Source organism: Dendropsophus ebraccatus, chromosome 9, assembly GCF_027789765.1.
Source record: "Dendropsophus ebraccatus isolate aDenEbr1 chromosome 9, aDenEbr1.pat, whole genome shotgun sequence".
Taxonomy (NCBI): Eukaryota; Metazoa; Chordata; class Amphibia; order Anura; family Hylidae; genus Dendropsophus; species Dendropsophus ebraccatus.
Window position 1 is genome coordinate 100876635 of NC_091462.1, and position 72089 is coordinate 100948723.

A 72089-nucleotide genomic window follows, 5' to 3' on the forward strand; every position below is an offset into this window, starting at 1 on the left:
AACTGGTCTTATTTTAAGAACTATGGTTGGGGAATATTGTAAAGAGTACTGGAAAAACTAAGTTTTAAATTCCTGTTGTAGGGATTGCGTATTAAAGCACTCAGGAAATTTTTTTGGGTTTGTTCCCCCCTTACTGCGTGCTGGCACGTACACTCACCTGCGATGATCGGTGTCCTGCAGCCCTGCTTCGTTCCAGTCCTGCGGCGCCGTTCAAATCCCACGCATCTTTATGTCACTGACCCCTCCTATGTCTCCATGTCGATTGAAGGCCGGAAGTCACGCTCTCCAATGAATCTTTATGCATTCCAGCCTTCAATGGTCATGGAGACAGAAGAGAGGTCAGAAGAGAGGTGACGTGAACATGCGCAGGATTTGAATGGCACCGAAGGATCAGAATGAAGCTGTGCCGTGGGACACCAATCATCGCTGGTGAGTGTACATGCCAGCGAGTAGGGGGGGGACAAATAAAAAAAAATTCAAAGTGCTTCTTCAAGGCAGCGGGTACTGGTTTTACTTTAGTTCACACCCAGAAAAAGTCGTCACTAGAGATGAGCTAACCGGGTTCAGGTTCGAGTCCATCCGAACCCGAACGTTCGGTATTTGATTAGCGGTGGCTGCTGAACTTGGATAAAGCTCTAAGGTTGTCTGGAAAACATGGATACAACCAATGACTATATCCATGTTTTCCACATAGCCTTAGGGCTTTATCTAACTTCAGCAGCCACCGCTAATCAGATGACGAAAGTTCGGATCGACTCAAACATGCATCAGGTTCGCTCATCTCTAGTCATCACCCTTCATCCTGTTATAGGATGCAGAAGCTGAACCTCTGTCACTGAAGGGTACCAGGTGGCTTCCCAAGTATGGTTGCAGCATGAGTAGTGGCTGGTCCAGAGAGTGGGCAGAGCTTGTCGAAATAAGTGCTGATAAGGTGCAATTGGAAGGGGACGGGTTCTGGGTACACACATTGCCCTATTGAATTACAGATGGAGCAAGTGCATAAAGGTTGTGACCAGACTGGAGAGTGGGTCATGGAGCACAGAGTCGTTATAGGGCACCTGGACGCCGCATCATTACGGGTTTATATAGAATTGATTGAAACAACATCTCCAGGAAATGACATTTAAAGCCAATGGGTTTTCCAGCTGTATAAAAAGGTCTATCTGGGCACCTCCATGTGTGGCAAAAAGCAAAAAATCTTTGCTCACTTCCCAGTCTCTGTTTACATTGCACCATAAATAACGTGCCATACACTAATGTGACCACTGCGACCAATCTTTGACCACATCACTTGTGACCATACGTCATGTATTAAATGTATGAATATTTTAGTTGGGTAGAAAAACGTTAAACTGCTTCATGTATTAAAACTGGTGCAGATTTCCTCAGGTTCTCAGTACGGATCCTCGAAGCCATATTTTAATCCCCATAAATTATTGCTCACATACTTTTATTATTATCACTGAATGACTGACTTTAATGTCATTTGCAGAATGTCCCCAGACGAGGGTGCAGGTGACAGCGGCTCCTCATATCACTTCCCTGTTCTTCACTAGATGTCAGAACGCTGTCAGGTAGCTGAAGACTTGTTATATATGCTAATGAATATACAATTATCTAATCTTTATGTATGGGAAGAATCTGTAGTGTATAACAATCAGATAAATAACCTGGACTGAGATGAAATGGATGGACGTAAAGTTCCCTCTCACCGATGGCTGGCAGACTTCTTGAGAAAAACTGGTAATAGAAAGGGGTCCTGACAGTAAAATGGTCACAAAGTGTCCAGCTGCTGGGACCCTACACAATAAGATCTAATCAGTTGGGGCATTCAAGTGTTGCATTTTCCTGCAGCACCCCCAGAGGTAAAATGAGGTGTTACACTATTACAGTCAAGCAATGGGCTGTCTGTGAAATATTCAGACCTTATTAAATGGATTGATTATTTGCTGAATCAGTCCAGATCGGGAAGCAATCGGCCAAGAAGCTAGCAATCGTTTGCTTGTGGCTTATTATTGTCTTTTAACATGTTTATAAACTATGGTCCGCAGTCACGCATCATCTGTGTAATAGGGAATGCGTGGCTGATGGCTGATGAAATGGTACTCTGGTATATAGAGAATAATAAAGATGTAGTTATGCTTACCTCTCCACTCTTCTCCGATGTCCTCCTGAGGTGTCTCTGCATCCCCTGCTGACCACTGCCTCTTGTGTCAGTGCCCCTTCTGCAGAGACAGCCTGCTCAGCCAATCACTGGTCACTGTGTTGTCCTATCTCGCTCAGTGATTGGTGGCAGTGGCCAGCAGGGGATGCAGCAGCAGCAAAAGGACACTGGGGAAGAGTGGAGAGGTAAGCATAACTACATTTTACTATGTTTACTACGTTTATTATTACGTACCATTATTGAGTCGTGTAATAGGCTCGGTAAGCAAGTGCAAATCCAGCAAATGAACCACCTAAATGAACGATGAACTGATCGTTCTCTCTAATCCACGGATCAAAAATCGGCAGAATCGGGCCAAATGGGGCCGATTCGGTCGATTATAGCTCCTGTACAATACGGCCCTTAGTGTCCTCAAAAGAGAAATGCCCTTTAAAGTGTGTATCAAGTGTCATCAAAAAAATCTTTTGACGTGTCAGAGAGACATGATACAGACACTGACACAGTGTGGGGAGTAGATCGCATGGCAATGGCATTCTGACCAATCAATATAATGAGCGGAGAGAGTTGCTGAGCGGTCCGATCCCTGCTCTGTGTCAGCGAGAAGAAACGTGCCCCATAGACTTTTATTATGAGGCTGTCTTGTCATGTGACTCAGAGCAAGGAGAAGAATGTGCTTAGCATGGTGTTTCCTGGCTTGTTCTCAAAAAAGTCATGTCAAAAGTTTTTTTTTCAATGACAGTGGCTCTTTAAAACTTATGGCCCTATGATGAGGTTTTTAACATGTTTTTCCAAGGCTATAATTCCAAATAAATGGAATTCAAGCTATGACAGATCTGTGACATGGCAAACAACAGCAGTCACCGACAGACCCAATTGTCTTAATAATGGGTTTCGTCATGGTGCTACATTCTGTAGTTATTTTTCTTAACAAATATGTCAAATTCTGTGACAGAACCTCCTAATAAAACCTGCAGGTGAGAATATAGGGGGACATTTATAAAAGGGCATATTGTGAATATTCTGGTGCAGAGGGGCTAGATGCAAATAAATTATTTTGATTAAAAAAAAATAGCCACTCCCCTACCCCAGTAGGTCAGTAGAAGACCTCCTGTGCAGTCCCCCTTTAGTAGATGGCCCCCTGTGTAGTCCTCCTTTAGTAGATAATCTTCTGTGTAGTCCCTTTTAGTAGATGACCCTCTGTGTAGTCCCCCTATAGTGTATGGCCCCCTCGGTAGTTCCCTTTAGTAGATAGCCCCCTTTGAAGTCCCCCGTTTGTACCTTGCCCCTTGTGTAGTCCCCTTTAGTAGATGGCCCCTTCTGTAATCCTCCTATTGTAGATGGCCCCCAGTGTAGTCCCACCTTAAGTCCGTGGCAGCCATTGTAGTCCCGCTTTAGTAGATGGCCCTCACTCAGTATATAGCCCCCAGTGTGGGCCCCCTGTCAATATATTGCCCCCAATGTAGTACCCCATCACTATATGGCCCCCAATATAGCTCCCCTTTAGTAGATGGCCCCCAGTGTAGGTTAATAGACTAGGAGAAAACAAAACTCACCTCCCACATGCTCCCCTGTCTCTCCCAGTTTCTCAGGGCTTCTCTCCCCTGTTCTCTCGTCTGGCACAGGCAGTGTGTGTTACAGACATTGCCTGTGCCAGAAGACCCAGAGGCTCCTGACAGGTGGCCGGGACAGTATCTATAACATATGCTGCCTGTGCCGGACAAGAGAACAGAAGAGAAGCCCTAGAAGAACTTTGTTTTTGTTTTAAAGGGCAACTCCACATAAGGAAAACTTGTTTTCTATTAAAAGTACATTAAAAGTTATATAGATGTGTCTATATAATGTATTACCATATCTGTATGGTTCCGGCACACTGGTAGCTAGGGATGAGCGAACCGAACCGTTACAAACCAGATTTGTTACGAACTTTGCAAAAGGTTCGGTTCGGTACCGAACCGAACTTTCAAAAGGTCTGTGACGAAGTTCGTTAAAACCGCAACGGCGTCGCAAAACTGTATTGTTTTCACAGAATGGAATTATTACTCCTATAATCCCTTTTATCCTTTTATTATGTGAATATCAAGGTGTGTGATGTCACTACAGGAACAGGAAGTGCCTGAGTGTCCATGCTCTTTCTCATTGTGTGTCTAGACTGCAGAGAGAGAGGAGCTCCGTGCTAGTTAGGGAGGGAAAGCACATAGATAGATAGGCAAACAAGTAGATATTTACAGGGAGGTAGAGAGAGGGAGAGAGACATAGGCAGAGATAGGAAGTAAAAAACTTGTGATATCCAGAAAATAGTCAAACACCGATGTTGGTCTCCCTGCCCAGGCTCAACAGGGCCCTCTTGGCCTCTTGGTGGGGGAGTCATGGTGCGTGCCTCCATCAGATGAGGTTCTTTATTCTCTTCATCCGATGAGGCCTCTGCTGTTTGTTGAGTTTCTTCATCTCTGCTGACAAATGAACAGTGGACAAAATCTGTTATTACAAACATGTTAGCAACATTGTAACAATTCTCAAGAACCAATATGCATCCAATGCAGGATTTTACTTAGGCTTTTTGTGTCCTTTTTTTATCCAGTATGTCCAATGTGTTAGTAACTACCACTATAGCAGCCATAGCGGCTGCTATGGGGCCCGCCGCATCAGGGGCCCCATGGCCTGCTCCTGCAATACACTGGGCCCCCTGAGCCGTCATCATTTGCAGCACCGGGTGGCCCTACTGGTCTCCTGGGTTTTGCAAATGTCCCTTTAACGGCAAGCACTCCTGACCAGAGCTAGCAGTTATGTAGTTATGACTTCACTTGACCGTTTAGTGGTCAGTTGGGGGGGGGGGGGCCCAATCAAAAGTTTGCTATGGGGCCCAGCCATTTCTAGTTACGCCCCTGGTGTTAGCCTTACCTTTGCGCATAATCTAGACTATTGATCAACATTCTTACACTGCTCCCCAAAAATGATGCTCAGGGAAAATAATATGTCTGCAAAGAAATAGTAATTTATTCTCACATCTTGCGCAAATTAGCCCTTGGCTCTCACTTGAGAAATGAGTGGGACATTGTTTCGTTTTGTTAGGTCATATGTAATCATTGGGGCACATTTGTCGCCATTTATCCTGTCCGTACTTTGTAGCTAAATCGAACTCCAGTTAGGTCTTACATCATCGACTTATTAAACAATTTTTAGTATCCAGTTAGGGCACGCTGCATTTATAAAGAATATTGAGTGTACAGCAGGGGGAGCATTATTGTTAGTAACTTTATTATTATCCAGTTCCAGAAATATATAGGTCCTCCTGCAGGAAGCTCGATGTATATAATCTCTGTCTACGTAACACATGTCTATATGTCTGCACACATAACAGACTGACCTACTACTCTCATCATCTGATCCTAGCATGGACAGATGCAATTAAGACACACACTTACTGGCGCAGTCTGCTGGCATTCAAAATGAAACGCAGCATTGGGGCAAAACGCAAAGAGCCGAGTTCTTCTTGTGAGGCCCCACGCCTCATCAGCTGCCGTCGCTCCCTGATGAATCTGTCCCTCACACTGGACCACCTGGTCTCCACATGTTTGGCTGAAAGCAAAAAACGTATAGACATTAGTAATATATGAGCGTCAGGTGACCATAACAGTAGAGTTTCTTGTTTGACATAGTGGGTAAATAACTTACCAATGATCAACTGTAATCTACTATGCTTGTCCCAATCTGGGTACACAATCCGGGCAACCTCCCTCCATGCGGCACTCCGCCTTAGCTGACCCAGGCGCAGGGCCGTCCCATAGCAGTGGCCGAGCATGGACCTTAATAAAAAAGATAAATAAATAATATAAACCTCTTGCAAACAATGCTCGCTTGGTAAGGTAATAGCTAGTCGAGGCTTTTTCCTTGTTAGGGTACAAACACACACACCGTATACGCAGCAGATACGCAGAAAATACGCAGCAGATCTACAGCAGATTTGGTGGTGCAGATTTGATGCTGTGTTCAGTTATGTAGATCTAATCTGCTGCGTATCTGTTGCATATTTGCTGCGTATCGCAGCAGTAAATAGGCTGCGTATATGCCGTGTGTGTTTGTACCCTTAGAGGCAATATTGCTGACTAAATATGACGTCACTTATGTGGGTGGGATATGGAGCTTCCCGTGCTGCTAACTCCCTCCCTCCTCCCTCTCCCTCCATGATGTCTGCTGCCGGCCCATATCATATACACAGTACACAACTACTCCCATCATGTGGTCATAGTGTAAGCCTCAAATATTTCAAAGATAACGTAATAGTGAATTCGACACCACTATCCGGAGGGGGATGGGGGAGAGGGGAGTGAGTTAGCAGCACGGGCAGCTCGCTAACACAAACCATAAGTCACACCCTCGTTTCTCAGCAACATGTGATCAAACAAAGAAAATTCCTGGAAGAGATATTACACAAACATAGCGAATCAAACATAATTAGCGGCACATTGGCTACAATTGGAAATACATTGCATTATGTTTCACACAGACACATAGTCTAAGGGTACAAACACACACACCGTATACGCAGCCTATTTACTGCTTCGATACGCCGCAAATACGCAACAAATATGCAGCAGATTAGATCTAAATAACTGAACACAGCATCAAATCTGCACCATCAAATCTGCTGCAGATCTGCTGCGTATTTGCTGCGTATACGGTGTGTGTGTTTGTACCCTAACAAATATAAATGTATAGTGCGATTTAGAGCTAACCCTTATGGGCAAGCCATAGGAATTACACACATTCGTAGGGACGTGAACTACTATCAGCAATGTATGGTGACCAATGTAGTCACACAGGGCAATGGGTGGGGGCAAAAATCCATAATAAACATTTAGCTTCGTCATAAATAAAGATCATTCATGACTAACTTGTAATTGAGAAATTAGGAAGGAAAGAGCCTTTAACAACACATATATAAAATGAAGCAATGTAAAGTACCGGGACAGAATGTAAGCATTATTGAGAACAGATATCTAATATATTCGAAGACCAGACCTGTACATTTAATTTTGACACTAAATCTAAAAAATACATCAAGTGACTGTCACACACATCGCTTCTCAGACTCACAATGATAAGCCAAAAAGCAGTAAGCTGTTAGAACTCCACCTATGTCAACATTTATTAACTCATTAATGGCAAGGCGTTATCAAATACTCACTTCTAAGATTAGTCCATAAACGTCGATGAGTGATTTATCGATAACCATATCTGCCTCTATCGATTTGCCTTCACAGTTCTAAATAAGCTAATTGAGTGAATTCCTTTCACTATTCAGATGTGAACATACAGAAAATGCAGAAATAACCTTGGCATATACACACAGGAACAAAAGAATGATACATTTGTTATTTTGTTTCTCAAAACAATCATGTGACCCCCTAGATGCAATTGTAATCATCACTAGCAGTAGTGGATTATAATAGGGGCGTTTTGGGCGGCAGCCCGTGGCCCTGAGCTCCTGGGGGGCCCATGACCACACAAAAAGACTTATACTTTCAATGGTGTACTGTCTCCTGGCTACACTTCTGCCATGATTTGCAAAAAAACACAGTTTTTTATGGCAATTTTGCACAAATCAGGACATCATGACATTATCTATCCTGTACTATGAACACCAGGCTAGTGCTTCCATAGTTACAGTGGGGTGGGGGGGCCCAGGCTTGGTGAACAGCCCGGGGCCTATGGTAAAGTTAATCCACCCCTGATCACTAGTAGTCTGTTTTTAATTATACTGGCCTGGAATCAATCAACTGCTGCCTCCTCCTCAAGTAGCCTCTTCTCCATAATACTGGCCTGGAATCGATCAACTGCTGCCTCATCTTCCTCAAGTAGCCTCTCCTCCATAATACTGGCCTGGAATCGATCAACTGCTGCCTCATCCTCCTCAAGTAGCCTCTCCTCAATAATACTGGCCTGGAATTGATCAACTGCTGCCTCATCCTCCTCAAGTAGCCTCTCCTTGATAAGACTGGCCTGGACTCAATCAACTGCTGCCTCCTCTTCCTCAATTAGCCTCTCTTCCATAATACTGGCCTGGAATCAATCAACTGCTGCCTCCTCCTCAAGTAGCCTCTCCTCAATAATACTGGACTGGAATCAATCAACTGCTGCCTCTTCCTGCTGCTCAACTTGTCTCTTCTCAACAATACTGGACTGAGAAGCGAGCAATCTACTGCTGCCTCCTCCTGGTTCTCGACTTGTCTCTTCTCAACAATACTGGCCTGGGTGCAATCAAGTGCTGCCGCATCCTCCTTGTAAACTTTTTTTTCCAATATTTTTTTTCACTATTTTGGCACTTTGATTCACTATATTTTATTAATTTTATTCCTATTATTATTATTATTTTTTTTTCTCATTATTTTTGGAAATTTTTTCCCCCACTTTTTTTCATTGTAATATCAACTGCAACTAAACGAAACTATACCCTATCACACTCCCACTATTGTAGCTGCAATTATTCAGCCGTTAGGTTCGTTTTCGGTTCGGTTCAGACCGATCCAAAATTCATGAAAGTTCGCCGTATCGAACCGAACCGAACTTTTCAAAAGTTCGATCATCCCTACTGGTAGCTGATTGACATCCAGGAAGTGAAGAATAATGGCCTCTGTGCCAATCCACACTGTCTCCTGCTCCCTCTGCTCTCCCACCTTAGGAGACAAATTTTCCATGCCTCTGTCTCAAATTGTGTGTGTCTGCTGAGTGCAGGCTGATGATGCAGACAGGGGGCAGGGCGTGATGTCACAGGAGGCTTGGCTGGATCCCCCAATCCCCTGAGTGATTCACCATCTCTGACCGGCCAGAAGCAGCAACTGCACTGATTTCACTGAATGTGCAAAAGTCTGCAGTGAAATTAGGGCTGTGTTCACACATGTTGGAGTTTCATTGCAGTACTGCAGCGTATTGACAAAAATGATGCAGTAACATGCTTAACGGCAGAGAGGATCAGAGCCGGCACTGCTAATCCCACCTGTAGGAAAAAAAATAAACAGTATATCCCATGTAAGATAGTATTGGATAAAGTCCTTATTGTGGGGCTAAACTTCAAAGATAAAAGATGCTTGATCATAATATGTGCGTGGAAATGAAAAGAAAAAAAAAATCTAAAAGTTCTTTACATTATTCCAATATCAGCGTTACAGGTAGAGAATACAGTGTGCTGTGTAGTGTTACAGGCAGAGAATACAGCGTGCTATATGGTCTTACAGGTAGAGAATACAGCGTGCTGTGTGGTGTTACAGGTAGAGAATACAGCGTGCTGTGTGGTGTTACAGGTAGAGAATACAGTGTGCTGTGTGGTGTTACAGGTAGAGAATACAGTGTGCTGTGTGGTGTTACAGGTAGAGAATACAGTGTGCTGTGTGGTGTTACAGGTAGAGAATACAGTGCTGTGTGGTGTTACAGGTAGAGAATACAGCATGCTGTGTGGTGTTACAGGTAGAGAATACAGCGTGCTGTGTGGTGTTACAGGTAGAGAATACAGCGTGCTGTGTGGTGTTACAGGTAGAGAATACAGTGTGTTGTGTGGTGTTACAGGCAGAGAATACAGCTTGCTGTGTGGTGTTACAGGCATGGGCGGTCTTGGCATTTCTGGGGCCCCAAGCGAAGTTATGTCTGCCCCCCCCCCCCCTCGACACACACTCCACAACAATAGACCGCTGTGTGCTGCCCCCAGTAGTATATACCCCTTGTGCGCAGCCGCCAGTAGTATATACCCCTTGTGTGCTTCCCCTCAGTAGTATATACCCCTTCTGTGCTTCCCCCAGTAGTGTATAGATGCCTGTGTTCCCCTAGTTATATATAGCCCCCCGTGTGCTCCCCCAAAAGAATATAGACCCCCTGTGTTCTGTCCCAGTTGTATATAAACCCCCTGTGTGCTCCCCCACTTTTATATAGCTCCCCTGTGTGCTCCCTCAGTGGTATATAGCCCCCCTGTGTGCTCCCCCACTTGGATATAGACCTCCTGTGTGCTCCCCCACTTGGATATAAACCCCTGTGTGCTCCTCCAGTAGTATATAAACCCCCTGTGTGGTTCCTCCAGTAGTATATAGACCCCCTGTGTGTTCCACCAGTATTATATAGATCTCTGTGTGCTCCCCCAGTAGTATATAGACCACTGTGTGCTCCTCCAGCAGTATATAGACTTCTTGTGTCCTGCCCCCAGTTATATATAGACCCCCTGTGTGTTCCCCCAGTTATATATAGACCCCCTGTGTGCTCCCCATTATATATAGACCCCCTGATTGCTGCCCCCAGTAGTATATAGACCCCGTGTGCCCCACCAGTAGTATATAGACCCTCTGTGTGTTCCCCCAGTAGTATATAGACCCCCTGTGTGTCCCGCCAGTAGTATATAGACCTCTATATGCTCCTCCAGTAGTATATAGACCCCCTGTGTGCTTCCCCAGTAGTATATAGACCCCCTGTGTGCTGCCTCAGCAGTATATAGACCCCCTGTGTGCCCCACCAGTAGTATATAGACCCCTGTGTGTTCCCCCAGCAGTATATAGACCCCCTGTGTGCTACCCCAGTAGTATATAGATCCCCTGTGTGCTCCCCCAGTAGTATATAGCACCCCTGTGTGCTCCCCCACTTGGATATAGACCTCCTGTGTGCTCCCCCAGTTGTATATAGACCCCATTCTGCTGCCCCAAGTAGTATATAGACCCCCTGTGTGCTGACCCAAGTAGTATATAGACCCCTCTGTGAAGCCCCAGTAGTCTATAGTCCCCTGTGTGCTCCCCCAGTTATATATAGCCCCCCTGTGTCTTCCCTGTTATATAGCCCCACTGTGTGCTCCCCCTATTTATATAGACCCCCGCTGTGCGCTCCCCCAGTTACACAGGCCCCTGTGTGCTCCCCTTCCCATATACTATATAACACAATAAAACAAACACTTATACTCACCTGGGTCCGAGCGTCTCCTCTTCTCTTCACTTTTGTGGCCGTAAGGGTTTTCCCTGCGGTCACAAGAGGCCGCGCTCCCCTTGTCCTGGCGCTAATGCTCCAGTGATGTCACTGGAGCACCGGCACCACAAGGACAGAGCTGCCACTTGTGACCGCAGGGAAAACACTTCCTGCGGCCACAAGAGTGACTAACAGGAAGGGAGCCAATGGCTCCCGCCCTGTCAGTGCTGCTGCATGTAACTGTGAGCGCTCATTACGAGTGCTCATAGTTACAGTTCAGATCACAGCAGCGAGCGGGGCAGCGGCCCTGTCTACTGGTCTTGAGCACAAGAAAAGAGCGGGGCGTGGGGGCCCCCCTGGATGTTGGGGGCCCCAAGCGATTGCTTGGGGTGCTTGGTGCCAAAGACCGCTACTGGTTACAGGTAGAGAATACAGTGTGCTGTGTGGTGTTACAGGTAGAGAATACAGTGTGCTGTGTGGTGTTACAGGTAGAGAATACAGCGTGCTGTGTGGTGTTACAGGTAGAGAATACAGTGTGCTGTGTGGTGTTACAGGTAGAGAATACAGTGTGCTGTGTGGTGTTACAGGTAGAGAATACAGTGTGCTGTGTGGTGTTACAGGTAGAGAATACAGCGTGCTGTGTGGTGTTACAGGTAGAGAATACAGGGTGCTGTGTGGTGTTACAGGTAGAGAATACAGCGTGCTGTGTGGTGTTAAAGGTAGAGAATACAGTGCGTTGTGTGGTGTTACAGGTAGAGAATACAGAGTGCTGTGTGGTGTTACAGGTAGATAATACAGTGTGCTGTGTGGTGTTAAAGGTAGAGAATACAGTGCGTTGTGTGGTGTTACAGGTAGAGAATACAGCGTGCTGTGTGGTGTTACAGGTAGAGAATACAGCGTGCTGTGTGGTGTTACAGGTAGAGAATACAGTGCTGTGTGGTATTACAGGTAGAGAATACAGCGTGCTGTGTGGTGTTACAGGTAGAGAATACAGTGTGCTGAGTGATGTTACAGGTAGAGAATACAGCGTGCTGTGTGGTGTTACAGGTAGAAAATACAGAGTGCTGTGTGGTGTTACAGGTAGAGTATACAGTGCTGTGTGGTATTACAGGTAGAGAATACAGCGTGCTGTGTGGTGTTACAGGTAAAGAATACAGTGTGTTGTGTGGTGTTACAGGTAGAGAATACAGCGTGCTGTGTGGCGTTGCAGATAGAGAATACAGCGTGCTGTGTGGTGTTACAGATAGAGAATGGAGCGCGCTGTGTTGTGTTACAGGTAGAGAATACAGCTTGCTCTGTGGTGTTACAGGTAGAGAATACAGTGCTGTGTGGTATTACAGGTAGAGAATACAGCGTGCTGTGTGGTGTTACAGGTAGAGAATACAGTGTGTTGTGTGGTGTTACAGGTAGAGAATACAGCGTGCTGTGTGGCGTTGCAGATAGAGAATACAGCTTGCTCTGTGGTGTTACAGGTAGAGAATACAGTGCTGTGTGGTATTACAGGTAGAGAATACAGCATGCTCTGTGGTGTTACAGGTAGAGAATACAGTGCTGTGTGGTGTTACAGGTAGAGAATACAGCGTGCTGTGTGGTGTTACAGGTAGAGAATACAGTGTGCTGTGTGGTGTTACAGGTAGAAAATTACAGTGTGCTCTGTGGTACAGGTAGAAAATACAGCGTGCTGTGTGGTGTTACAGGTAGAGAATACAGCGTGCTGTGTGGTGTTACAGGTAGAGAATACAGTGTGCTGTGTGGTGTTTCAGGTAGTAACTGTGTGCTGTGTGGTGTTACAGGTAGAGAATACAGTGTGCTGTGTGGTGTTACAGGTAGAAAATTACAGTGTGCTGTGTGGTGTTACAGGTAGAAAATACAGCGTGCTGTGTGGTGTTACAGGTAGAGAATACAGTGTGCTGGGTGGTGTTACAGGTAGAGAATACAGCGTGCTGTGTGGTGTTACAGGTAGAGAATACAGCTTGCTGTGTGGTGTTACAGGTAGAGAATATATTGCTGTGTGGTGTTACAGGTAGAGAATACAGCGTGCTGTGTGGTGTTACAGGTAAAAAATTACAGTGTGCTGTGTGGTGTTACAGGCAGAGAATACAGCATGCTGTGTGGTGTTACAGGTAGAGAATACAGCGTGCTGTGTGGGGTTACAGGTAGAGAATACAGCGTGCTGTGTGGTGTTCCAGGTAGAAAATACAGCTTGCTGTGTGGTGTTACAGGTAGAGAATACAGTGCTGTGTGGTGTTACAGGTAGAGAATACAGCGTGCTGTGTGGTGTTACAGGTAGAGAATACAGTGTGCTGTGTGGTGTTTCAGGTAGTAACTGTGTGCTGTGTGGTGTTACAGGTAGAGAATACAGTGTGCTGTGTGGTGTTACAGGTAGAAAATTACAGTGTGCTGTGTGGTGTTACAGGTAGAAAATACAGCGTGCTGTGTGGTGTTACAGGTAGAGAATACAGTGTGCTGGGTGGTGTTACAGGTAGAGAATACAGCGTGCTGTGTGGTGTTACAGGTAGAGAATACAGCTTGCTGTGTGGTGTTACAGGTAGAGAATATATTGCTGTGTGGTGTTACAGGTAGAGAATACAGCGTGCTGTGTGGTGTTACAGGTAAAAAATTACAGTGTGCTGTGTGGTGTTACAGGCAGAGAATACAGCATGCTGTGTGGTGTTACAGGTAGAGAATACAGCGTGCTGTGTGCGGTTACAGGTAGAGAATACAGCGTGCTGTGTGGTGTTCCAGGTAGAAAATACAGCTTGCTGTGTGGTGTTACAGGTAGAGAATACAGTGCTGTGTGGTGTTACAGGTAGAGAATACAGCGTGCTGTGTGGTGTTACAGGTAGAGAATACAGTGTGCTGTGTGGTGTTTCAGGTAGTAACTGTGTGCTGTGTGGTGTTACAGGTAGAGAATACAGTGTGCTGTGTGGTGTTACAGGTAGAAAATTACAGTGTGCTGTGTGGTGTTACAGGTAGAAAATACAGCGTGCTGTGTGGTGTTACAGGTAGAGAATACAGTGTGCTGGGTGGTGTTACAGGTAGAGAATACAGCGTGCTGTGTGGTGTTACAGGTAGAGAATACAGCTTGCTGTGTGGTGTTACAGGTAGAGAATATATTGCTGTGTGGTGTTACAGGTAGAGAATACAGCGTGCTGTGTGGTGTTACAGGTAAAAAATTACAGTGTGCTGTGTGGTGTTACAGGCAGAGAATACAGCATGCTGTGTGGTGTTACAGGTAGAGAATACAGCGTGCTGTGTGGGGTTACAGGTAGAGAATACAGCGTGCTGTGTGGTGTTCCAGGTAGAAAATACAGCTTGCTGTGTGGTGTTACAGGTAGAGAATACAGTGCTGTGTGGTGTTACAGGTAGAGAATACAGTGTGCTGTGTGGTGTTACAGGTAGAAAATTACAGTGTGCTGTGTGGTGTTACAGGTAGAAAATACAGCGTGCTGTGTGGTGGTACAGGTAGAGAATACAGTGTGGTGTTACAGGTAGAGCATACAGTGTGCTGTGTGGTGTTACAGGTAGAGAATACAGCGTGCTGTGTGGTGTTACAGGTAGAGAATACAACGTGCTGTGTGGTGTTACAGGTAGAGAATACAGCGTGCTGTGTGGTGTTACAGGTAGAGAATACAGCGTGCTGTGTGGTGTTACAGGTAGAGAATACAGTGTGCTGTGTGGTGTTTCAGGTAGTAACTGTGTGCTGTGTGGTGTTACAGGTAGAGAATACAGTGTGCTGTGTGGTGTTACAGGTACAGAATACAGTGTGCTGTGCGGGTGTGACCACAATGAAATGATAAAGTACTGCAAATAATTCATAAGAGATAAATAAATAAATAAGAGAAACAGATCGCTGATTTCAGGGAGACCAGCCAAACCATAACACTGCCGGCTGCTAGTGAAAGTGCTCAATGCAGTGAAATCCTAGGTGCATTGCCCCCTGGGAAACATGAACATGCAAAAGAAGAGTCTCGAAACACAGGACTGATATTGGAATACCATTTAAAGCCATGTTTCCACTGCGTATAACACCGGCCCAGCCGGGTCACAGAACGGCCGTTACTGAAGCTCATCCTGGCCAGTACTGCAGCCGCACACTCCATTGTGCTATTCAATGGATAGCGGCCACAGAAAACTGACATGTCAGTTTTTTGTCCGGCTGGGATTCCATTCATTCACATACAACGTATGTTCAGTATAAATCACGGCCGTTGTTGCAAATTGCAACAATGCCCATGATTTATGCTAAGCATATGTTGTGTGAACATGGCCAAATGGAGAAATTTTTTAAATAAAGTATTGTATTGTCCCCCAAAAGTTATACAAATCACCAATATACACTTATCACGGGAAATGCTTATAAAGTGCTTTTTTCCCTGCACTTACTACTGCATCATGGCTTCACTTCCTGGATAACATGGTGATGTCACTTCCTGGATAACATGGTGATGTCACTTCCTGGATAACATGGTGATGTCACTTCCTGGATAACATGGTGATGTCACTTTCTGGATAACATGGTGATGTCACTTTCTGGATAACATGGTGATGTCACTTCCTGGATAAAATGGTGATGTCATGACCCGACTCCCAGAGCTGTGCGGGCTGTGGCTGCTGGAGAGGATGATGGCAGAGGGATGCTCAGTGTCCCTCCAGTGCCCTGTGTCCCTCAGTGTCCCCCTGCCATCATCCTCTCCAGCAGCCACAGCCTGCACAGCTCTGGGAGTCGGGTCATGACATCATCATTTTATCCAGGAAGTGACATCCCCATGTTATCCAGAAAGTGACATCACCATGTTATCCAGGAAGTGAAGCCTTGATGCAGTAGTAAGTGCAGGGAAAAAAAGCACTTTATGTGTATTTCCCATAATAAGTGTATAGTGGTGATTTGTATAACTTTTGGAGGGCAATACAATACTTTAATAAAAATTTTCCCCAGACTTCTCCTTTAAAAGGGAAAATCCATTTAAAAAAAATCTCTGAGCAGTGCTCAGTGGTGATCCCAGATTGCAGACATCCCCAGAGTGATATTCACACCTGGTTCTAGTTTGACTAATTTTTCCCTTTAAATTTGTTGTCCAGAGAATACTTTTTGCATTGAAATATGACTAGATTGGCAAAATTATTCTACTTATCTGCCCCTCTCCCCTGCTACCATTGTTCTATTGATTCCCAGTTGCATTGCACAGCACTTCCTTGTCTCAGTCATGACATAAGTAACAATGCCTGTACACCTTCAACAACTGGTAGCCGAATGATTGTTTAACCAACAGTAATCTTTTTCATCCTCCTCAAACACATTAACATTCGTCACAGCCAAACGCCAAACCTCATCTATAAGAAGAGGAGGCACAAGCTACTGCCAAACTGCTGTGGCATTGGCGTACCTATCCAAGAACAAAAGGGTTGAGTAGTGAAGATCCTTTTGGAGACTCGGGAGGCCGGCATACACCTTAAACTGACAGCTGAACCTGCTGAAGTGAAGAACAGCAAGGACTGGGCCAGCATCGGAATGGCAATAGTAGTGGATCTTCAAGGTGAGTAATGCCTATTTTATTTTCTTAGCCAAATCTGCCCTGGTGTCCAACTACCCCGGTGGACAAACCCTTTATGAACTCATTCACATGATGTAGTTAAATTGTGTTGCAGTTTGTACTTCACTTTATTAAGTTGGCAATACTGCAGCTGCTTTTTAGCATCTGTATTAGGCAAATATTTATCTGGGGGCGATAAGTGTTCTGGAACCTTTTGATACCGTAAGTTCTGGTCACTAGACCAATGATTGGGCTGGGATTTTTAGTTGAACATGGAGTTGGCCATTTGAAGCAACAACTGAAGCGCCAGTATTCGCCGTGGTGTCCATGAAGAGGCACCCAGGTCAAGATAGTCTTCATTCGTCCTTCCTCACCTTGAGGTAAAAGTGTCATAAACAAGAACCATTCCCTCCTGGTCTGCAATGTGGAAATTTAGCAGCATAGGGGGAGGAGAGTATTTCAGTATCGACATTAGGGCCACCCTCTTTGGTGTTTTATGGGAACAAACCGAATGCCACATGCACAGTAAATCATGACTGTATTGGAGACATCTGAGCCGCAATGTAGGTTAGGTGTGGCAGCCAGCAACAGGACCGATAGAAATATTTAACATTTAAAAATAACCTAACAATTCTCACCTCGCAGGCAATTCATTGGGTGAGAAACTTCATTTCCTTGACAGCTGCCTTTGTCATTGGCATTGAAAAGACAAAATAACGCCCATTGTTTCGAGGTGTAAAATTCTGCCATCAATCTAGCCGGACCTTTAGGTAGTTGGAGTTACTGAAAAATGTTACAAAACTTGACTTTGTTGTGAATAAACAAAGTTTTATGGCGGTGTAATCTATGCCAATTAGACTGGCGCTCATTAGGCTATTGCTGTACAATAGAAAATATTCCATAGATGTAATCAACTGGAGATAATCTATAGACAACAGCTTGGAGGGGTCCAGTGATCAGGAAGTAAAATAAAGTTTCCACCTAGTTGACTGGCAGTCCCCATATAAAGATAATTCATATAATAATTTTATTTAAATAAATTTGTAGGGAAGTGCCTTGAGTAATAACCAATTAAAGGCATACTGCCTTTTCAATGAGCCGGGGGCGAGGAGCAAGAGTCAGAGCGTGGCCAAGTTTTGCTGATCTCTTATTGGTTTACTTGAGTCCTTTAATCTCAGTCACTGTGATCAGCGTAATATTCTGCAAGCTCATCTTTACGGATGGAAATAACTTCTCTGCAGAGCTTCCAAAAGTTACAAACTTTTATTATCTAATAAAATAAAAATTGTCTCCATCCAGGAGTTCCCACTTTCTCAAGGAGCTTCCTCCCTCATATGAAGAAAGCGATAAATGGAAAAACTTAAATGTAGATGTACAGTATAAATGTTTGCGCCCCTGTATTTTTCTTGTGCAGGAAACTTATAAATTATAATCCTTTTTTAAATCTGAGCCTTGTGGTTTATGTTCTGTATGTTTAAACTTTGTGTCCTTTGCACTTTTGTAACTTTACAGCCACGACCTGCAAATGATAGCTGGACACAGACATAGTATGCAAGGAGGACAGGACTGGAAACACTTTGCAGGTATTGTTATATGCTTCAGCTATCATTACACTACAAGTGATCACTACCCATTTAAAAGGTGTAATATGGCCATTTCAGGTTTCTCCTCAGTCAGCAGGAAACCTAGAACGGGCCCTGTGTATCCCCCTCTGTATTCAGCTTCTAGCCCTGCATCCAATCAGAAAGGGGACCCGATTTAGAAAAGTATTTTTAAAGCACTTTGCTCTAGCAATAAAGAAGGTGATATATCCATTTTTGTTTGTTTTATCACAAAAATTATGTAAAAATAAAGCCTGAAATGGCAAAGAAAAAAAGGGCCCTAAAATTTTTAACTATCCATGTGAAAGGAACCTTTATTTCTTACAATCAACATATGCTAAAAATACAAAAATAAGTCTAGTCAGGGAGGGGTGTAATGGGCTCTGTTTGCATGTAGTTAAAGAGGATGTACCACCCGGTACATCCTCTTTAACCTGAACCCACGGATCGATCGGCGCCGGCACGGGGAAACCGGTGCCGCAATCCATTTTTTGGACCACCGCCCGGTTCCCGTGCACGGCGCCGTTCGATCCAGCGATACCGGCCGGTGCTGAAGCACTGGAGGTCGGCCGGCCCGCCCCAAGTGGGAGGGAATTCCCTCCCCTGTATGACGCGGCTCGCTTAGAATCAATGGAGCCGCGTCATACAGGGGCGGGAATTCCTTTCCACTGGGGGCGGGCCGGACGACCTCCAGTGCTTCAGCACCGGCCAGTCCCGCTGGATCGAACGGCGGCGTGCACAGGAACTGGGCGGCGGTCCGAAAAACGGACCGAGGCACCGGCTTCCCCGTGGCGGCACCGATCGATCCGTGCGTTCAGGTTAAAGAGGATGTACCGGGTGGTACATCCTCTTTAAAGGTACATTGTTTTGTGTTTTTTTGTACATTAGCCAATTGGTGGCACCACCAGGATCCTGGTGGCGTGGTATTTTTTTAAAAAAAGTACAGCCCAGTTCCCGCGTCACAGAGGGGAGGGTACATTGGGGGCAGCAGGCCTGCCCCAGTGCATAGAGCTAGAACAGTGTCGAGCACAGAAACTGGGCGGCTGTTAAAACAAAGGACACCATCACCAGGTTCCCGACACCGATCAGCAAATGTAAAAAAAGAGCAATGTACCTTATGGTAAATTCACTTTAACTACATGAAAAAAAAGGCTGTGCCACCGGGATCTCCACGACGGCAGTGATTGGCTATGGCTTATGGTACAACTTTAAAAAAAACTTGGCAATAACACTGGCACCAACAGATGAAAAACTTTCTTTAAAATATTTATTTGATAGGTAATCAGAATCAACATTTTTTTTCCTGTCATTTTGATTAGGAAGAACAAAAAGTCACTATGGAAAATACACAATTACAAGAACATAAGGGAAACCTGAGGGAAAAAGGAAAAAGTCCTGTTGGTACAAGAGGGGTTAAAAAGTGGAAAATTCTGATGGACTCTCACCTTCCAGCTGCTTCGGCATGATGCATATAACCCCTTTGGGGGGTTGATGTATCGGAGAGGAGCTGCTTGCCTGGAGGTCCTAGGTCTGGAATAATACCAAAATTTGGGGCCCATCATGGATACTGGGTATAGTAGAAAACAGGAAGGCTGGATCTCCTGTCACTGGGCTGCTCAGCAAAGAATCCGAAGCGCATACATAAAAATGAATGCAAATTCAGGCTAAGTTCACACTATGTATAAATTCATTAAACAATGGCCATAGTTGCAGGTTTGCAACCATGGCCATTATTTAATGAATTTACCTATCACATTCATTACTATGGAATCCTGGCCAGAGTGTAAACACTCTGTATACACTCCAGCCAGGATTCCATGCGGCCGCATTGAAAACTGACTTGTCAGTTTTGTGCGGCCGCTATTCATTGAATAGCAGCCGCACAAGACTGACACAGCAGACAATGTAAAGTGCGGCTCCAGCCACACTTTACATTGTCGGCTATGGGGAATTGGAATGCAGGCACACCTGAATGTGCCCGCATCCCAATTCTAAAGAAATAAAGTTCATCCGGCCAATAGTGCAGTATTGGCTGGGATGAACTTCAGTGACACGGCCGGTGTCATACATAATGTGAACTCCGGCCTTATTGTGTATATGGACACACATTTAAAACAATAAAATAAAGTTGATAAAAGTTGGCAGATAATGCGTTATGGGACCCGATGTCCCTTCCTTAGATTTCTGGATGTCACTTTCCTTTTCATTTATGCAATAAAAGTGTGTCCTGAGACTTTTGACTTTATTGGTTAACTACGCAATGAGGTCCCAATTTCAGCACCCCTCTCTTGGTCCCAATATCTCTACTTCTATGTTTGCTCCAACACAGGATTTCCACCACTCTCTTTTCTAAATTCTTTAGCAGTAATACATGAGTTCGGGGTAACTTCCAATGTCTGTGTCAAGATTTTTGACAATAGATGGAAAACAGGAGGGGAGATTATTGGTCTTTCCAAGCCCAGGAGAGGGATTATTGCTACTTGGGGAAACGGGGGAGGGGATTATTGATATGTGGTTTAATTGCTACTTGGCACAGGAGGAGGGATTATTGCTACTTGGGGGGCACAGGAGGTTGAAGTATTGCTACTTGGGGGCAAAGAAAGTGGATTATTGCTACTTGGGGGCACAGGAGGAGGGATTATTGCTACTTGGGGGCACAGGAGGGGGGATTATTGCTACTTGGGGGCACAGAAGGAGGGATTATTGCTACTTGGAGGCACAGGAGGAGGGATTATTGCTACTTGGGGGCACAGGAGGAGGGATTATTGCTACTTGGGGGCACAGGAGGGGGGATTATTGCTACTTGGGGGCACAGGAGGGGGGATTATTGCTACTTGGGGGCACAGAAGGAGGGATTATTGCTAATTGGGGGCACAGGAGGAGGGATTATTGCTACTTGGGGGCACAGGAGGAGGCATTATTGCTACTTGGGAGCACAGGAGGAGGGATTATTGCTACTTGGGGGCACAGGAGGAGGGATCATTGCTAATTGGGGATACAGTGTGGAAGCACAGAAGAGATCTTAGTGTTGGGGCAAAAAGGGAGGTATTTACCGTGTGGAAAAGGAGATAATTACTGTGTGGGTCTTTAACTGTGGAAAATATCCATGTTTTGGGCATTATGGATGGGGAATTTGTATAGAGGTGAGGAGGGTGCTGGAAAAGTGCAGAGCCTAAAATGTTTGATTGACAAATGGTGCGAGGACAAGTCATAAATAAAAGAAGTTTTCATGATTGCCCAGACTGAATGGAGAAAAAACCAGATCAGAATGAATGACTCTAATGAGAGAAGACACCCCCTGTGAGTCACTAAATGTAACTTCACCCTTATCACTATACTGCCACTCTGCGGTAGTAATGTTGGACGCTGTATGGTGGTTTTCATTCAGCAGCAGTACTGGTGGTATTTTTCAGTACCTTGTCAGGCTGTGGGGGTATTATTTTTCCCTTGTGTAGAGGTAATATTGGTGATGATATTTAGACACTAAGGGGTGGTAATTTGTGGTCATTGTGTAGTATTATTTGGTGTTTATATGATGTTGATCTCAGTACAGTAGGTTCAGTAGCAATATGACAATGATATAAGTTTTTTCCTTGTTTAGTGGTATTATTTGGTAACTGTATGACTATTATGTAGAGTTATGCGGTTAGCTGTGCAGATCCTGTTTTATGAAAATAACGGCCATTGTTTTCAATTAAAGTGATATTGTCACTCCCTTATTCTATGTGCAGTTCTCCGCACCATCCACAAGCTTAGATGCTGCACATTCAAAATATACCTGTATAACACTTGTCTATGTCTTCTTTCTGCTCTAAGGGTAAATTCACACAGGTGGATCTGCAGCGGATTTTACGCTGCGAATTCACAGCGAAATCCGCTGCAGAAGCTATGCCAACGACTTTCAATGAGGATACATACCTCATACATTTACATCCCGCTGGGAGCATGTATGTGACATTAACCCCCCGCCGACCGGAGCATACTTTACCTCCTCCCCGCTCCGGCTTGCTTCGGGGGTTCTCAGCTTGACGTACCGCTCAGCCAATCAGTGCACTGCCTCGCCGCAGCAACTGATTGGCTTAACGGGACATAAAGACGCCAGCAGCGCCTGAAGCCGGAGCGGGGAGGAGGTAAAGTATGCTCCGGCCAGTGGGGCGGTTAATGGCACTGTCACATACATACTCCCAGCGGGATATAAATCCCGCTGCGAGTATGTATGCTCATTGAAAGTCATTGGCATAGGATCCAGAGCGGATTTCGCTGTGAATTTGCAGCCTAAAATCTGCTGCGGATCTGCCCGTGTGAATTTACTCTAAAATTGCATTTTATCGGTGGACAGTGTCACCTAGGCCTATGGACAGTGGCAGCTAGGTTCTATCTCCTGGGTGGGTAGAGTGTCTAATTGCCACAAAGCTCCTCCTAGGTGACACTGTCCTTGATAAAATAAAGCAATATTAGAGCAGAAAGAAAACACAGACACATATACAGGTATATATTGAATGTGCAGCATCTAAGCTTGTGGGTGGTGTGGAGAACAGGGGGGTAATGGGGTGACAATATCACTTTGAAAGAAATTTTTTGCATTGAAGTCAATGCAAACAGTGTATTGAACGATGGCCATTGTTTGCTATGGCCGTGAAAACAATTGATATGTCAATGATTCCCGACCATTGTGCATTGATTTCAAAGCAATTTTCAATGCAACCTTGTCTGTGAACATAGCCTTGTTGTTTTTTTTTTTTTTTTGGGGGGGGGGGGGGCTATTTCAGTCAGTTTTTGCTTCAGGCAGGATGGAAGAATCAGCCCTGCCTGCATGTCTACCCCAAGGAAAATGATTCTAGTCTATTTTTTCCTTTTCTTTGACGAGTACTTAGAGTACTTTGATCTTTTAAAATATCTTTTCTTTTATCCTGCGCCCCCAAATTACCTTAAAATGTGCGGATTTCATAAACCCTGCCTCGGGGGATTGTGGTTTTACAGATGTTTGTTGTTTATAAATAGGCTAAAGTAAGTCTATGGGACAGTAAAGCTATGGAGCCTCGCATCTCATTATGTGTAATTGTGGGTGGATTGAGGTACTCTTGCCTGTTGATGGCATGCAGCTAAATAGAATGCTATGCATACACATAGTTATATAATAGTTTAATGTACAGTTTTTAAATGGGTTTCAGATACTCATGGTAAGCCATCAATATCATATCAATGGGGGTCCCTCAGCTGAGTGAAGAGGCAGGTGTCATGTCCCTCTCTTAGGCACAGGGACTGCTTCATGTAGTTGAAAAGAAGGGTAGCCGCCAGAATGGCTTATAATTATAGCCTTCAAAACCCTTTTAAAGAGCAATAAATTTCTATTTGCTCTGTTAAAGGAGACCTGTCACCCCCGGTGCCGGGTGACAGGCTTCCGACCCCCCGTTCGATCCCCCTATACTCACCTCATCCCGCCGGGTCCCACTTCCTGATCCGGTCGGGTCACGGAGATATGAACGGCCGAAGCCTGGCGTGCGCGCTCACAGGAGAGTCCGACGCTCATAGAGAATGAATGAGGAGTCCGATGCTCTATCATTCTCTATGAGTGTCGGACTCTCCTGTGAGCGTGCGCACCGGGCTTCGGGCGCTCATATCTCCGTGACCCGTCCGGATCAGGAAGCGGGACCCCGCGGGATGAGGTGAGTATAGGGGGCTGTAGCAGGGGGTTGGGAGCCTGTCATCCCGGCACGGGGGGTGACAGGTCCTCTTTAAGTAATATGGAAGTAATCAAGGATGTCCCCTCTTCAGTCATGAGTGGAGAACAGTACGAAGAAGGCATAATCCAGAGTATATAGGATCATCTGTGAGACATGCCGGTGGCAGTGTTATGACATGAGCACGTATGGCTGCAAACCAGGCCATTAGTATTTATTGGTATTGTGACTTCCGATCGATGTAGGGCAGACAATTGCTTACCATTCAATTGTCGCTCTCTCTTAGGGCTAGTGCTCCCGTAGCCCTCATTGACTCAGTGATGGCTCCCAAAAATTCTTAGTCACTTTAGCAGCACATCAGCTCACAACCTTTTAAAAGGAAATACAACACTATGGGGGACATTTATTAAGTCCGATGTTTTCTGCGCCGGACTTAAAAATATCCCCGCAGCTCCGACACTACGGAGATTTATGTAGAGGCGGACTGCCTCTACATAAATCCTGTGCGCACCGGTGCACCCGGCAGGAAACCTACGCCAGCTGAGAGCTGGAGTAGGTTTCCTGCGTATTTATTGGCAAAACTAAAGATGAATCGCACGGACTCTAAGTCCACGCCCCCGTTCCGCCCCCTCCACACCTCCTCCCCGCCCCCCCTGGCGTACCCGGCGGAAAGTGCCGACTTGCAAATGTTTTATTCGCAAAACGGCTATTTACAAATAAAATATTCGCTAATCGGCACTTTCCGCTGAAAAAATAAAATACGACGCTTGATACATGTCCCCCTATGTAAGATAGTTTTCCAAGCACAATTCCTTATATTCCACCTTCTCTTCCAGAACATATCCCTTTTGATCCACTACAGCAGTGCTTCACAGTTCCAGTCCACATGGCCACCAACAGGTCATGTTTTGAGGACTCCCTTAGTATTATCACAAGTGATATAATTATACTAATATTATGCATCAGGTGTTATTACAGGTGTTCTTTGTATGGGATATCCTGAAAACATGATCTATTAGTGGACCATGAGGATTAGATTTGAGAAGCACTTCTCTACTGAACTGATTATTTCACATTGCCATCCGATCTGAGTTCCAACGGCTGTGGAGCAGCTTTTGATGATCAGACTTGTCCCACCTCCGGGTTTGACACAAGCATCGACACATCGGGGCACATTTATCAAAGATGCACCAATGGCCTTTTCCATGGCGTACACCAGCCATATCCGCCGCTCACCTGATGGGTGGGCAGGGGGGATACGGCAAGGCAGGAAGAAGGCGTGACCTCCTTCCACACCGGATTTATCATGGTTTATGTCTGGAAACAGCTGTAAACCAGGGCAGATTTCTGCATAAGCCCTGTAACAGGTGTAGGTCCTGACGGTTTTACTAAGGGGTGTGCAGTTCATAGTAAATCCAGCCAGGTAAAAGGGGGTGAGGCTTTGTTTAAGACCGGTGCACGAGTATGCCGGTCTTATTAAATCTCCCCCTTTAAAGCGTAACTGTCATGTTTTTTTTTTATTGCAGAAATCAGTAGTATAAGCGATTTTAAGAAACTCTGTAATAGGTTTCATCAGCCAAAAAAGCCTCCTTCTGTACTCAAGAAGCAATTTCCCAGCCTCCCCCCCCTGACTTCTTATCTTTGCATTATCAGGCAAACACGTCTTCATTACAGAGAAGCCAGTGAAGACGGGTTCTGCTCTCTCCATTGTAAGCCTATGAAGGGGGGAGGGGCTGAGGGAGATGAGGGAGCAGGAAGAGGTGACATGAAGGTCAGCTGTTTGTAGACTCTCTGGGCACCTAAAACGCAGGATTCTGGGGTCAGAAAGGTCAGTGCTTATCTATGAACTTACTGAGAGAAGATTGCAGGGTGTTGTGCTGTGCAGCAGTGCTCCGTGCTCAGTCACTCCTAACAGCCCCTCCCCTCTCCATAGCCACATAATGGAGACAGAAATCCTGCTTCATCTGATGTGAGGGGGGAGGCTGGGAGATTGCTTTTTCAGTACAGAAGGAAACTCTTTTAGTACATAAAACCTATTACAGAGTTTCTTAAAATCGCTTGTACTGTTGATATTTAATGTTTTCAGAAAAATGGCCCTGAAATGACAGTTACGCTTTAACTCCACATAGACAGGAACACTTCCCATCGAAGACCAAACCAGCTCCTCAAGTACTCTGGGCTCTTGCTCACTTAAAATATATGCTCCACACAGGCAAGAATTATATATTCTGACTGGGTCACAGTTATTCCCCAACATTTCCACCTTACTGCAAAATGGCAGGTCCAGCACTGCTGCTTAGGACGCTGGCCACTCTTGACTGTGCCAACTGTGCCAAAGTGTAAAGGGAGCTCTCCTCTTAAATGATCCAGAATAATTTTTTTTAATTCTTTACACTGACACTCTACACTTTACACTGACGCAACAAAATTCTAAGAAATCCTTTATCATTGCCCTGGGACCTAGTTACGCACCCAAGATCCAACCTAAGTTGGGTTGCAAGAATGTTACCTTTGAGTAACCCCTGTCTTACTGTCCCACTGTGGGTGTCTGAAAGGCTATTTTGCCCACAGCATAGTCCCAACCCACTAGGGGGCTTCCCATTTACTGGCAGCAAGCTGAGATCTTGGTGATGAACTAAATCAAATTTGTATAACTTTACATTATACAACGATTCAGCGTACAGACAAAGCAACAATCAGAATTGGGACTCACCGTTCTCTGCTATTGTTAACTTTGCCGAAGGGTGTCAAGCATACGTAAGAGAATGTCTCAAATTCTTACAAACTGAAAAAAAAATGGAGTGATTCATGACATATCCTCAGTGACAGCTTCTCATATTTGTAGAAAAACAATGTTAGCTGCTATGTAACCTAAAAACTCAAGAGGGGAAACAAACACACACACACACATATATATATATATATATATATATATATATATATATATATAGAGAGAGAGAGAGAGAGAGAGAGAAAGAGCGAGCGAGCGAGAGAGAGAAATGGAGGTTGCTGAACAGCACTGTGTGGATTGAGGCTCAGGTGGGTGCACAAATTCAGGAAGCCAGGCCCAGGCTTCCAAATAATTGAATGAGGCGGCACTTTTTTTTGATCTCGCATTAAAATCTTTTTTAAATATATATATATATATATATATATATATATATATATATATATATATATGAGGTGGGATGTAAAAAAAAATAATTATGCAATTTTTGGAAGTTTTGTTTGGATATATAAAGCTGGATATATGAAAGGTAACACATGCCTCTTGACCCAACAGCTATCTAAGAATGTCAGCATTTTGGAACCTGAATAACAGATGCCAGATCCCCTTTAACATAATCCAGATACTGTGAGGGAAGGGAGAAAAGAAGATTGAATCGTTCGTGTGACCATTAACTTATATTATTTTCAGCTGCATATCTTCTGTTATCACTGGGGGATGAAAACCAGCCAGCCAGGCTTGGCATTGCAGTTGGAGGAGGCAGGTACATGAAGTACCCAGATTCCAGCTGAAAATGAGCAGCACCATGGTGGCACAGAGACGGGTAAGTATACATTGTATATTAATTTCCTGCACCTCCCTGCATACCTGCCTGGTCTTCTCCTTTAAAGTGGTTCAAAAAATGGACCACGGAACTAGCTTCCCTGTGCTGGCACCGAACTATCCGTGGGTCATGTTAAAGCAAATGTACCTGATGGTACATTCTCTTTAAAGGGGCTATCCAGCGCTACAAAAACATGGGCACTATTGTCCAATTTTATCTCCAGATTGGGTGGGGTTTGAAGCTCAGTTCCATTGAAGTAAATGGAGCTTAAAGGGGTTATCCAGTGCTACAAAAACATGGGCAATTTCTTTTAGAGACAACACAACTCTTGTTTCCAGTTCAGGTGCGGTTCCCAATTAAGCACCATTTACTTCAATGGAACTGAGCAACAAAACCCCGCCCAAGCTGTAAACAAGAGTGGGGCTGTCTTTGGGGGAAAGTCTCTGTTTTTTTAGTGCTGGATAACCCCTTTAATTGCAAACCACACCTGAACTGGAGACAAGAGTGGGGCAAAATTGGCCATGTTTTTGTAGCGCTGTATAACCCCTTTAAAGCTTTCTCTTGGTATCAATGATCCTGATTAGAGATGAGTGAATCGTCCGTCTAAACAAAGCGGGTTTCAGGAGAAGCTGGATCCAGTCCTGGAAAACTAGAAGAATTTTTCCAGGGCTGGATCTAGCTCTTCTGGGCACCCAAAGAGGATCAGTAGGGAGCACAAGAGAGATGAAAGGCAGGCGGCTGATAAGATGAAAGCGCTTCACTTAGTTTAGATGGGCGACTTGCTCATCTCCAATCCTGATATCATAGAAATTTTTTAAATCTATTCCCCCTATGCATCTATGACATCTCCAGGAGGTTCGACTCATTCCATTCATAATAGGATTTAGTGACAACATCAAAACTGTGAGACAAGATCTAAGGCAATGATATGGATGTGGGTGTATCTAATTGTTTTAGAGCCAAATGCCTTCACAGGATAATATTTAATGTGAAGCCAAATCCGTTGCATTTCAAGCAATAGTTTTATTACTCAATAGGATGCAGTCTTCAGTAGTGGAACAGCTGGCAGTAGTGGGTAATAAACACAGCACACCAGTGGTGTAGCTACCATGGAGGCAGACCATGCAACTGCTATAGGGCCTGTGCAGCTGAGGGACACGGGTCCCCCTTGGCAAAGCATGACCTGCCTCCATGGTGCTAGCTACACCTCCTCTGACAGACAGAGCGGGGCAGTGCACTCTAATGTACCATGAGCCCCCAGGATGCACAGGGAAGGTAAGAACTACAAAGTTCTCTTTCTGTGCCCTTTGGGGGGGGGGACCCAACAGACTGCTTAACCTTATTATATGCTGCAGCACATAAAGGGTTAAAGAGTAGAAGACATAAAGATCTCTATTTTACTGCTTGTGTTCTGATGACCCCTGACCTTCACACTCCAGCTGCCCGCAGGTCTAATAATGTGTAGCAGTAGGACTGCGTGCAGAGGTCAGTGGCAGGGCCAACTTTAGCTTTGCTGCCTGAGGCAAAAAGTGGAATGCCTCCCTCCCCCAAATCATAAGTAAACGTGTGCAGAAAATTTGCAGTGCAAAACACAACCAGACTCTCTATATAAGAATCGCATAGGTACTAAATAGTACCACCATACAAGCAACAAACATCACCAACAGAAACTGACATAAATTAAGGTCACATAACACCTTCAGCACAAAGAAGAGAAGTGAGGGACTAGGCAGAAGCCAGGCGAGTATGTGTATTTGTTATTCATTTATTAATTATTATTTACAAAGGGGACACAGCTTAGGCTGGGTTCACACTACGTTTTTGCAATCCGTAGTTGCAATCAGTTTTTTTGCAAAAAACGGATGGAACTGTGTGCATCCGTTTTGATCCGTTTTTTTTCATTGACGTCCATTATAAAAAAAAAAAACAATCAAAACGGAGCCGTTTTTTTTGATGGACACAAAAAGTGGTCGACCTCATTTTTGTGTCCGTCAAAAACAATTGAAAGTTTTTTAGAAGTCAGTGGAAAAACGGATCAAAATGGATGCACACAGTTGCATTCGTTTTTTTTTTCATCAGTCTTTCATCCGTTTTTTACAAAAAACGGATTGCAAAAAGGGATTGCAAAAAGGTAGTGTGAACCTATCCTCACAGGTGTGTGTGTGTGTGTGTTGGGAGGGGCTGCTTACAGAGGGGGAATAACCTTCAGAGGAGAATGTTTATTGCCCCCCGCACAGAGAGTATAAACATATAAAATACAAGGAAAGCTTATAACAAGGGGATGGGGATCACATAGGGGTTCTACCAACCTGGAGGATAGGTATATAGAGAATTCCACTTACTGGGTGGGGGCTACCTACAAGAATGCATACAGGGGCCTAACTACTATATGGATGCACAGAAGGCCTCCTATACTATATGGGGCACATTGGGCATAACTGCTTATATAGGACACGGAGGGGGGGGGGCACAATGTAAAGCAATACAGTTTCTGCCTCAAACACAATTAAAATAGTATCTGATGAGCCTGCAAGGAGAAAAATGTTCTGTTTACTAAACAAAAACAAAAAAATTAAACAAAAAAAAAAAATCAACAGTTTATTTTTTTTTTGCCACATCAGTCATAGAATGCTCATGACCCTTATACTCAATGAGACTTCAATTATTGGCCCCCTTCCTGAAAGACTGAGGATCATGACCTCCTTTTTCATATATATACTACCACTTTTGGACCCCTTTTATGGCGCCCTCTCTCAAATATAAACTGGTGCTCATGGCTTCGCTCCCTTACATAGTCTGCTTCTCAGGACTAGAGATGATCGAACCTCGGGATTTTGCATGTTCGATCGAAGTTGAACGTTCTCGAACCTGCAGCATTTGATTCCCGATGCCTTCCAGTCCTTGGGAAAGGAGGACACAGCCTGGGTACCGGCTGGAATTCTGTGATTCAGCCTAGGTAATAGGCTGAATGACCGAATTCCAGGCGGTACCCGGGCTGCCTCCTCCCCCACGGACCGGAAGGCATCGGGAATCAAATGCTGCAGGTTCGAGAACGTTTGAGTTCGATCGAACCTGCAAAATATCTAGGTTCAATCATCCCTACTCAGGACCCCCGTCCAATATAGACTGCTGCCCAGGTCTCTGTCCCTCACACAATCTGATCTCCCTCCCCTTCTCACTGCTGCAGGACCTAAAGCTGCATGTAAGGATCTTTGATGACATCACCAGGAAGGTCCTTGCAGGAAGCTTTAGTGTAGGCTCTGTGCTTCCCAAACAGCTATAGGGCTGCAAATGGGTTTATGCATTTTGAAGACTGTTGCCAAACACATGCCTGCAGACCCCTATCTGCTCATGGCCGACCGTGGGATCCACGGGCCAAGCTACCAGACACTCGCATTTTGAGTGACTGGTAGTTATATTAAAAATTAAAACAATTGTCTTAATTGTTCTCGTCAGTGATAACAATGCGGCATTTCATTGCTGAAAAATCCTGTCGTGGGTGTGGTAGAATTAGTTAGCAAAGAATAATTCACCCATTTATTCATTTCCCCTTTTAGCATATTGTCTTCTTCAACACCATCCCAAAACATGTATACCATACAATCAGCTGTAATAGTAAATCACAGATATCTGTAAACATGGTCTGATGAAAGGGTCGGAGCAATTGTGACAACGGCCAGATTGTGTGGTCTATATTACAGGCCCAGAATAGATCTTCTTCTGGCAGATCTTGTGGTTGGAGATGAGCAAACTTGCTAAACGTTCCTGTTCGCACAAACCCGAAAGATTGGCATTTGGAGCCTCAAGAAGGTGGGTGCAACCTGAGGACTGGCCTGGAAACTAGGGATGAGCGAACTTTTGAAAAGTTTGGTTCGGTTCGATCCGGCGAACTTTCGTGAAGTTCGGATTGGTCCGAACCGAAAACGAACCTTGCTCTAATGGCTGAATAATTGCAGCTACAATAGTGGGAGTGTGATAGGGTATAGTTTCGTTTGGTTGCAGTTGATATTACAATGAAAAAAGTGGGGGGAAAAAAATGCAAAAATAATGAGAAAAAAAAATAATTATAGAAATAATAATAAAATATAGTAAATAAAAGTGCCAAAATAGTGACAATAAATATTGAAAAAAAAAGTTTACAAGGAGGATGCGGCAGCACTTGATTGCACCCATGCCAGTATTGTTCAGAAGAGACAAGTTGAGCAGCAGGAGGAGGCAGCGGTTGATTGCTCGCCTCTCAGGCCAGTATTGTTGAGAAGAGACAAGTCGAGAAACAGGAGGAGACAGCAGTAGATTGCTCGCCTCTCAGGCCAGTATTGTTGAGAAGAGACAAGTTGATCAGCAGGAGGAGGCAGCAGTTGATTGATACCAGTCCAGTATTATTGAGGAGAGGCTACTTGAGGAGGAGGAGGCAGCAGTTGATCGATTCCAGGCCAGTATTATTGAGGAGAGGCTACTTAAGGAGGAGGCAGCAGTTGATTGATTCCAGGCCAGTATAATTAAAAACAGACTACTTGAAGAGCAGGAGGAGGCAGCAGTTGATCGATTCCAGGCCAGTATTATCGAGGAGAGGCTAATTGAGGAGGATGAGGCATTAGTTAATTGATTCAAGGCCAGTATTATGGAGGAGAGGCTACTTGAGGAGGAGGCAGCAGTTGATTAATTCAAGGCCAGTATTATTGAGGAGACGCTACTTGAGGAGAAGGAGGAGGCAGCAGTTGATTGATTCAATGTCAGTATTATTAAAAACAGACCAGTTGAGGAGCAGAAGAAGGCAGCAGTTGATGGCTCTCAAGCCAGTATTGTTAAAAACAGACAAGTTGAGATGGCAGCTTCTGCAGCTCTTGAATCCACCCAGTATGTTTCCAAATAGACAATTGACGGTGGGGGCATTAGTAGGAGTAGTATTCTTTTGGACCCAGAAGGACCTAGTACAGACAACTGAAGTTTGAAGCTAAGGATATGCACGTTTTTAAAAATCATTCTTTAAACATGACAACATGTTGATGTAGAGTTCAGCACAGGACAGTCAACGTTAAAAAAAAACCCTCTAACATTACACCTAGTCTAACAGGATACGGATACGGTAAAATAGACAGAGAACCTCACCCACAGAATCCATGAGGTGAAGAAAGGACATTTAAAAAGGCACAGATTTAAAAAGGCTTTATCCCAGTTCCATTATCCAAAAATACGTGTCCAATTTTCATTAAATTGACACCTCACTGGCACTTGCTTTACAAATTGACGCAACTACCTGTTTTTTTTTTTTTTTCTTAACACCAGTTTGATGTCCTAACCGGGTGTAGCGTCCAATCCAATGGATGTATGCTTTTGTGTTTCTTAAGTGCTGTCACCAGCTGGCTTAAAGGATAAGTCAATTTATAAGTTTCTGGGTCAAGTAAGGGTACAGAAAGTTATTAATTGCCTGGACTTATCTTTTAAAGTGGGTAGGGGAAAAACCCCTAATGGGGTATGGGAGTGACCTCCCACCCTCACTTTTGTCACTCCCAAAAAACCTCACCCTATAGGTACCTTCACATGTGGCTGCGGGTCTGCTGAGTAAAATCCACAGGGCATTTTTATACTATTGACCAAATGGCATTCAGTACTAGGGTGCCGGCCGGACATACGCAGTTCTGCGCTGAACTGGGTATTTGCTCCCAGCCCCATAGTACTGAAGGTGGCATAAAATCAGCCAACTATGCGCTGTGGATTTTAGCCAGCAGGGAACCACAAACAAGCCTCCCATTGTAAAGGCACCCGTAAATAAGGCAAGTTAACCTGCTTTTCAGCAACTGTTTGTTGCTGTAACTAACTGTGATGGTTTTTTATATCACAGTTGAAGGACAGCAGCCTCCGTGATATATACCCCATAGACAGCCTTATTCCACGCGTGACTGCATGAGAGGCGTGAAATAATTTGCACATAGAAGAACCCCATCGGGATTTGCGGTGCAAGATTTCACTACTCTCATGATATCCACAAAATACCACAAGAACAGTTAGTACCCGCTCACAAAACAGTGAGTAGTGTTCCTTGGCACGGGTGCCAGGGATAGAACCCCACGGCTATAGTTCACAAAAGGTGAAATCCACACTTTTTGAAGCATAGTCGTGGGGATTATTTTAGGGTTGCTACTGTTCTTGGGGTATGGGTTGAACGGTGCACTGGTGTGAGGCATTAATCTGGTGTGGAGATGTTAAATGGCCAACACACCATGGGCATCAAATTTAAAAATGGGGATCTGTTTTTTCAAATGTATCCGAATTAAGTTGGGAATTTTTAAGGTGATTTTTTTTAAAAAAATTGGGGTCTAAGGGGGGAACATTACTTAATAAGTTAAATTAAGGATTTTTACGTTGGGCACATATTTAGGATATTAACATCAATTTCTTGGACACACGGATTGCCATGCAAGACGGGTGACTGATGACTTAGTCATTCACATCAGGCAGGGGGGTGGTATAATCCAATGTAATCCAGGCATGATTCATCTTCACAAACGTCAGCATCTCCACACTGTGGCAAGAGAGCATAGTTCTTTGCGGTGTTACAATGTTACCCGCCGCACTAAATACCCTCTCTGACGCCACACTACTGGCTGGGCAGGACAGCAGAGCCAAGGCAAACTCTGCCAGTTGAGGCCAAATCTCCAGTTTTTCTGCCCAGTACTGCACGGGGTCGGTGACACTTCGGGGAAGGGTGGAATCAAGGTAGGCAGTGACCTGGTGGCTGAGCTCATGCTGGTCCACGCCATGAGTCCGGTGCTGTGTCCTTTCTTCACCAGCTGGCTGCATGAAATCGCTCATGAGGGCTTGCAGGCTGTATAGCGACTTCTGACGCCTCCACTAGTGGTGGTGGGAGTGGAGCGCGCTGGTTCCCCCCCAGAGGATGTTTTCTGGGAACCTGGCTGGTCTCGCAGGTAAGTTGAGACCAACTGACTGGTGAGCATGTCCCTGTAGTACACCAGTTTAGCCTCCCTCTGTGATGGCGGGAAGAATTCTGCCATTTTGCGGCGGAAGCGAGGGTCCAACAGGGTGGCCAGCCAGTATTGGTCCCTCTGGCGGATGTCCACAATGCGGCTATCATTCCGCAGACACTCCCGCAGACACGTTGCCATCTGCACCAAGGACAATGACCTCCTCTCCTCTCCACTGTCCTCGGTATAGTTCCAGGGTCTGCTGGGGTCTTCCTGCCTTCCTCTACCACCTCATCCTCCATCTCCTCCTGTGATGGAGAGGCAGAGAAGCCAGCTGGCGGTGTGCGGAATGGCTGGGCGTATACATCTTCCTCCTCCTCAACCTCCATCTGCACTTCATCCAGCTCTGGGCTCAAGGCGATGTTCAGCCTTGGAGTTGTGGCCTGGTAATCCTCGCTGATGATATTGGTCAGCGCACTTTCCAGAACATGGAGGAGTGGGATGATGTCGTTGATCTCATAGTCCTGCCTGCTCACAAAGAGAGTTGCGTCCTCAAAAGGGATCAACAATTGGCAGACTTCCCGCATTAACTGCCAGTGTGTTACTTGGAAGTCGCAGTGTGGCGTGAAGCTGCCTGATTGCCCCATGAGGTAGTCTGTTACGGCTGACCTTTGCTCGTACAGGCGGTCGAGCATATGGAGGGCTGAATTCCAGCGGGTTGGCACGTTACAGATTAGCCGATGTTGGGGCATACCGCGCTGTCTCTGGATTCTAAGCAGGGTGTTCCTTGCAGCGTAGGAGTGGCTGAAATGTTTGCACACTCTACGTGACATCCTCAGAAGGTCATGTAGTGCATGAAATGATCGGAGAAACCTGTGCACTATGAGGTTGATCACATGTGCCATACAAGGTGTATGAGTCAGCCCTCCCCGCTGAACTGCAGAAACAATGTTCCTCCCATTGTCCGCTACGACACTTCCCACTGTTAGTCGACATGGGGTCAGCCATTCATCTATCTCCTCCCTGATGGTCCGGAGGAGCTCCTGCCCACTGTGGCTTCGTTAACCCAGGCTAACCAAATGGAGGACAGCCTGAGAGCGGGGGGCCTGACATCAGTGGTAAGACACTGGGTCAGGTTGGACTGCAGTGGTGGTGGAGGCAGAACTTGTGCTACCCGCTGCTGGCCCCCTAAAGCACCGTGGAGGTGAGAGTGGCAATAATGGGCCGACTTCATGATGGTTTCCTGGGAGGATGTTCACCTAATGGGCAGTAACAGACATGTACTGCCCTTGCCCATAATTAGAGGACCAGACATCAGCACTCAGGTGCACGGTCTTGGACACCGAGAGTCCCAATGAGTCGCCAACCTTTCTCTTCACATAACTGTGCAGTGATGGGACAGCTTTGCCAGAGAAGTAGTGGCGGCTGGGGACTCGCCATCTGGGGTGCGCACACGCCACAAAATCCCTGAAAGGCTGGGAGTCCACAACATTAAAAGGCAGGGACCGAAACACCAGCAGTTTAACCAGGTGTCCGGTCAGTTTCTGTGCCATGGGATGGCTGCTGCAGTACACCTGACGTTTGGCCATGGACTGCAGGGATTGCTGCCTCATTAGGGGTGTAGATGGCAGGGAGACTGTGCTGCTGCTGGCAACTGAGGCTGATGAGGCCTGAGTTCCAGTGAGAGGATGCTGCATGATGGGATCTGCATGTATGGTGCATCCTGACAGGAGGTGGTATTGGGGTCACGGTTTTTCCAGGCCTGTTGGTGTTGCCTTTCCATGTGCTTCCTCATGAATGTTGTCCCAAGATTATCACCCCTGCCACGACTGACCCTCTCATTGCACAGCAGGCACAGAGCGATGTGCTTATCTGTCCCCAGCCGAAAGAACTGCCAGACGACAGAGGACCGTGGTTTGCTGCCAGCCACGGGGGTGTCTTGCTGGTTGTGCCACCACTGCCACCGCTGCCTGAGGGTACCCTCTCAGGACCAAGGCTTGGAGGTAATGGACTCTGCCTGGTAGATTGTCTTCTACCCCTCCCTCTTGTGCCTTGCTTTCTTGCACCAGTGGGATGTTGCTGTCTCGGTAGCACCTCAATTTCTTCCCCTGATGACGCTGAGGATAATGGTGCTTGGGGATGCCACGTCCGATCAGCGACATCATCATCACCACCACTGCTACTGTCCTCCAGTGGCTGGGACAGGATCTCAGGTGTATGCAAAAGAGGAGCCCGTGGAGCCTCATTGAAGAGTCTCAAAACACAGGACTAGCCAGATATCCCTCTGGGAAGGACCCAGCCAAGGGGCAGCTCCTGTTAGGAAACCACCAAGTCCTGTGTTTTGAGACTCTTCAATGAGGCTCCACGGGCTCCTCTTTTGCATATTCATGTTTCCCAGGGGGCAATGCACCTAGGACTTCACTGCATTGAGCGCTTTCACTAGCAGCTGGTAGTGTTGTCGTTTGGCTGGTCTCCCTGAGTTCAGCAATCTGTTTCTCTTATGGCTCTACTAGGCATTGCTCCCACCTAGCCAGAATCCTGGTCCACACTGATGAGGGGCAACACCCTAAAACAGCTGTATGTGGATGGTTACCTAGCCTTGGTTTATCCCTTGTCATTACATTGAGTTATAGGGTCACTTAATATGGTGGTTTTGGTGGTTTCCTAACAGGAGCTGCCCCTTGGCTGGGTCCTTCCCGGAGGGATATCTGGCTAGTCCTGTGTTTTGAGACTCTTCAATGAGGCTCCACGGGCTCCTCTTTTGCATATTCAGGTGTGGCACTGGATGCCCCTCCCTGGCTTACAGCCAACACCTCCTCTGCAGTCTCTGCACGTTCCACCTGCTGCCTTTGGGGGCCTACCTCCTTCTCATCACTAGAAAGTGGTAGAGAATTCAAAGGCAGATCAAGATTTGCCAACAGTTCCCTGGCAGAAGGTGCCCCAGAGGTGAGTGGCATAGTAATAACAGGGGACGGGGGAGAGGACTTTCGCTGACCGTCCCATGTAAGGGTGGTGTCAGATGATCCAGCTGACCTCGTTTGGGAGCTTTGGGCGGTGGAAGTGGAGGATTGGGTAATCCAATCTAGAACCGCTGGCTGTGTGGTTCTTACAGAACCACTGGGTGTCTGGGGTAGCTGCACCCTGCTGCCACTCCTGTTGCCCCGGCTGCCACCGGGCCTGTTGCTGCCACTTCTCCTAGCCTCACCGCCTGTTGCAGTCCCTGCCTGTGAAGTGCTGGATGTAGGACGCTTGGACATGGTTCTTTTGTTGGGGGAAAATGAAAGAAGCTACTGGCCGCAAGGCACAAACTTTCAGTGACAATCTTAAGGGTTGGCGGCACCCAGCAATGTAGCAATGTACAGGTAATCACAAACGAACAAACAAACAATCTTTTTTTTTTAACAACTTTGTGGGTTGCAGCTATACGGGGTTGACAGCACCCAACAAAGCAGCAATGTACAGGTTATCACAAATGAACAAACAACCAACCTTTTTAAAAAAAAGTTTTTTAGGTTTTTTTTTTAACAACTTTGTGGGTTGCAGCTATACGGGGTTGACAGCACCCAGCAAAGCAGCAATGTACAGGTTATCACAAACGAACAAACAACCAACCTTTTTAAAAAAAGTTTTTTATGGGTTTTTTTAACAACTTTGTGGGTTGCAGCTATACAGGGTTGACAACACCCAACAAAGCAGCAATGTACAGGGTATCACAAACAAACAAACTTTTTTTTTTTTTGGGGGGGGGGGGGTTCTTTTTTTTTTTTTTCTATGAAGTTTTTTGGTTGCAGCTATACGGGGGTTGACGGCACCCACCACAGCAGCAACAACTAGCGTTTCCTCTCAGTCACAGAACGGTAGCTGGTTCTGACTCTTCTCACTTTTCTCTGTCCCTATCTCTGCCTGGATATCACAAGTTTTTTACTTCCTATCTCTGCCTATCTCTCCCTCTCTCTACCTCCCTGTAGCTATCTACATCTATCTATGTGCTTTCCCTCCCTAACTAGCACGGAGCTCCTCTCTCTCTGCAGTCTAGACACACAATGAGAAAGAGCATGGACGCTCAGGCACTTCCTGTTCCTGTAGTGACGTCACACACCTTGATATTCACATAATAACAGGATAAAAGGGATTATAGGAGTAATAATTCCTTATATCCTCTTCCATTCTGTGAAAATAATACAGTTTTGCGACGCCGTTGCGGTTTTAACGAACTTGGTAACAAACTTTTTGAAAGTTTGGTTCGGTACCGTACCGAACTTTTTGCAAAGTTCGTAACGAATCTGGTTCGGAACGGTTCGGTTCGCTCATCCCTACTGGAAACACTAAGACAACTATAGGCCATATTCTGCAGCCATGTTTTCCAGGCAGTCCTAAGACTGCATCCACCTTCACCAGACAGTAGGATGCGGGTTGGCATGAACAGGTTCTCTCATCTCCACTCGTGGTGTGTTTGCAGTATGCAGTTCTTAGCACCCACCACTGTATTAGGCAGATGGTGCATATATATATATATATATGGGCCATGAATGAATTAATAAATTAATAAAATTTTAAAATTTATTAATGAAGTCTTTCAGAGCTGAATCATCTCTGGTTATTACACTGTGTACATTAGATGCAAACATGGAATCTGCCATAGGTGAAAAAACTCATGTTGGGTTGGTGTTTTCTTAAAAGGATTATCCAGGATTAAAATAAACATGGCTGCTTTCCTCATACACATTGCCACACTTGTCCACAGGTTGTGCGCGGAATTGTGTAGAGAAAATCCCAGCACTCACCAATAATTTTCTTAAATTTTTTTAGTGCAGATGTATCACTAGTTACAATCAGTTCACGTTTTGGCCAGGCATGGCCTTCATCAGCTTAGGTCACTTAGGTGTGTGGTATTGGGGCTCAGTTTTATTCACTTAGGTAAAACTGAGCTGCTAAAACTAAATTAAAACTGTGAACAGATGTGGCACCTACATTGCCAGGAAAAATCTGACTCACCAGTTCAGATTAGACAATTATAATCAGCTTTTCTTTTTAATGATGATTACTTTCAGTGAAAATAGATAACGTACCTATGAGTAAAATTCCTTGACTGGCAGAAGATCGTGAGAACTTTAGTTCTTTAAAGTGTCCTTGTCATTAACAAAAACTTTGACATGTCACAGGGACATGCCAAACGGGTGTTAAGACCCCAACTTATCATTAGAATAACCTGGGAGAAGCACATGGCTGTGCACGTGAGTGCTCCCGGACCCTACAGGTTAAAACTTTTGACATTTCTCTGTTACATGTCAAAAGTTTTTCAAATAACAGGGACACTTAAAGGAGATGTTTAACAATGCTGTGGAAGGTAGATAAAGGACATGTTTTTGAAATTTTTTTCATTCACTTAACTAATGATGTTTCTTTGAAGGTCAAAATAGCAGAGAAGACATTATCTTTGTACTCTCCCCTTTAAACTGCCTACCAATAATGAGACTTGAGATTAAAGATGAGCGAACCGAACTTCTCGAGCCAAGATTCATTCCAAACTTTGTTCTGGAGTTTTTGCAAAGTTCTGAAAAAAATTCGGAAAGATGGCGGCTGCACATTAAGAAAAAATGTTTTCTCAACTGTCTGCTTACGCCCAGTGTCCTCCTCTGGGTCTCCAGTGTCTCCAGCCGCTTCCAGCGCATTCAGCCAATCACTGACTAAGACAAGACAGAGCAGTGGCCTCTCGCGAGACAAGTGACAGTCTGCTCAGCCAATCACTGGCAGCAGCAATGTCATGTCTTAGTCAGTCATTGGCGGAACAGGATTTTGGGGGATTTTGGGGGCTGTAAGAGACAATGGAAACAGAAACAGAAGAACACCAGGGTGAGCGCAATCTTTTAGCTGTTTTAGTGTGGTTCATTTAAGGTTCAGTTCGGACAAACCCAATCTCCACGTTAAAGTTTGGCAAACCTGCTGAACCGAACTTTTGAAAAGTTCGCTCATGTCTACTTGTAATGACTAGGTACAAGTTTTAATTCCAATAAAGATGTACTGAACAGTATATCCTAAGATTATGTATATTGGAGTTCAGTGTCTCTCTGGGGTATCTGGGGCCTACAAGAGGAAATGATCCTGGGGGCCCACGAATGAAGAACAAGTGAGAAACAACATGTCAATCAGTGACTGTGCAGTTGTAAAGCTGGGGGCCCACCAGAGGATACTCCGGTTCTCTGGTGGGCCAGTCCAACACTGTTGGAGTTCATAAAACCTACTTAGGCACCCAAAGCACTTTCCATCAGAGCTCTGTTTGCCACAATTGCCTTTAAACTTCTTGTGTGAGATACTGGTAACATTATGCTTTATAGTAGAATAAATCGCAATAATCAAACCATACATGAATGTACAGTACAGTATTTTACTTGCTGGAGAAGCAGAATCTTACCTGCTGAAATGTCCCTATAGCTCAGGTAGTGCTAAGGAGGAAGCTAACATGCTGTTTGGCTACTTCTTGGGTCCATCTTGCTTGTTGCACTTGTTGGTGGTAACTAGGGATGAGCGAACCGGTTCGGCTGGTATGGGATTCCAGTTGGATTCGGATTTTTGGAAGTCCGCTCCGATTTTTTTTTTCTTGCTTTCTAAAATGGCAGCCGCCATTTTAGAAAGCAGGAAGTGTTCCGGGCTGGAAAAGCGCTTTCCCATGATGCCCGGAACATATCCAATCAGCAGGGATCTTGCACTAGCCCACCCCCTGTGTGACGTGGTATTGCTTTAAGAGGAGCGGTTTGCACAGAGAGAGAGAGAAAGGAGTCTGTTACTGCACACAGCTCGTCAGTGATAAAACGCTGCTGCTGCTGCTGCTCTCTGCTGTACTCTGCTGTACTGACTACTGAGAAGATATTTACAAAAGCAAAGACCACAAGATTATTAGGAAAGCGGAGAGGAGAAACATATACTGATTGAGAGAGAAATATAGAGAGGTGAAAGATAGATAGATTAGGCATAGGAGAGCAAAGGGTGCACAGAAGAAAAACGTGCTCTACAGATATACAAGTACTATACTGTCTCCCTTGTGAGAGTGTATATGACATAGGTGTTATCCTGAGGCACAAATATACCTTGTGCATTTGTGGAGAATAAAACTCTAAAAAAAAAGGTCTCTACAGATATATAAGTACTATACTGTCTCCCTTGTGAGAGTGTATATGACTACTGCTGCTCCTGCCTGGCCTCCATGTTGACTACTGTTGCTGATGCCTGGCCTCAATGTTGACTACTTTTGCTCCTGTACTGGCCTCAAAATGACTATTGCTGGACCTCCACTGGCCCCCAATGACTACTGCTGCTCCCTCACTGCATTTGTGACCTTTTTCCTGCATAGACCCTGTAATGGTGAGTTTCCTGCATAGACCCTGTAATGGTGAGTTTCCTGCATAGACCCTGTAATGGTGAGTTTCCTGCATAGACCCTGTAATGGTGTGTTTCCTGCATAGACCCTGTAATGGTGAGTTTCCTGCATAGACCCTGTAATGGTGAGTTTCCTGCATAGACCCTGTAATGGTGAGTTTCCTGCATAGACCCTGTAATGGTGAGTTTCCTGCATAGACCCTGTAATGGTGAATTTCCTGCATAGACCCTGTAATGGTGAGTTTCCTGCATAGACCCAGTAATGGTGAGTTTCCTGCATAGACCCTGTAATGGTAAGTTTCCTGCATAGACCCTGTAATGGTGAACTTCCTGCATAGACCCTGTAATGGTGAGTTTCCTGCATAGACCCTGTAATGGTGAGTTTCCTGCATAGACCCTGTAATGGTGAGTTTCCTGCATAGACCCTGTAATGGTGAGTTTCCTGCATAGACCCTGTAATGGTAAGTTTCCTGCATAGACCCTGTAATGGTGAATTTCCTGCATAGACCCTGTAATAGTGAGTTTCCTGCATAGACCCTGTAATGGTGAGTTTCCTGCATAGACCCTGTAATGGTAAGTTTCCTGCATAGACCCTGTAATGGTGAATTTCCTGCATAGACCCTGTAATGGTGAGTTTCCTGCATAGACCCTGTAATGGTGAGTTTCCTGCATAGGCCCTGTAATGGTGAGTTTCCTGCATAGACCCTGTAATGGTGAATTTCCTGCATAGACCCTGTAATGGTGAGTTTCCTGCATAGACCCTGTAATGGTGAGTTTCCTGCATAGACCCTGTAATGGTGAATTTCCTGCATAGACCCTGTAATGGTGAGTTTCCTGCATAGACCCTGTAATGGTGAATTTCCTGCATAGACCCTGTAATGGTGAGTTTCCTGCATAGACCCTGTAATGGTGAATATTAAAGTCTTTAAAAAAAATTGACTTTGAGATATCAAAAAGATAATGATGTTACTAACATGTAGAGCCCTAAATTCAACCAAATATACTACTCCTGTATCATATAGATGCTTTAAACTATGAAATGCGCAGAAATCCGAAATTCGGTCGAACCGAACTTTCCGAAAAAATCCAGGAAGTCTGGTCAGAATGAACTTTTGAAAAGTTTGCTCATCTCTAGTGGTAACCTTTTTTGGTGTGATGACTAGCAGAATCTTCGACCTGTAATATTATCTAGAGATTGTTGGTCTCTTTCCTTATATAAGCACATTAGAGCAGCATACTAAGCTGTCGGGACCAAATAGACACCTTGCACATGGCTCTGCCAAGTACACGAGTCTCTGAGGAGATCCTATCGTTTTGGATACAATGTCTTTTTCGATAGATAAAATAATGAAAATGTTTCCTCTATATCTGCAAATATTTCTAGCCCTTGTGTCTCTGACCCATATACAACTGGGGAGAGAGATGAGATGCAAATGATCTACTTCCCTGAGAATGAGGAGGTGGGGACGGTCCTGTACATACTTCAATGACTACAATGCTGACTTTCATTTATTGCTTGGGTAAGCTGATTTTTTTTTTTTTTTTTTGCTGGTTTATCCAGTTTCTATCTATTATATGATCTATGGTTTAAGCTAGCGCACACATTAGCCTGGACGTGTGCCAAATTTATGTCAAATCCGCACATGCTGGCTAGAATAACGACTATATTATATAGATATACCAGTGTAATAGTTGTAACTGTGTCTGTGGTTAATAACTACCAGGATATCATAAACGGAAGAAAGGTGGCTGTGGCTGGAAATAATTCTACACCCAGATAAATTAGTCTGTAGTTACAGAAGTTTTGATAGGTCAAGTCTAGAGATGAGCAAACTTGCGAAAAGTTTGGGTTTGCACAAACCTGAACGATCAACATTTGAATCCCGCGTCCTGGAGAAGGTGGATGCAGCCTGAGTACTGCCTGGAAAACATGGATACATATGGCTGTATCCATGTTTTCCAGGCAGTCTTCAGGCTGCACCCACCTTCTTCAGGACACAGGATTCAAATGGCGATCATTCGGTTTGTGCCAAACCGTACTTTCAGCAAGATCGCTCATCTCTATTGAAGACCTCTAGGAATACACATTTTGGAACAGGCACCATAAATGTCTTCTCATATGGATCATTATTTCTCTGATAAAGCATAACACATAACATATAATTCATTTATCTTAAAATGAGCACAATACATCCAACATGCCATATAACTTCTTCAGCCACCGGTAATTGAATGCCGAGAGTTCGGGTTCGGACAAACCCGAGCATGCTCAAGGTTCACTCATCTTTATGTAAGAGGATTAACCACAGTATATGAGAGTGGCGGGTATAACTTTCATAGCAATGGCTGAATGAGAAAGGTGCAGAGAAACAGGATATATATGGCTGCCATCCCCTATTACAGCCCTAAATTACCCTATAGTATACTGATCCTCCAGACAGAGCTCCCATCCATACAAGGGCGACTCCACAATTCTTGCCCTCATCTAAACCCTGTAACGCTCTAAAACAACAGTGGCTGCCAAATCACAAAATAGGAAAATTATAGAGGGCACTCACCAAAAAAACTTTAATCTTTATTCACAACAGCAGATATAGCAGCAGCGAGGACACCAATACCTCTGCGATAGAGTGGCTGCCACGCTATCGTGGAGGTACTGGCGTCCTCGTTACAGCTATATCTGCTATGGCAATTTTTAAAAAGTTATTATGGTGAGTGCCCTCTATAATCTTCTAATAATAATAATAATATTTTTTGAATCACAAAGATTTGTCTACAGTCCAGTAGAAGTGAGCACCCTTTAGGTTGTACTATGATGAACTCCAATATAGTTAAAGTACACATTCAGGATAACTATAATAGGATTAGTAGTGTCAGACACTTTTCTTCTAATTATTTACTACCAAATCACAAAGTTTTTAACCTCCAGTGCATTCCCATTGGGGAGCAAAATGCACATAGTCCTAGTAGGTGCCAGATGGATCCTTTGTAAGGCAAAGCATATGTATTTGCCTGTTGAAGAGTTTAGTAGAAACTCAAGATTCGCTGCTCTTACACATATGTGTAAAGTGTCTTGGGTAAGAGCTATGGTTATTTATTATCACAACTCCAATCTTTGTCTCGAGATTCCATATGGGACACTTTCCATCCCCCAATATTAATATGGTTTCTGTGGAGCCCAAACATCAGCCATGGAGGGAACTAAGACTCTTAAAAGATGGGTGTTAATCTTCAAGATTAGCTCAAAGATGTACAATAACACATATTTGTGTCAGCCTTTTATCACACCCTTTCTAGTGCAATAATGTGTTTTTGACCGAACCAACCGTGCGTGTTAATAGTGTATTCGGGGTGATGGCTGTCAGCCAAACCTTGTGTTGTCTATGGCTGGTATGGTGTAAATGTGAACAAATTACAATATGAGTGACACCAAATCACATACAAGTCACGCAACCAAAAAGTTTAATAGGAGTTGTCCAATACCAATTTTCACTGTTGCGCTGCTTTGTAACAGTTGATTTTTTTGACAAAGTTGCATGGAATTTGCAATCTGCAACCAAGAATTTAGCAATGGGGGGGGGGGGGGGGAATTAAGTTGAAAGTTGCAAAGCAACCATATTAACACTCATTCGTTGTGCTGATACATTAGTCATGTCTAATGTGTTGGCCAAAGTCCCTCAGTAGCCCTAACCTTGCAATACTGGACACAACCCTTGGACAGGTGTGGAGCTGTTTCTGGAAAAAAAACAGACTGCAAGTTTTCATTGTGGTCATAGGTTAGACACACAATCCAAAAATCAAACATTTAAGAATCCAAACTGATTATCCAGGCTTAGAAAAACATGCCCATTTCCTTCCAGAAACAGCACCTATCCTGTCCTCAGTTTGGGTGTGGGCTTTGCAGCTCAGTTCCATTGAAGTGAATGGAGCCAAATTATAATGCCAAACACAACCAGGAGAGGGGTGGTGCTGTTTTTGCAAGAAGTTAGCTGTGTTTCTTTAAATCCTGGATAACTCTTTTAGGCTATCTTCACCAACAGTAAAATTTTCAATATTTTAACGCACTCCATTGAAGTCAATGGGACTTTGGCCGGCAGTGCACACACAGTATAAAAGAACGTCTCTAGTTGATTACCATGCTAATGCAAATATTCAACATGTTTACCAACTGCTTTTGCAAATTACAACCCATTTTTTAAAATTGCATCTGTTTTCGTCACACTGGGGGCCGACGGCGAGAACCAAAAAAAGGGCCGCGGCACCAATATCCCTGCGCCAATGCCGGTCTATTGATGTTAAAATCTTAAAGCAAAATACCTGCTGGTACATTTACTTAAAGCTGTTCAATTTTTAGGGGAAGCAAAGTTTTGCACCCCTAAGAATTCTGCACACGGGGCAACTGCCCCCATGTCCCCTCCTCCCCTCCCATACACACACACTAACCCACTGCTCCCATCACTATAGAGATAAAGCACAGATTTAGAATGTGATGGTTATGGGCAGCTTAATACTGGTAGCATCAATGGACATATTACTTTGATGTTGAAGATCAGTGAAGGCTTCTGAAACTGTTCCATTATCTATAGACTTAGTGTATTCACCTGTATACAGTATGTCTATCAGACGTTCTTGATGGTGAAACTGGTCTGACCAGTCACAGCTGCTATAGATACACCTTGGCTCAAAGTCAATTCCAGAGCTGTTAAGCTAAAAAAGACTGTTACTGCTGTCGTATACAATATAGCCCTCCGGGCTGCTTAAAATCCCCCGCTATGTACAGAATGTCTTAATGAAACCCATTTTTAAGAAGAAAAGAACAGCTGGTCTGTAGCTTCATTTAATAATATGTTCAGATATCTTCTCTAAAAGTTGATGGCTCTTTATTTGGCTTACACCGGTGCTGTGCTCTCTAAGTTCCCTATTGCTGCTTTCATCTATTAAGTGTCCATACACATTAGGCAAGTATCATCTGAGCCTTACAATTTTGTCAGGATTAGCCGCCCATCTAATTTGTATGGTGTCCTCCAACTCTCCTCAAGTAGCGGGTATCAGGGGAGGGAAGGGTTGGGCTCATGTTGGTTTTCAAGTGCTCAAAATATTTTGTTCTATTGGAGATAAGCCACCAGAGAAGGAGTCTGGTGCTAGCTTTCTACCCTATGTCTATTTGGCTTCATCAGTAAAAGCCCATGTGTATGGGGGGATTGGGAGAGAGCCGTCAGCCGAATGTTCATCAGATCTCATATATGTATGGCCAGCTTTATGTGAATAACTCCCACTCATATATAGGAGCTATCAAGCAGACATTACAATTACACAAGGGCCCAAAAAGTCCCATCACTCTATATATGAAGATTGAGACTCTAAATTACCTTAATGGTCAGAGGTCCCAGGAGCTTTAAGCTATAGGCTAGGTTCACACACTGTATTTTTGCTCAGTATTTTAGTCCTCATACTGCAACTAAAACCGGAGTGGATTGTAAACACAGAAAGGCTATGTTTACACCCTGTTGAAATTTAGTGGATGGCCGTCATTTTATGACAAATAATGGCCATTATTTCATAACAACAGCCAATGTTTTAAAATTATTCCAATTATTTACCATTAAATGGCGGCCATCCACTAAATCTCAACAGTTTGTGAACAGATCCTTTCTGTGTTTTCAATCTACTCCTGGTTTTGGTTGCAATATGAGGATCAAAATACTGAAAAAAAATACAGTGTGAGCCCAGCCATACACTGTATATGCTGTTAAAGTAATAGGATATGCAATTGTTTATTTTATAACCATGAATTCACCAAACTTTATTCAGGCCACTGGTCATCAATTGGATCGACCAAAGAGTCCATGGACTCATAATGGAAAATTACAGCCTTTTCCTATTCCTTCTTGTTGTCCCTATATAATAATGTACATAATGTATGTAATAATAATCTGTTTTAGGCTACCACATACTATGTAGAGTGTAATGCTGTGGTCTTTTATGTGATATAGAGGGATTTATGGCCCTTTTTGTACCAAAGTGGGAATTTGACAGCTACCTCTGTAACCTGCCATAAATACACCTCTATGTGGTTGGATGTCTATTATAGATGAGGAAATATCGAGTGTGCCCATGTTCAGCCAAACCCAAACGCTCTGCATTAGAATACCAGTGGCTGATGAAGCTGGATGCAGCTGTAAGGCTGCCTAGAAAAGAGGGATACAGCCATAGGCATATCCATGTTTTCCAGGACTCCCTAGAGCTGCATCCAAATTCTTCAGCCAAATGCTGAGCATTCGAGTTCAGACAAAACAGAGCCGACTATGGGCCGATCTCGATCAATCAGCGCTCGTTTACTGGACCTACTAGACACCCCGATAATCAGGCAGTAAGGGCTTCATGGACATTGTTAGCAATCTCCATGCAGCCCTTGCCCAAACACCTGATACCTTACCTCTCCCCACTCCTGGTCTTCTCTCCTTAGACAAAAATAAGTTGATGGTTGAACAACATTGATGAATGATTGCTTTGAAGACCCAGCCATACACTTGTTAAAGTTGTTCAAACTGCTCATACATAATCAACGACGTTGAGTCAAGGACGGACAATCTTTCTGGGAATATACTGGGAACATTCTGAGAATGTTCTTTCCCAAAAATTGTTCATGAACTAAAGACATCAGTTGGCTAAAACTATCATTCAGTGTATGGGCATCTGAGGCTACATAACTTGATATTGTACATGTAATTTAAGCCATACTGGCTGTGTGTGTGTTTTTATCCACCGCCACGTAGGGCTTGTTAGGTGGCACAAGTAATTACACCTTAATTCATCATGATCATCAAGTACATGGAGTACATGACGGAGTGCGAATGTCACATATCTCATAATAATTGAAGGGAAAATTATATTCTGCAGATAACACAAGAAGCGATCATGAAGATTTGCCAAAAATAGTTTCACAGTAACTCATCTCAACTTCCTTGCCAAGTCTATGGGTGGATGCAAATGATTAATATGCAATATGGTGGAGACAAAGCATTTATGATACTTAGCATGAGACAACCCAATAAAGAAGATTGTGCCATGAGCAAAGGAGATCTAATATCAAGGATACAAGATTGACATGCTGATACGTTTATGTAGAGCAAGGCACCCATCCTGCTTATGTAGTATGACACGTATCTGATGAGAATAAAAAGTACAGTATGTTTTTGAGACTCCAGAGTCCAAGGTCAGAAACTTTTTATATTTCAGTTATGGGCAGTTCTAATAACCCAGTATGTATGGTGTTAAATCATGGATGGACCCTGACCCACAGTAAATATTAGTGATGGCTGTCAATGGAGTGGGACGAAGTCTGGTCATACATGAGTTAAAGTGTTACTGTCTAAAAAATAACAAGAAAAAAAAGAAAAAGAAAAACATTTATGACATGTCTTAGGGCCTTAGGGACGAATATTGTTTGCATAATCGTTAACGATAAACGATCCAAACGACCGCTAATGCTAAAGACCTGAAATTGTTCACCTATTTACATGGAACCATAATCGTTACTTATGATCGTTCTAACAGTCGTCTTGTTGTCACTATTGCGTTCATTAATACTGCGAACGACCGAACGACGTCTTATTCAATGCAAACGATTTGCGAATGAGCAACGATATAAATAGGTCCAGGTCTTATTAAACGATCAATGATTTCTCGTTTGGCTGTTAATCGTTAACTGATATTCAACCGAACGATTATCGCTTAGTTTCGAACGATTTAACGATAATCTGAACGATAATCCTCCCATGGAATAGGATGCCAGGTGTGCATTATAGGAAGTCACAGTGGCCACAGTGTCCATCTTAATAACTGGGTGCTCATTTACCAATGTCCACTACTGTCCATGGGGGATATTGAATGATTGGCGGGCTGATTGACAGTATTAAAAAATCTACATTTTCCAATTTTGACACTGTGACAGCAACAGCTGTTGAAAAAAAAAATCAGTATTCTGCAATAGTCCCACTATTGTAGCAACTATAGTTTGCCTGTTTTAATAAAAATTTGTTTGTATGCGATTAATGAATAATAATGAACTTGGCGAAACGAATTCCTGAGTGATTCACTTATCTGTAGTCTCTATGAAACAGATTTTTTCTTTTTTATGACAATTTCTATGTTTTAACTTGACAATTTTGGCTAGACTGGCCAACACTAACGTATTCGGAGATCTCCCAACTCACCCTTGATGGCAGCTGAGAGAATGATTGGGCAGCTGGATTACAATATGGGCACTTCTTAGATAAACCACCACCAGAGGAGTTTTGCACCGACTTACCCCTCTCTTTCCATTCACAACATATGCCAAGAGCAGAGCTGAAGTGTATGCCCAGCCTAATCCCTGCCACTGACTATATTGTACAGGGGACCCCTACTAAGCAACGTTGCCTGTGTGGGATGGAAAGAATTAGTCAGATCTGCCATCATGGAGAGGATGATGGCAGGGGGACACTGAGGGACACAGGGTAATGGAGGGACACTGAGCATCCCCCTGCCATCATCCTCTCCAGCAGCCACAGCTCGCACGGCTCTGGGAGTTGGGTCGTGACATCACCACTTTATGGAAGGGACATCACCATGTTGTCCAGGAAGTGACATCACCATGTTATCCAGGAAGGGACATCACCATGTTTTCCAGGAAGTGACTGAAGCAATATGTATATGCTCTATATGGCCTTTAGGGGTCTCACTACTTATATTGTTCATATGGTTCAACTGTACTGTGATATGTTGTTGGTAGTTGTTCAGTAGTTTACCTCATGTGAACTGGTAGTGACTAAATCCCATACCGCAAAGGGACCTCACTGGGTGTGCGCACACAGCTCCCAGGCAAGCCCCGCCCCGGCCGGATTTCATTGGCTGCTCCACTCCGGCCTTCCTATCAGTTAAAATCAGACCCTGCCGGACCCCCGACCCTAATCCGAGCGTTTAGTATTAGGGTTAGGGTTGGGGGGCGGATTAGGGTTACTAAAATCATCTAACTATCCCCTTCCCACACAACAACCCTAACCCTAACCCTCGGGGTTGGTGCTAATCAGGAGGGTTAGGGTTGGGGCTGTGGGGAGGGTTAGACATGAGAATCAGTGGGACGTAACCCTAATCCGACCCCCAACCCTAACCCTAATACTAAATGCTCGGATTAGGGTCGGGGGTCCGCAGGGTCTGATTTTAAGTGATAGGAAAGCCGGAGTGGAGCAGCCAATGAAATCCGGCCGGGGCGGGGCTTGCCTGGGAGCTGTGTGCGCGCACCCAGTGAGGTCCCTTTGCGGTATGGGATTTAGACACTACCCATGTGAAATGGCAGCTGAATAAAATGTCTGCTACTCACAACACTGTCTGAGCCTCTGGATAAAGCACCAACTAACAGAACATGGTGGCAGCTGGGCACAGGACCTCTGAATACAAAGTCTGCTGTCTGTGAATACAGCGAATCACAGCAACTGTAAGTATAGATCCCCTCACATACAGCACTATGGAGACTGGCCTGAAACCCCCTCAGAGACTGGATGTCACTTCTTCTAATCTCTCACAGACATGGAGACGCTGGAAGGAAGAGTTTACTCTGTATGTGGATCTAACAGTGGCCGCCAGAGATGAGCAGAGGAAAGTAAAGCTGTTTCACTACTTAGTTGGGGAAAAAGGCAGAGAAATAGCCCAGACCCTGCTCCCAGACAGCACAGACAGCCTGGCACTGACAGATATACCACACAGACAGCCTGGCACTGACAGATATACCACACAGACAGCCTGGCACTGACAGATATACCACACAGACAGCCTGGCACTGACAGATATACCACACAGACAGCCTGGCACTGACAGATATACCACACAGACAGCCTGGCACTGACAGATATACCACACAGACAGCCTGGCACTGACAGATATACCACACAGACAGCCTGGCACTGACAGACAGTGGCGTAGCTACAATGAAGGCAGGGAAGGCGACTGCTATGGGGCCCCTGCAGGAAGGGGGCCCGAGGAAGCCTGCCCTGCCTTCATGGTAGGTACCCCGCTCCCCCAGGGGTCCAGAGAGGAAGAGGGACCCCCACTGCACTGTTCAGCCCCCTCACTGTAGTGCTGGGTGAGCGGGCTGAACAGAGGAGCAGGACCTGCCAGACGGCACAGAAGAGGGATAAAGGACCTTTGGGTCACATGACCCAAAGGTCCTCAATACATCTATGTGAAGATCAGCCTGGACTACAGGAGGAGGAGGGGGAAGCCTGGGAGCTGTAAGTGCAGTGTATGTGTGTCAGTGAGTGTATAGATGTATCTGTGAGTATATGTATATGTCAGTGTGTGTATATATGTATCTGTGTATATATTTATATGTCAGTATGTGTATGTATCTGTGGCTATATATATATGTGTGTGTGTGTATGTCAGCAATGTCTGTAGCAGTGGTGTATATGTGTGTGTTTATGTATGTCAGTTGTGTCTCAAGTGATTGACAGGTTTGCTCCCAAAGATGTTCTGCAGCAGCTTCTATTAATGCTGGGCTCTATTCATGGTGTATACATCAGCACTAGTGTAATCACATTATAGCGTATATATGTGTGTATGTCAGTGGCATATGTGTATATACGTTAATGGTGCCTCTGTGTGTGTATATGTGCGTCATTGTCTGTGTTTGGCGGGGGGGGGGGGGGGGTAGTACAGGATTCATGGGGCCCCATACAGTTTTTTGCTATGGGGCCCCATGAATCCTAGCTACGCCCCTGCTGACAGATATACCACACAGACAGCCTGGCACTGGCAGCACAGACAGCCTGGCACTGACAGACATACTGCAGGCATTTGATAAACACTGTGACCCCAAAAAGAATGAGACAGTGGAGAGAGAAAGTTCTTCTCAAGGAATCAGGAGTCTGGGGAAAGTGTGGACAGATATGTGACAGAGCTGAGGAGACTGGCTGCAACCTGTGGATTTGGGGACATTAGAGATTCCCTCATCAGAGACAGGGTACTGTGTGGTATCAGAGACTCTCACCTCAGAGAAAGATTACTGAGGGAGGAAGAACTGACATTAGAGAAATGTGTGCACATCTGCAGGGCTGCTGAGCTGACTAAAGACAGCCTGAAGATGATAGAGGGGCCAAGTGATACCTCAATACATGCAGTATCTGTGAAAGCAAGGCCCAGGTTCCCTGCAGGCTCAGTCCAGTGCAAATACTGTGGCAAAAGACATGAGAGAGACAAAGAGAAATTACCAGCGTATGGGGAGAGCTGCAGGACTTGTGGGAAGATGAATCATTTCTCTGCTGTGTGCAGACTGAGACCAGGAAAACAGCACAGACAAGTCCACACAGTGACCCAGACCACAGACAGTGACAGCACAGAGGACATTACATGGCTGCAGCTGCAGCATGCAACAGAGAATGTCAATGTAGTAAAACAGCCAGTAGCCAATGATGCAAAGCAGCTCTTTGCCACCTTTATGTTGGATGAACAGCCCATAAGATTTCAGTTGGATTGTGGAGCAAGCTGCAATGTCATACCTGTTACTCTGCTTAATAAACAGGTCACCATTGAGCCCACGGATAAGGTACTAGTGATGTACAACAAAAGTGTTCTGAAACCCACAGGAACATGTACGCTAAAATTAAGAAATCCATGTAACAGAAAGAGTTACAGAGTGGAGTTTACTGTGCTGCAGGAGGGTGATCATGTTCCTTTGTTGGGAGTTAAAGTAGTTCAAGCTATGGACTTAATAAAGGTGCAGTCTCAGAATATTATGGTTCTGGAAGTTTCTCAGAACAATGAAAATGCTAAACAAAAGGCAGAATGCAGTTTGGATTTTCAGAAAATAAAAGCAGAGTATGCTGAGTTATTTGAAGGTGATGGTTGCTTGGAAGGTAAATACAAACTAGAAATCGATCATACAGTACAGCCTACAAGACTGCCTACAAGAAGAGTACCTGTAGCTTTAATGCAGGATTTGCATATCAGAGGCTTAATAGAACCTGTACAGGAGAGCACAGACCGGATAAGCAGTTTGGTGGTAGTGAAAAAACCATCAGGCAAGTTAAGAATATGTATTGATCCTAAGCCACTCAACAAGGCTCTAAAAAGAAATCATTATCCAATGCCTACAATAGAAGACGTTCTCCCAGATCTCTCAAAGGCTAAACTGTTTTCAGTATGTGATGTGAAAAATGGGTTCTGGCATGTGGAACTGAATAAAGAGTCCAGTCTATTGACAACATTTTCTTCTCCATTTGGACGTTATAAATGGCTAAGGATGCCCATGGGAGTAAGTCCTGCTCCAGAAGTTTTCCCAAAAAAATTGATGCAAGCCTTGGAATGACTTTCTGGAGTAAAAACAATAGCAGATTATATACTGATAGTTGGAGAAGGTGATGACCTTGAATCTGCAACAAAGGATCACGATCAAAAGATGATACAATTCTTGGACAGATGTAGAAAAAAAACTAATCAAACTGAACCTGGAAAAATTCAAACTGAAAATGACAGAAGTGCCATATATTGGACATCTACTAACCTCAAATGGTGTTAAAGTGGATCCAGAAAAGGTGAGGGCAATACAGGACATGCCAACACCTACCGATGTATGAGGAGTGCAACGATTCCTGGGCATGGTGAATTATCTGTCCAAATTTTGCAAGCAGTTGTCAGACATGTGTGAGCCACTGAGACAGCTAACTCACAAGGACGTTCTGTGGGAATGGACAGAAAGCCAGGAAACAGCCTTCCAGTCAGTAAAACATGCTATTGCAGACACAGCAACCCTAAAATATTTTGATCCAGATCAAGCACTGGTAGTACAATGTGACGCCTCAGAAACAGGCCTTGGAGCCACACTAATGCAGGATAAACAGCCAGTCACATATGCAAGCAGAGCTTTAACTCTAACAGAGCAAGGATTTGCTCAAATTGAGAAAGAACTACTAGCTGTTGTATTTGGGTTGGAGAAGTTCCACCAGTACACCTATGGTCGACAAGTAATAGTGCATTCAGATCACAAGCCTTTAGAAAGTATCACAAAGAAACCACTACTAAATGCCCCCAAAAGACTACAGCGCATGCTTCTAAGGCTTCAGAAATATGACTTTGAAATCTGCTACTGTCCAGGGAAAGACCTACTGATAGCAGATGCCCTTAGCAGAGCGTACTTACCCATCACACAGGAAGAAGAAAAAGACATTGAAAGCATCAATATGTGTGAATATCTATCAGTCTCAAAAGACAGGCTGAAACAGATACAGACCTGCACAGAGGAAGATAAAACTCTACAGATCCTAAAGACTGTCATCTTGAAGGGGTGGCCAAAATACAAGCAACATGCTCCAATGGAAGTTTCTCCATTTTTCCACATACGAGATGAACTGTCTGTGCAACATGGAATAATCTTTAAAGGCAAAAGGGCTGTTATACCAGAAACCCTCAGAAGAGACGTAATAGAGAGATTGCACTCTTCCCACTTAGGTGTAGAGGGATGTCTACGTCGGGCCCGAGAATGTGTTTATTGGCCTGGAAGGAATGACCACATTAAAAACTTTATTTCACAGTGTGAAATATGTGCCTCATGCAATGACAAACAACAGAAAGAAACATTACAACCACATGCAATTCCCAATAGGCCATGGTCAAAAATAGGAACAGATCTGTTCACATGGAATGGCAAAGAATATCTGGTAACTGTGGACTATTTTTCCAACTTCTGGGAGGTAGACTATTTACAGGATACAAGGGCAAAGACAGTAATTAAAAAACTCAAAGCCCATTTTGCCAGGTATGGCATCCCTGAGATTGTATTCTCTGACAATGCTGCTCAATTTACATCGGAAGAGTTCAAAAAATTTAGTGAGAGTTGGGAATTTGAACATCAGACGTCATCTCCAGGATATCCCCAAAGTATTGGTAAAGCAGAGTCGGCTGTGAAAACAGCCAAAAGACTGAAAGCAAAACAGGCAGGTACAGATATATACCTGTCTATACTGGATCAAAGGAACACACCCACACAAGGCCTAGACACCAGTCCAGCACAGCGTCTTATGAGTGGACGTACAAGGACTCTCCTACCAACTGCAAGTCGATTGCTAAAGCCAAAACTTGTGGGCAATGTTAAAGCCAAACTGAACATGAATCAAGATAGGCAGGCGTTCTATTACAATAAATCGGCAAAGGATCTGCCTGTCCTCCAGAGAAATGAAAATATACGGATCCAGCCAATAGACAAATATGACAAACACTGGAAAAAAGCGAAGGTTGTTCAGAAAGTGGGACCACGGTCTTATGAAATTCTCACAGAGGAAGGAAGAAGATTGAGGAGAAATCGGAGACATCTGAGAAAAACACAAGAAAGAGATGATACAGGATTTATGGAGCAGTATATGGACACTGAAAGCAATGAGACTATGAATACAGGCAACAACGAAACAGAGAATGTTGGGGAGCATGGGGAGACCTCTAGCCAAAGACAACCAGTCCTAGAAAGTAGTTTGCCTGAATCAGAAGAGCACCCAGATGTGGAGGATGTGGAGGAAACCCCGTATGTTACGCGAGCTGGCAGAACCATCAGAAAGCCAGTCCGCCTCAAGGATTATATATGACTTTTAGCTATTCCCTATATGTTTATGTTCACAATTTGAGAGTTTATCTTAGTTGATTCTTTTGTCATTTAAAAGAGAAAGGATGTAGCAATATGTATATGCTCTGTATGGCCTCTAGGGGTCTCACTACTTATATTGTTCATATGGTTCAACTGTACTGTGATATGTTGTTGGTAGTTGTTCAGTAGTTTACCTCATGTGAAATGGCAGCTGAATAAAATGTCTGCTACTCACAACACTGTCTGAGCCTCTGGATAAAGCACCAACTAACAGAACAGTGACGTGACGTGACCATTTTATCCAGGAAGCGACATCACCATGTTATCCAGGAAGCGACATCACCATGTTATCCAGGAAGTGACATCACCATGTTATCCAGGAAGTGACATCACCATGTTATCCAGGAAGTGACATCACCATTTTATCCAGGAAGTGACATCACCGTTTTATCCAGGAAGTGAAGCCTTGATGCAGTAGTAAGTGCAGGGAAAAAACACTTTATAAGCATTTCCCATAATAAATGTATATTGGTGATTTGTATAACTTTTGGGGGGCAATACAATACTTTAATAAAAAATTTTGCCAGACTTCTCCTTTAAACATACACAAAAACATGGTCAACCACGTTTTTGTGTATGCTTAAAAAAAGAAGAAAACAGCTTCATTTTTCATCTTTTTTTATAATGGAAGTCAATGAAAAAAAAGGAATTGCACACAATTGCGTAATTGCGTGAACCACCCCCCCCCACCCCCCCACCCCCTTATAAAAGGCATACATTTTACAGTGTGGCCCTATCCTTAACCTGACTTTGACAGACAAAAACTTTTGACAAAAGTAATTTTTTTTAATTACTTTGAAACATTAAACCCTGGCCAATAATATTGAGAGTTAAATTTGCCTGTTCCCCCTGGATCACGCAGTATCCTCCTCCACTCCAAGGCAGGTAAAACAGGCGCAGGTCCAAGGAAAATTAGTGATAAAAATATCATAACATTTATTAAAAGAATATGCCAGTAACACAACGCGATTTGAGACCGGTCCAGTCTCTTTATCAAGTGTCTAATACCATAATAATTCAAAGGCACATATATATATAGAGAGAAAAAAATATCTGGATCATGACATTGTACCAGTCTTCCTAAAGTACTTTCAAGATAGACACCATCTCCTCTATAAATTCATGTCATAATTCATCAGACCCGGCCTGCATTGAGATGCCAGTTCACTGTTAGAGCAGCCTGTATAGACGTGTAAAGTATTTCCTGGTGCCCTATTAAATAGAAGTTTATATTCATGTAAACTTGTTAATATAAACCATAGCAGCTCATACACGGAGGTGCGGGCTGAGATGTCTTGGAATAACCTTGTATAATTAAGGAGTGATTAATCCACTTCTCACCTGTAAATCCAGCCTTGGGCCCGGCTCCAATGTTTACAGAGCTGAGGTTCAAGCTATAAATGACACAGATTAAATGTGCCATGAAATAGTCGACGGCTATGATGATATGTTTTACAGATTGCATCTTTATTTTGTAGTTCCGCAGTGTTTTTTGGAGTGTTTAAAGACCATGTGACTCTCCAATTGATGCAAAACTACAACTGTAATCATGCACTTTAGCAGGTCATGATGGGAGTTGTAGTTTGATAACAAATGAAGAGTCACTTGTTGGGAAACAGTGATTTGGGGACAGTTTATTAGTCCAGTGTTCTCTAAGATGTGACTTTCCAGTTGCTGCAAAACTACAACTCCCACCATGCACTACTGGCAGGGGATAATGGGAGCTATAGTTTGGCAACACCTGAAAAGCCACTGATTGGGAAACAAAGATTTAGGAGAACAGTTTATTTAGTCCAGTGTTCTCCAACAAGTGAATCTCTCTCCAGTTGCTGCAAAACTACAACTTTCATCATGCACTGCTGGCAGAACATGATGGGAATTATATTTTGGTAACAGCTGTGGAGCCACTGGTTGGGAAACACTGATTTAGGGGGGCAATGGCACAATTTATATAGAGGGGCAGTGACAGAGTTTATTGGGGAGCTGTGGCACAGTTCATAAGGGCTAAGTGGCAAAGTTCTTTTTGCACAAATAGGGGCTTACCATAGATTAAAGCCCAAAGGGGCTCACCTACGGATAAGGGGCACAATGGAGGCCTAACTACAGATATGGGCACTAAGAGGGGCACGACTACGGATAGGGGTAAAAAGAGGGGGCACAACTCTAGATGGGATCCCAACTACAGAATAAGGCAAAAAGAAAGGACATACAGTAACTTTAGGGGCACAGAGAGGGTTCTGTTACTGTTGGGATCTTGTATAGAGGAGGAGAAGGTGCTGAAAAGGTAAAGTGCCTAAGATGTTTGTCTGGCAGAGGGGAGCATCTATACAGAGGGGGAACTGCTGTACTGTCTCTACATGATTTGCTCCACAAAGGGGCCCACTGGGGTTCTGTCGCCCGACGGCCCACAAAATCCTGAAGCTGGCCCTGGGTGGGACTGTGTTTTTTTTTTGCTGCTGGTTTGTAATTGGCAGGTTGTGAAAAAGAGAAGCCAATTTATTATTTATTTATTTTACTTGTTTAGAAAAAAGAAAGCTGGATTACCATCTTGAATGGCATGGATTTGCTGGGTCGGGTCGGGTGCAGTGCTGGGAATGCATAATGCGTAGAGCATCTTCGTTTAGGTTCTATTAGCATAAGACACCATAAAATCTATACAGGGGAGCAGGAACAGTTGGGTAGGGTGTGGTGTCCCACCACTGGTGTTTTTCTCTTGTGCACCTGTTCTAAAGTTTTTATTCAGGGTGATGTGGTGGATGTAGTACTTTACAGTACTTTACATTACTTTTAGATCTCTCCACTGTTTATATGTTTTTTTTATACACAGCTGCAGTAATGGGTTTACTTTTTTATGTCATGTGTTTTGTGCTGACCACTCACAGGTGCTCTATCTCTCTGTCATATCCTGTCTGTCCTCTCCTACACACACTCAACCCTGTAGGAGGAGTTAATCCCGTGTGGGAGGAAGTACAGGGAGTTAGTTGGCGGAGGTCCAAGGGGACAGATGCAGGAGAGACTAGCTGAGACAGCAATAGCTTCTACAGCAATGGCCACTATTTCTACCATGTAGTACTAAGCCGCTGTAGGGGGAAAGCAGCCACTTAGGATCACCCTAACCCACGCCAGGAACGTCTCTAAAACGTGCAGGGCAGACTCCTGAACTAAGAGGAGCTGACCCCAGTAGGGCAAAGCTACCAAAGTACAAAAGCTCTATGTATCCTACTGTGCAGTGCAGGTCGACTGGGAAGACTTGGGCCCCTGCTACACCCAGATAACCGATGACTGGGGCTCGTGCTACCTACCTAGGATGCGTTTCTATGACACTAAGGGGCAGAAGGTGGTCAGACATAGGCCTAAATGTGAGTATGAGTATCAGTTATCTACTTATATCTACACTACAGTTCTGGCAGAGTACAAGATCTACATTGGGCAAGGTCTCCTCTGGCAACTTCTCTCATCTTCTTTTTTCCTACTACTTCTACTAAAGCTCTTACTTCGTTCAAGCACCTACTACTAAAAGCACTAATTCAGCATCCAAGTTTGTATCAAGATTTGCACTACTGCTATTGAGTGTACTGTCTATCTGCTATGTTATACAGTAAACTGTTGTATTTTTGTACGAAATGGGACTCTGCCTTACTCTTTTTGCACCGGCACCCACACACACCACCGTCAACCTTGGGTTATTTTTCCCCTTCTCTGTGGGTGGCAGTACCGACATCCCGGATGGGTCAACTATCACTCCTGGTTGCCTTGATAAGTGTCCAAGAGACCTGCAACAAGCCTGGAGGTTACAGACTATTCGGAGACAACTAACCGGCCATATAAAGCAGATATCAACATCACACCTGTGCACTACTACAGTGCTGGCATCACGACAAATGTTTTCACCCTATCAGGTTAAGTAGAACTTCCTGCTTTCATGTCAACACACAGGATGCGCCCGCTCAGCCAATCACTGACTAAGATACTTAGAAAAGCATACTTAATTTATTCCAGAAACAGTGCCACTTATATCTTCAGTTTGTGTGCGGTATTGCAGCTTAGTGCCACTGAAGTGAATAGAGTTGTAAAACCACACACCACACATCGTCCAGCCATCACCCAGACCTTTGCTATATATTAAGAAGAAAGAATGTGGACTGTTCACCATTGTCCTATATATGAAACCTCCTAGAAAGCAGTGAAAGTTAAAGTGCACAGCTCCATCTGACACCTTAAGAAATTAACAAAAGGCCAAAAGTACAGAAGAAGTGCAAGGTGTGAGTGAAAGACGCCCTGTAGGGTATGGACAGTCTGGATTTACACCTCTCACCTACCAGTTAATCTAAACAGCTATATAACCTGCCCTGCGCTGCTATATAATTATACTGTCCATAAGATAAACAGTGCACGAGCATCAGATGAACATAGGAGCAAACTGCAAGCTAAGCTCCTAATCTGCTATATAAAGATATGAAAAGGCTGGTATAACCTAGGTATTAGAGATGAGCGAACCTCGAGCATGCTCGAGTCCATCCGAACCCGAAACTTTCGGCATTTGATGTATGGGGGGCTGTAGTTGTGGGTGGGCTGGGGGAGCTGAAGTTGTGTGAGGTGCTTTAGTTTGGGGATGGGGGTACATGTTTGTATGGCTAGGGGGTAGTTGTTTGTATGGCTGAGGGTGGTAATTGTGTGAATGGCTGGGGGTGGTAGTTGTGTGAATGGCTGTGGGGGTAGTTGTGTGTATGGCTAGGGGGGCAGTTGTGTGTATGGCTTGGGGGTAGTTGTTTTTATGGCTGGGGGGGTACTTGTTTCTATGGCTGGGGGGGTTCTTGTTTGTATGGCTGGGGGGTAGCTGTTTGTATGACTGGGGGCTGAGGCGGTAGTTGTTTGTATGGCTGGGGGATGGGGGGGATACTTGTTTGTATAGCTGAGGGGTACTTGTTTGTATTGCTGGAGGGATACTTGTTTGTATGGCTAGGGGGGTATGTGTTTGTATGGCTGGGCGATGGGGGGTAGTTGTTTGTATGGCTAGGGGGTAGTTGTTTGTATGGTTGGGGGGTACTTGTTTGTATGGCTGGGGGGTTCCTTTTTGTATGGCTGGGGGGTAGTTGTTTGTATGACTGGGGGCTGAGGCGGTAGTTGTTTGTATGGCTGGGGGATGGGGGGGATACTTGTTTGTATAGCTGAGGGGTACTTGTTTGTATTGCTGGGGGGGTACTTGTTTGTATGGCTAGGGGGGTATGTGTTTGTATGGCTGGGCGATGGGGGGTAGTTGTTTGTATGGCTAGGGGGTAGTTGTTTGTATGGTTGGGGGGTACTTGTTTGTATGGCTGGGGGGTTCCTTTTTGTATGGCTGGGGGGTAGTTGTTTGTATGACTGGGGGCTGAGGCGGTAGTTGTTTGTATGGCTGGGGGATGGGGGGGATACTTGTTTGTATGGCTGAGGGGTACTTGTTTGTATTGCTGGGGGAGTACTTGTTTGTATGGCTAGGGGGGTATGTGTTTGTATGGCTGGGGGGTTCTTGTCTGTATGGCTAGGGGGGTATGTGTTTGTATGGCTGGGGGGTTCTTGTTTGTATGGCTAGGGGAGTACTTGTTTGTATGGCTAGGGGGGTATGTGTTTGTATGGCTGGGGGGTTCTTGTTTGTATGGCTAGGGGGGTATGTGTTTGTATGGCTAGGGGGGTATGTGTTTGTATGGCTGAGGGGGTTGTTGTTTGTATGGCTGGGGGATCGGGGGTAGCTGTTTGTATGGCTGGGGGGTAGTTGTTTGTATTGCTGGAGGGATACTTGTTTGTATGGCTGAGGGGCTGAGGGGGATACGGCAGGCATACGCCACGGAGAAGGGGTGAATCTACGCCTTCTCCCTGTCGCACACCTTGGTTTTATAAATGTCCCCCATAGTTCTAGACAGCACTGTGAACGCTTTATAGCAGGTAATAGCTTCCAGCTAAGCGGGTGCACAGCCACTGGGAAACTGGACTCAAGGCTTCACTTGCTATAGACAATAAATTCGAAGGAATAGGCAGAATAGGCCTTGAGAAAGACTCTAATGAGAAAACATCGCACATGATGGGGAAATAAAAGAAGTTTTCTGTTTTCACCACAAAGAAGTTTTAGTATTTTCACCACAAGATTATACAGTATATGTGCAGCTGTATACATCGCCCTGTATACACATCTTCAGTGTATTCTATTGCCATTCTTCCCTATCCTCCACCATACACCATATACCATATATTCACAGTTCATGAACCTCCCTAAACCATTTCATTCCACTGTCCAACACAATAGTCTCATAAACCACTTACCACGCAGTCCATTTTTATGCTTTGCGCTGCAGGCGACTTCCCCCCACCTACTCTCAACCTGGTCAACCTTCTACTGCTAATTTTCGTACAAAAAAATCTTGCAAATCTGAACTTGCTGTCCGTCTTGTCCGGGCACAATAAACCTCATGGCTATCTTACCTGCTGGTTGTCTCAGAATCCTAACAATAATCTGACGTGGCTCCCTTTGATGCTTGGTACTTAAATTGAGGTCAGTCCACACTTCACCGTTGCCTATACACAACCAGGTTCCACCAGACCAAGTATATCAGTCACTTACAAACGAATAGGTATGGAGTATAATAAATGGTTATCCCACCATCTCACTGACATCAATTTCTTTTCCAATTGCACCGCTAATCTAACGGGCAAATAAACACTGGGGTGGGGGGGGATTTATCATGCAAAAAAGTAGTATTTTTTGGTGTAAAATGGCCTGATGCAAATATATTTACTCACAAAGGCCTGGTTTGCGAAAAAATATTTGCCTCGGGCCATTTTACGCCCCATTGTGCCAGGGGGGCGGGGAGGGGGCGGAGCGGGGGATGTGAATTAATCGTTTTTCTAGCGGTAAAATGATAAGGAAACCTACCCCAGCTCTGAGCAGGTGTGGGTTTCCCTCCATGTGCACAGTGCCCAACTTACCATATTTTCCGGGGTATAAGATGACTTTTTAACCCCCCAAAATCTGCCAAGAAGCCGGGGGTCGTCTTATACACCGGGAATGGCCGCCACATACGGTGGGGGAGCTAAAAAATGGATGTATCCCCACCGTATGCGGCGACCGCTATAAAAAATACAATTCAACTCGCCTGTCACCATGCTCCCGGCACAGGCAGCGTGATGCAGACACTCTGCCTGCATCGGAGGTCCCAGAAGCTCTACCAGCAGTCAACCGTCTCATTGGAGAACCTCGGAGATGCACGGCTGCTGGGAGAGTTTTGCGAGAGTGGCAGAGGATTCTGGGACTTTCAGCGCATCTGCCATTCTCCTGAAGCTCTCCCGGCACCCGAGCGTCTCCGAGGTTCTCCAATGAGACGGTTGGCTGCCGGGAGAGCTTCTGGGACCTCCGATGCAGGCAGAGTGTCTGCATCACACTGCCTGGGCCGGGAACATGAGGGGAAAGGCACGGCTGCCGGGAGGAGCTGCCAGAAATGGGTGAGTTCATTGTTTTGTTTTTTTTTTAGTGGGGGCCCTGCAGCTAGGGGGAGTCAGGAGGTGGGAAGATTCCAGCCTCCCACTTCAGTTAACCCCTGCCTGACTGCAGCAGGGCTCCAGCTGGTAAACCCTGCTGTGGTCAGGCAGGGGTTAACATTTTTCGGCGTATAAGACGAACCCCTGAAAATCTTCTTAAAAGTCAGGGGTCGTCTTATACATCGGAAAATACAGTAATAAATCTCCCCAGTGTCTTCTAATGAAAACTGTTTTCTTTTTATTTTTTATTGATGGAGCGTACAACAAGGCTCACAGCTGACGTATTATCATATATAATATTGTAATAACTTACATATATCATCATGTATCAACTAAACACAGACTATGAAATAAACGCACAAAACGAAAAACAAAAAAGAATGGCTACTGCATTATTTAAATGACAGGAATTATTCACCAGAGTCAGGTGAAGTGCTAGATGTGGTGAGGTGCAGATGTTTGCTTGTGTCAGCCGGTGATGTTAGTGTCGTGATGCCAATGCCAATCCAGCACACAGGTTTGATGTTGGTACCTGCTTCGTATAGTGGCTTACTGTGTTCCCCAAATGGTTGGTAACTTGCCGGTTTGTTGCGGGTCCCTTGGGCTCTTGTCACGGCAATCCTGAGTGGCAACTGACCCACCTGGACTATCGGTACCGAAACTTACGGAGAAAGGAAAAATGACCCAAGGTGTGTGGTGCTGTGTGCATACAGTAGGTGCCGGTGCGGATAGAAGATGACAGAATCTCAGTAGCATAAATATATAACAGTTTTACTGTCAGGCTTTTCAATACAACAGTACACGTTTCACAGCACAGAATAGATAAATCTTTACACGCTCTGGAGAGCCTGTCCTTTTAAGCTTGGAGAAAGTGCTTTAGAAGACGTAAGAGAGATAGTTGTAGCAGTGCTTATAGAGTAGAGTGTAGCAGAGGAGAGGAGTTGGCCAGAGGAGCCCCAACCCAATGTAGCAATGTACTCTGCTGGAACCTGGAGATATCTTTGTAGTGAAGAGTTACTTGTACTTGTGTATAGACTTAGTCTGACCACCTTCTGCCCCCTGGTATCGTCAAACCCGTCCCAGTAGGGTAGTACAAGCCCTATCCGTGGTGATCTGGGTGAAGCTAGGTGACCGAGGTGTTCCTGTTACCTGCACTGCGCGATAGGATACATAGGCCTTCTGTACTGGCTGCTTTGTCCTATTGATGCTAGTTCCTCTGTTGTCAGCATACTGCCCTGCTTTTTGTAGACATGTTCCTGGCGTGGGTCAGGGTTTTAATTGGCTACCTCAGTGTGTTTAGCAATGCATAATAGACAAAGTAGTGGTAGTAAACAAACTGTTGGTCTCTAGCTGCATCTGTTCACTTAGGTGACTAGACTTAACTGAACTTAACTTCCTCCCACACAGAGCTAACTAATTCCTCCTACAGAGGGTGAGTGTGTGTAGGGAGCAAGCACCTCCTATTGGTCAGCACAAAACACATTGCACAATAACAACATTAACCCATTACTATCTTCAGCTGTGCATATAAGACTAGATACTTAAAAGAAGCACTGACACCTAATGCTGAAACTTTAGAATACCTCATCACCACTTAACCTGAGGATAAAACTTTGTGACAGGTGCATAGGACAATAGTAGTGGGACACCACACAAAGCTCCGGGACCCCGCCAAAAGGCATTTTTCCCTGAGTTCCCTCCTGCCTTCCTTTTAATTTTTTTTTCACATGGCAAGTGATTTGCATCATGCTTGTGTAACCTGCGTATCTTCCTGTATATAGTGATTTCCATAATGCTTGTATAACCTGGGTATCTTCCTGTATATAGTGATTTGTACCATGCTGGTATAACCTGGGTATCTTCCTGTATATAGGGATTTGTACCATGCTGGTATAACCTGGGTATCTTCCTGTATATAGGGATTTGCACCATGCTGGTATAACCTGGGTATCTTCCTGTATATGGTGATTTACACCATACTGGTATAACATACTGTAGGTATCTTCCTGTATATAGAGATTTTCACCATGCTGGTATAACTTGGGTATTTTCCTGTATATAGTGATTTGTACCATGCTGGTATAACCTGGGTATCTTCCTGTATATGGTGATTTGTACCATGCTGGTATAACCTAGGTATCTTCCTGTTGGAGCCATTTGCACCATGCTGGTAAAATCTCGGTATCTCCCTGTATATAGTGATTTGCACCATGCTGGTATAACCTGGGTATCTTCCTGTATATATGGATTTGCACCATGCTGGTATAACCGGGGTATCTTCCTGTATATGGTGATTTGCACCATGCTCGTATAATCTGGGTATCTGGGTATCTTCCTGTATTCTGTAATTTGTACTATGCTGGTATAACCTGGGTATCTTCCTGTATTCTGTGATTTGTACCATGCTGGTATAACCTGGGTATCTTCCTGTATTCTGTGATTTGTACCATGCTTGTATAACATGGGTATCTTCCTATATATAGTAATTTGTACCATACTGGTATAATCTGGGTATCTTCGTTTGACTTTCTTGTGGTGGGAAAATAATTACAAATAATGAATTAATCAACCAAACTCGTGGCCTGGAGCTGTAGGATGGGCAGAAATGCATTATAAATCATAAATCATAACTGGTTTAAATGTCAGGAACTACCTGAGGCATCACTGTGGTTAAACCCTCGACCTAAGAATCAAGAGAATTTCTATAGGTTTCTAGTGCTACAGTATTTAGTAGTATTGGTATCTAGTACTATATAGATGGTTATCCTGTAAATCCCCCTCCAGAAGAAGCTCTATGGTATAACATGGGTATCAGGTAACCACCCAGGGATTTCCATCTTCAGTCTTTTGGTCCTCATCAGCATAGTGCACAGATCCGTCTATCTACTTTACTCTGTATAAACAGTCAATCCCTGCCCCCTATGGGACTTGATTAGCCATGTATATAATACAGTAGGTGGAGCTAATTTTCTAACACCTTATTGGAGGATGGGGGGGGGAAGGCAATATACATAACACCTTAGCCAGAGTGGAGAACAGCTATACATAGCGTCTTTCTGGAGGACCCAGTATGTCCAATAGGCAAAAAGGTGGCCCATAGGTTTTAATGCATGGTGTAATGCCTAATTTCCCCTGTGGGGGCACTGCATAAAAATTGAGCACTTACCAGGTCCATTACAGATAATTGCTAAGAGTCTCAGCAGTAAGTTACCTTTATCCAGTTCCATTTGCTTAGTAAATATACTGTATATTGGTTTCTTATGTCCTTCCATATTCAGGGGCACTGCCAGGAGGCTGCAAGGGTATATCTCTTCAATTTGATCAGCAGAGGTTAAAGCTATCCCTTTCCTCAATGGAGTATTTAGGTAATTTTACCTTTTAAATATTTTAATGTAATTAAAAAAAAAATCATATCAACTGACTTGATAAGTCTCCACTTTCAACAAATAAAATTTTCAAATAAACGGATCTTCTATAAATCAGCTGATCGCAGGTCCTCCCTCTATTGGGACCCCCAGTGATCGGCTGTGTTCTGTTGTGAAACTCTAAAAGCAAGCGTTTCATTTTTCTACAGCGCCACCTCAGTGGAAACAAAGAATTACATGGTGTCCAGTAAAATCAGTAGGCGGCTTGAGTAATGTGAGGCTGCTGAGTAATAAACTTAAAATATTGGATGATGGATAAACTGACTATTTATTGAAGGGTGAGAGAAGCGGCCGCACAGTAGCTTACCCTCTAAAGCTCATGTCTATGTCTGAGTAAATCTGTAAGCTTGTGCATTTTTTTCTGTCATGTTGGGTTGTTCATTTTAAGTTCTTCACCTCCCGTTCTCCTCTGATCTGCATTGTGCCAGAGCTACAGCCGCGGGTTAGTACTTTGACATATTTTAATACTGACTATGACTAACTTGTCAAACTGCCTTGTCCCTCCCTGTGCTCACACTCCCATCAAAGCCAACAGGTTTCATAACACAGCTCACTCGACAATCATACAGATGTAGCAGAGCTGACTCTGCATGCAGTCCAGTGCTCGCTCTCTCTCTCTCTCTCTCTCTCTCTCTCTCTCTCTCTCTATATATATATATATATATATATATATATATATAAATATATTTATTTTTGCCTTTAAAGGCAGTTGGTACATATTACGCTGGGTTCACACTACGTATATTTCAGTCAGTATTGTGGTCCTCATATTGCAACCAAAACCAGGAGTGGAATAAAAACACAGAAAGGATCTGTTCACACAATGTTGAAATTGAGTGGATGGCCGCCATATAACAGTAAATAACGGCCATTATAACAGCCGATATTCTAAAATAACAGCAAATATTTGCCATTAAATGGCGGCCATCCACTCAATTTCAACATTGTGTGAACAGATCCTTTCTGTGTTTTTAATCCACTCCTGGTTTTGGTTGCAATATGAGGACCACAATACTGACTGAAATATACGTAGTGTGAACCCTGATCACTTCAATCACTGGTTGATCAGATGGACCTCAAGCCCCCTATAATTGTCAGGAAACATCATTTTTATTGTGTGTTGTTAAGAGGCATATATATCTGGACGTAATTGTTAGCTAAGTGGCGTGACGATATTCTGAATATCACACGCGGTGTCGGCATTCTTCTTCTGGTAAATGTCCTAATCAGTGTCTGTGGAGGCCTGAAGGCAAAAACATTGTGGGCCCCATTACACAAAAGAAATAGCACAGAAAATAATATACAATTATATTATACAAAAGTTTATAGATAATAGCCCAATCTGAATAGTCCTTTAAAATGCTGCCATACAGTGCACAAATTATATTGTATGTATATAGTATCCTATATAACGATATAATGCCACTATATAATACCTAAGTAATCGTGGCGTAGTGATAGGGTCACAACTCGTCATTGTGACCAGGTCTGTACGTTAGAGTGGGCCAACAGCCCCTCTGCCACATGCTATCACTCTGCAGTTTTTCTATGCAGTGAGCAAGCTCCCCTTCTATCTCCTTGTATCAGCCATCTCTGGTACAACTCAATAGTAGAGTGCCACCATTACACATCATCCAAACCTGGCCCTCCAGATTTTAGAACTACAACCCCCACCATGCCTTACTGACAGTTCATGATGGGAGTTGTAGTTTTGCAACCTGTGTGTTTATACTGTGCCTAACTGTGTCTGATTAGGGAGGGGGGTGACTAAATGGTTACTAAATAATGCCACCATACAGTGTTTTAGTTCTTTTTTTTAATATGTTTTATGTAACATTCAGTGCAATTTTTCTGTATTAATTAACCCTTTGTTAGGATCAGCGATGGTGACTTAGAACTTGGGGTAACCTTTCCTTTCCAGGTTATGGTCCTTTCCTGACTCTTAGCTGGGACTGTGACAGAAAAGTCCTATATCCACGGGAAAGTGCTATCTTGTGGACACAGAGTGACACAGGATTAGGGACGCAGGCCCACCTAGTGAAAAAGCTAGCTTTTAGGGTAACTCCTTAGGAAACCTAGCAGCTTGCAGTAGGCTTAAAAACTGAACTTAGCTAAACTATTGACTTGTGAAATACCTCTTGCAAACTTGTGCAGTGGTCAGAGGAAGGAGAACAGTCGCCCAGCGTGGATAGGGTTAATTCCGCCTTTTACCACAGCCTCACTGTGTGGTGCTCCAGCCAGACATGGCTAGATTGGGAATACTTGTAATAAAGAAGACAGTCTCTGACGATCCTGCACAGGGGTACTGGCCTTCGGACCAGGCCCTAGATACAAACTGCAGTAGGTTCTCTGGATATACTATATGTATGGCTCTTCAGGGAAGATCTAATTGGGTAAGGAAACCATGATAACCCTCTGTAATAGGTTAGTGACCTCTGAGGTAGCTGACGCACAGATTGGTTAGACATAATTCATTGTTCAATGACATGAGTCATATAGTAAACACAGTACACAGTTAACCCTTAATACAGTTTCTCCTTCAGCCGTGCAAACAATACAGTGACATACAGTGGTGGGAACAGCATACTACAGGCTTCAGCCCCAGAGCATTTATAGACTTGGTACTGACATATACTTGCATAGATAAAGCAGAGGACACCCGCTCTGGGACACTGCATGTACATATGTATGTGTGTGTGTGTGTGTGTGTGATGTTTAGACTTATGCCTCATATTTTGGTAGCTGAATTTCATTGCTTTTTATGCAATCAATGTTTATTTTTGTTACCATGTCCTCTATACGCAGCTCTGAATGTGGTATGCATCTGGAGGTATGGTTTGAAGTGATGTCCTGTTTGCCCCTATTTCCAAACGAGCACTTTTACAAACGACCTGAAATCAATCACGATATTACACAAAACGATAGTCGGTAATTACAATTGTTTATACACTCTGGGTTACGAACGATCTCAAGAGCGACCAATGTGTACATAGGTTTGCGAAAGATTAACAATGTTTTTATGGTCAGCCTAAAAAATGCGATCAACCACATACCGGTAGCAACAAGTTTTTGTTGGTCACTTGATCATTGCTGCATACACACAGAAAGATTTTCTTGCTTAAATTTGAACAATATAACAATTTTTCACACAATAATCTTTCCGTGTAATAGGGCCCTCATACACTGCCATTATATTGCAGATCGGCAGGTTTTGTGAGGATATGTTTCCAAAATCACATTGCAATCGAAACCTTGCCCTCCATCCCCCCCCCCCCCCACCCATAGTCATGCAATGTTTCCGGGGGGAGAAATGGAAAACAAAATCACCAATATACACTTATTATGGGAAATGCTTATAAAGTGCTTTTTCCTTGCACTTACTACTGCATCAAGGCTTCACTTGCTGGATAACATGGTGATGTCACTTCCTGGATAAAATGATGTCACTTCCTGGATAACATGGTGATGTCACTTCCTGGATAAAATGATGTCACTTCCTGGATAACATGGTGATGTCACTTCCTGGATAAAATGATGTCACTTCTTGGATAACATGGTGATGTCACTTCCTGGATAACATGGTGATGTCACTTCCTGGATAAAATGGTGATGTCACGACCCGACTCCCAGAGCTGTGCGGGCTGTGGCTGCTGGAGAGGATGAGCACTGGAGGAACACTGAGCATCCCTCTGCCATCATCCTCTCCAGCAGCCACAGCCCGCACAGCTCTGGGAGTCGTGTCGTGACATCCCCATGTTATCCAGGAAGTGACATCACCATGTTATCCAGGAAGTGACATCACCATTTTATCCAGGAAGTGACATCACCATGCTATCCAGGAAGTGACATCACCATGTTATCCAGGAAGTGAAGCCTTGATACAGTAGTAAGTGCAGGGAAAAAAACACTTTACAAGCATTTCCCGTAATAAGTGTATATTGGGGATTTGTATAAATTTTTTGGGGGGCTATACAATATTTTAATTTTCTCCGGACTTCTCCTTTAAGCTCCTTACTTCACTGATGGGGCAGGGAAGCGGCTTGTGCTCTGCTGCCCATTGCACTAATAACTGAAGGAGCATTTGAGTCAGCATGGCCTCTGAGTGACCATTTGGCTTAAGTGACCAGGCCCCTTCTGGATAGTTAAAGTAGCATCCTGGAATGGGCGTTACTTTCAGTAAGTTTAAAAGAATCCCCAGTAAACTCCCCCCTCCCTTCCTCCTAGAACCACTAACAATCAGCACTCACTGTGAAAAGGCGATCATGTCGGGCAGCCGGGTACTGTATGTAAGTATAAGAAGCGATTGATCAGAGCAGGAGATTGGGAACTGCAGGGCTTAGACAACCCTGCAGTTTCTGACACAAGCGATGGTGACAGCAGAGGGGGCCATAGTGCCCCTTACTGCTGCTAGTCTTAAGAAGTATATATATAAGTAAAAAAAAACCTATACATTTTATTTATTTTATTTTCTAATCTGTTTTTCTTTGAATTTTCAAGTTACTATACATTTATTTGTATAAAATTATACTACAAAACAATATAACTTTATTAAAAAATATAGGAAGACTCTCTGGCTATGGATACAGCTGGAACTTTGCACAGGAACATTCTAAGACAACAGACTGATTAGAACCACAGGCCTGCGCTAACCATCCTTTTATACTACACGGAGAGGTCTCGCATTGATGAAGAGAGAGGTGACTTGAGTAGGTATAGGCTCAGGGGAATGAA